This window comes from Talpa occidentalis, unplaced genomic scaffold (assembly GCF_014898055.3).
Source record: "Talpa occidentalis isolate TD23 unplaced genomic scaffold, MPIMG_talOcc4v2.1 talOcc4.10, whole genome shotgun sequence".
Classification (NCBI taxonomy): Eukaryota; Metazoa; Chordata; class Mammalia; order Eulipotyphla; family Talpidae; genus Talpa; species Talpa occidentalis.
In genome coordinates this window covers 71,930,710-72,002,544 of record NW_023600993.1, presented here as the reverse complement: position 1 = coordinate 72,002,544, position 71,835 = coordinate 71,930,710, and the positions used below count along the sequence as shown (strand labels likewise).

Below are 71,835 nucleotides of genomic sequence, written 5' to 3'. Positions count from 1 at the left end.
AACATGCCATCATAAAAAGAAGCTATCAAGAGTGTACAGAAGAGTATGTGCTGAGTGCCACGAAGAATGTACACACTTGGAGTGCACAGAGGTTGGAGTGCCTAAGGGTGCCACCAAAGACCCCAGAGGTGCTAGCTCTGCTGGGTCTTGAAGGGTGTATCAAAGTTTGCTGAATGGACAAGAAATTTAAAATCACCCCAGGGGGTCTTTGAGGGAGGGAATGAACCCAAGGGCCAAGAGAGGAGGAGAGAAAAGGCAGGGTGAGTTCTACAAAGAACTGATGTCTTGTGGGAAAGAAGCAGATAAGTATCCAGGGTTTCTGCCCTTTACTTTGTAATCTGTCCTCAGTCAGACCATCTAGGCCTTAGCCCTGCAGGCTCAAGACCCAAGCAGGCCCAGTCCTCCCTCAAGGTGACGCCCCACACTTTTAGTGACCACTTCAGCCCACTCAGGAGGCTTGGAGGCCAACATCAAAAGGGAAAGTTTTAGGTTTCGCTCCTTTTCCTTCCACAATGTTTCTCAGCGCCTGTGCAAATTTGACCACCCCTAGCCCAGCAGCCTTTGAACTCTTCCTGTCAAGAAATTCTGAGAGGAACGGGGGTGAGCCATTTTTATATGTATTGACCCAAATCCAAAGCAAAAAAGCCCAAGTTCTTGAAAAAAATACTATTACTCGTAATAGCAAGCAGGTGGGCTTCCTCTCCATTGGGTGTTTTACATACGCCATTTACAAGTCGGCTTCCCTTTTCCCCATTTACTCTCACCCACTTAGATAACGCAGCTGAGTGAAGTGACAGCTCAAGCCCACCCAGCTAGTGATGATGAGTCTGAGATTCAACTCCTGGGCTGCCTTCCTTTACCACTGGGTCAAGTTATTTAAAAAGCTAAATAGGCCATGGTAGGGATTTGACTGAGAGTCCAGAGAAGGCACAACTCCTGGCCTCTTCACTTGGGGAAAGGATTAGCATGAAGCTGTCACACACCCAGGAGGGGCCACAGCAGCAGACCTGAGGACCAAGCACTGAGCATCTCCTTGCACCAGAAACTGCACTTCATGTCATGGCTGTAGCAGTTAGGATCCCAGCACAAAGTCAAAACCACACAAGGTCTTTTAACCAAGGGAATTTAATGAGAGATTGGTTTTGCAGCTCTGACTTGCTGAGCTGCTAAACAGGGTGTTGGAGTGACCCAGAATTTATTGTAGTAACAATAGAAAGTCATTGCTGCCAGCACTAGGGCCAGGACAGGAAGGAACAGGGAGAAGGTCGGGTTACCAAGCCCATGGCTCAGGGCTACCCGGCAGGCATTGAAGCCACAGCAGAGATGCTGCCACTGCCAAGGAAACCACCAGAAGCAGAGAGAAGAAGGGAGATGCCCGCCTTTTCCCAGCATCTCACCCTCCAGCCCTTGGCTCATTTTGTTAAGCTTATCTGGAAACCAGAGGGCAAAGGACCTTGGAAGTGTCCCTCTCCGCAGAACAGGACAGAACATGGACAGTGGAGAAAAGGCTCTGAGAGCAAACAGGAGGACAGGCAGGATTTCTAACCCCGCCACTCCCTTCAAGGCAGTGCTGTTTTACCTCGTTTTTAGAGATGAGGAAACTGAGGCTTAGAGAGTTTAAGTGATTGATCCAACCAAAGCGAAGCAATTTTTCGTTGGTGAAGGACTGGTCGAAATCTATGCTGGCCAAACTAGGACTTTGTGAAACATGAGGAATTCAACAAAAGGAGACAACTTAAGAGATTTAAGTTTCTGGAGACTCGACCCAAGTGGGTTCAGGGATCACGGGCACAGGGATGACAATGGCACTCGTGTTTCCTTCCCCTTCTGTCCTCAAGTCCCAGTTGTAGCCCGGAGAGAAAAGCTATATGAAGTCCTGCCAGAACTCTGGGTGGTGAGACTAAGAACAATTTTCATTTTCTTCTTTGTGCCCTTCTACATGTTCCAAATTTTCCTCAAGGAACATGCACAATTTTGTTCATGGGATGAACAGATAATCTGGCAACACTAAACTGGTGGCAGGCTCCAACAATGCCTTTAGCAAGAAAAAGGTTAGGGCAAAAGATGGTGGCAGGAGGGGGGACTGGCTGGTACAGAGGCTTGTCACTGCCTGCTGCCTCCCCAAAGCCAGAAGGGGGCAAAACTGGGAGGTAATAACAAGCCATAGTCTGGACTGCTCTTCACAAACACACACTCACACATACACACAAGAATCTTGCATGCCCATGTCTACATAGAATGTACATAGGTGTGTACTCACAAACACACCCGTGTGCTCTTATAAGCATGCTTACCCACAACACAAATGCACATGTACACCCATTTGCTCACACACATACATGAAACACACATGTCCTCATGCACACACTCACATGCATACTCACAGAGACACACATGCCCACATGTGTGCCGTGCACAGAGTGTACAGGAAGCCGAGGAGGCCAGACATGCCTGGACCCACAGAAAGCCCTTGGAGTCAGAATACTCTAGTCAAGGTCTGCTCTTCTGAAGAACTCAGCTTCCTCATCTGCAGTGAAGGAGTCTCTCAGCTCAAATACAGCTCTAGCACAGGGCTTGCAGCTGGCGCTGCCCTCTGAGCCTCCTGACCCTACAGGCAGCTGGAGAGGATGAAAATATTATTTATTCCCAGTGCCTGTGGCGTTACCACTACCTATAAATATATATGTAGCTCACTCTCTGGCCCAGAGAAACCAGATGGCCTGGAGGGAGCTTAGAGGGAGGGGAAGCCCCCTCCAAAGCAGTACATTCACCACCACCCCACACCCCACACAGGTTAACCACAGTCCAGTGTTTGCCAAAAAACATCTGCCACATTTCCCAGATGACATATTGAATAGCAGAGGGCCCAGCATGGGAGAAGACAGCTGGGACGGAGGGCCTCCACGGTGGTCTAGAACAGGAAGCGGGCGGGAGGCTCTGTACTGCAGGTGTGAGGACAGTATCCCCCTGGCAAGTCATCAACCTGTGGCTTTTGAGCACCTAGGTAGGGGGACTGCTCTGGGCAGGCTAAGATTCCCCACCGTAGCAAGGGAACCTCCCAAAGGGGATGCCCTATCAGAGACTGAATTTGTGTTTTGTCTTAGAGGTTTTGTCCATTATATTGAAGGATGACGAAGACCAAAATCTACCCGAAATGATCTTAACTTGGCATCCCTAGGAAGAGAGAAATGAGCCCCTGATGGTCCAAGGAGTAAGGAGTGGACCCCCCAGGAGGGGGGTAACTCCCAGGATACCCAGCAGTAGTGCTGCCCTTTGACCCTGGTGAGAAAAGTCACTACCTGGACATTAGGCCCTTCAGAGCCCCACTCTGGCTCTTCTAGGTCATGTTCCTCAGAGGGTATGAAATTGGCAAGGCTAAGAGAGCTTGCCAGGTAAGTAACTGCACATTCTCCCTTCTTCTAGGGTGGCATTACCAGGTGATCGAGGGGCTGTCTGTAAGATGTCTACTGTGGTAGCTGCAGAATCCCACTGAAAAAACAGCACAGGTCAAGTGGCTCCATAGCAAGAAAGGAGTTACAAAGGTAACATAAGAGCTGAAGACCTAAACTGGGGAGGGTGAAGCAAATCAGTGACTAAGAATAGCAAGAAACTGCTACTTCCTGAAGATTGAAGGAACAAAGGAACTCTGAGGGTATCATCAAGAATTAGAACCATGGGCCTCCCTGGTGGCACAGCGGGTTGAGCGCAGCGCTGTGAAGCTGTCTGCAGCCTCCTTGGCGCCAGTTCGATTCCCGGCCAGCCAGGGAGAGTCTCACATGGTACAGCAGACCTCTCCTGTCTCACCCATTGCTCCCCTCAGCAGTGTATTTCAGTCCTTCTGCCTGTTCTGCTCCCTGCTCTGTCTCTGGTGGATTCTCTCACCCTCCCGCACCTCTGGCCTGTACCCCAGTGCTTGTATAAATAAATAAATAAATAAATCTTAAAAAAAAAAGAATTAGAACCATGAACCCCAGAAACTGGCACTTTGGGAAACCATGCCCATGGCTAGAGACACCAATAGAAGCAGAGAAGGCTAGAGGGAGCTTCACCCTAGTTTCTCCCTTCCGAACCAAGACCAATCTCCCACCAGTGCCTCCTACTGCTGAACCTACAGGAAGTCAGAGTGCCAGGGAGCCTGGAAATGTAGTCCACAGGGGTCAGGGCCCTGCAATGCAGGACTCAGCGAGAAAGGGTAAGGGATGGATATGATGGCAGATCAGAAAAGGAATTAAGTTTCCACTGCTTTAATTATAGGATGAGGATGAAGATATGTCCTACACTTACCTGAAGGCTGGAGGTTCCCTCTGCTAACATCTTTGAGTGCTTTCTGATCTATACACTAATGGAGGGGGTGAGCATTGGTAGAGAAACCTGTCACGCTGTCCCCATCAGAAGAGAGAGTGGAAAAATGACTTTAGGTGGGCACCACAAGGAGCCAGCATGGCTGCATTCCCCATACTTGACCAAGGGCCCCACTCAGTGGTTCTCAAGTAGTCACGGCTGTCAGCAGGAGTGAATGGCCAGCCTGTGGGGAAATAACAACAATAGCAGCAGCTACTGTTGCTAAAGCATCTATTGTTCTAGGCACTGAATTTCATGCCTTAGGTGGATTATTTCATTTAATCCTTTCAAGAGCTTGCTAAAATAAGCACTTGGGGTGCACCCATAAAACCCAGGGAAAAAATCATAACAGAAAAAAAAAAGCATGTCCCAATTGTCCACAATAACTGAATATTGTCAAAGTCCTGAAACTGAAAAAATGAGAACATCCCAGAAGGTCTGAATAGGTTGTGTAATTGCTTCAGGCCAGTTAAACCTATAGATCAATATAATTTTCCATTAGTAGATTGGAAAAAAATTAACTTCTATATATGTTCTATGTGATAAAGGATGTATCATCACTACATGTTTTCATTATTTATTGATTCAATATTATAAAACTTTCACATGGCATCATATTTTTTTAAAGGTTCACCCATTTATGCATACAAGAACTAGGGTGCAGGCCAGAGGTGCGGGGGTGGTAAGAGGATTCACCAAAGAGAGTGGGTAGCAGAACAGGCAGATCTACTGAATACACTGCTGAGGGAGCAGCGGGAGAGACAGGAGAGGTCTACTGTGCCATGTAGGTTGTTTCCTGGCCAGCCGGGGATCGAACTTGTGCTGCAGAGGCTATGGCAGCTTCATAGTGCAGTGCTTAACCCCTTGCGCCACCGCGGAGGCCTGGCATCATATTTTCAAGGAAGAAATGGGAGATGAGAGAGGGCCAGTAATCTGGCCTGGGCGATGCAGCTTGTCAGTGACAGACACCCAGAGGTGGGGTTACTGCTAATTAGCCGCATACACACCACTGACATTTCTCCACCTATCCAGTCAGGTTCAAGGCTGAGGCGGTGGGGTTGGGAGATGAGGTTGGATTTGTTTGTTCTGACAGCATCCCAAGGTCAAATACAAACGGATAGAGGCACCGCTGCATCCATGTCAACACCATTGGAACACTGAGTGCAATGTGTTCATGCACAGTGGAATGGCCAGTCAGCTGTCAGAAGACTCTGCAGCTCTCCCTGGCTTATCCCTTCAAACCAATAAAAAGGCCAAATGTGGAGGGACTGTGGAGTTTCCAGTCAGTCTTGCCACATGTAGGCCCCAACGGTTGAGCGACTTGACCAAGGTCACACAGCTGGTTAGAGGACAACCACATACCACCACATGCAGCTGCAAATCTGTTTCATGGCCTGCTTCCTCTCTCGTTCCCTGAGTGACTCTTTGCTACTACAGAGTTTCGATAGTTCAAACCTAGAGAGCAGAGAGGGTTGGATTGTTTTTCACATGCTCTTTCACAGGTGACAATCAAGCTTGGGTCTATGGTAGACTCCAAAGCTTTTGCCCAGCTCTTCCAATCAAGGACTCAGTGTGTCCACATCTCTGGGTTCCTATAGGCTATTTAGGGAGGAGAAATATTCCAGCATCACCCATGTGCTGTGGGGTCAGCAGGGCTGATACTAGGAATTCTTGCAGCAGGGAATAGGTTACTTCTGCCTCACTCAGGTAGAGAGGGTCAATCTAGTTTAAATCTAAGGCACTTCCAAATACAAGGATGGTATACCCAGCTTTTGCTGGGTAACAAACCACCCCCAAACTTAGTGGTTGAAAAGAACAGCTATTTATTTAGCTCGTGATTCTGCAGGTTAGTGATTTGGTCAGGGCTCACCTGGGTGGTTCTTCAGATCCCGGATGGGCACACTCACACATCTTTGACCAGCTGCTGGGTCTGCTAGACCTGGCTGACCTGGGCGATAGCTCAGCTATCGCCTATAGGAACCCAGAGATGCTGTGTGAGTGTGTGTGAGTGTGTGTGTGTGTGTGTGTGTGTGTGTGTGTGTGTGTATGTGTTTGAGAGAGAGAGAGAGAGAGAGAGAGAAACAGAGAAATGGACAGGCTGGTTCTTTCCTTCTCTTCAGACTCTGGCCAACTTGCCTTCTCACTCCCTCTGCTCTGAGGAACCAGAGGTGTGGGGGTGGCCTCTCTCCTTCCCACGCTTGGGTGGGTGCTATGGTTGTGATATGGAGAAGGCCCTGGTGGCCTGATCCTTTTGGAGTTTGGCAATACTTGGCTGAAACTTGACCACTTCAGACCAGCTACCCTGAGGTAGTAGCCACTTCAATAAAGGGTCTGTGGGACTGTGGGGACGGGGGGGGGGGGGGCGGGCGACATACTGTAGCCTGAAGCTTCTGGCCTATCCAAGTGACCCACAGCTCCAGGAAGGGACTGTACCAGTCACACCTGCATGGAAATTCCTCTTTGGGAAAGAGCGCCCATCCCTCTGGGATCAAGGATAGGGCTGTCTAGATGTATGACAGGGCCCAGGTACAAGCAAGGATGGGGTAAGGTCTGGAAGTCTGCTAGGTCAGTGATCCCAGCAAATATTTGGTAGATCAATGCCCAAGGCTGACCTTGACAGTTCATTACCCAGGTCACCAGGAAGTGGCTTCCAGCTGCTCTCCCCCAAACCTCCCTCACTGCGGCCTTCAACAATGCTTTTCTGCTTGGAGTCAGGGGCCTGCCCTTCCTCCCAGCCTGGCCTACCGTCCCCTGCCTGGCCCACCTAACCCAGGTAGTCCCAAGGTAGACCATCCCCCTGCTCCCCAGAGTGAGTGCCAGAGTCAGCAAGCACCAGCATTTTGCCAGGTCTCTCTGAGGGAAAGGTTTGCTCTGCCCCCAAACACATCCCAAGCCCAGCCTCCAGCTGCTGCAAATGCCCCCTCCCAGTGCGGAAGAGCCTCGAAGGGAGGTCAGGGAGCTGGACCCACATCCCCTTGTGGCTGGGGAGGCAGCCCTGCACTTTCTCAGAAAGCTGCTGAGCATTGCCTGGAGTCAAGAGCCAAGAGCACAGCACTGCCTCTCAGAGAGCTTTGTTCCACTTACTGGAGGGCTAAAAATACCCTGGCTCCGCCAAAGGCAGTCCTCCAGAACCCAGGGGAGCTGGAGTGGGAAACAGTTATTCTAGCACCTGGCACAATTAAAAGGAAAAACGCAGTCCCTGATTCAACACAGAATTAGCCAGGCTCTTGGGCACCCCCACTCCCTGGTCCCCACCACTCTTCTGTGGGTTCCTCTTGCCATGCACGCTTCCCCTTTGCCGCTCTCCTGCCCCAGCCCTGCTTCCCTTCTCTCCCTCAGCCTGGACCATCCTCACCCCAGGGTGGAGCCTGGGGTTGCCTACATGACTGTGCTTTTACACATGTCAAAACAGCAGCTCTCCTGCAAATGCCCAGCAAGCTTCCAATTCCTCTAGCAAAGCCACAATTAGCAGCAAGGCTTAAAGTGAAAATCCCCTTAACGGGCTATAACCCAGTGGCTTATATTCAAGAAACGTGCGTTGACACCCTGCTCGATCAGTCTGAATCTTTTCAGGACTTCAGGCCTCTTTGAGAAGCTAGTGAAAGCTGTGGACCCAGATCAATGGCTCATAAATAGCATCCCTCCATCAATTATAGGGTATTTATGGACAGTGTGAACCCCATTTAGGGCCTGCCCCACAAGTGAGAAATCCTTGATGTGCTGAAATCAGGCACTGATCTAGACCCTGGGATGGAAAGATGAATAAGAGAGGAGACTGGCATGCAAACATTCAATACCATGAGTGTTGCGAGAGCTGAGAAGCGAGGACTCTGGGATTGGGGAGTGGGATTCAGCTCGGGTATGCAGAAGAAGAGGATCCATTTGAACAGGATTTTAAAGAATGAAAAAGATTTTTACCAGAGAGAAAATGCAGGGTCTTTGTGTACATAGCATGTGTGTTCATGGCAGGACATGAGAAAGAAAGCTTACCTGGAAGCAAGGAAGGCCTGAGGACTTGTAAGGACCCCAAGGGTGAGTGTACTTGGTTTTCTATTACAAAACAAACTACCACAAATTCAGAGGCTTAAACAGTGCACACTAATTATCTGACAGTTTCCGTGGGTCTGGAAGTGAGCATGACCCCGAGGGCTTCTCTGCTCGGGGACTCACGAGCTCCAAAAGTGTGGGCTGGGGCCATGATGCCATCTGAGGCTTTAGGAGGGAGAAGCTGCTTTCTAATTCATTCAGATTTCATTTCCTCAGTAAGAATCAAGAACCTCAGATTCTTTTTTTTTTTCCCTAAAGATTTATTTATTTATACAAGAACCGGGGTACAGGCCACATGTGCTGGAGGGTGAGAGGATTCACCAGAGACAGAGCGGGGAACAGAACAGACAGACCAATGAAATACACTGCTGAGGGGAGCAGCGGGCAAGACAGGAGAGGTCTGCCCCACCATGTGGGATCCTCGCCAGCCAGCCGGGATCGAACCCATGCCACAGAAGCTGCAGACAGCTTCACAGTGCGGCGCTCAACTGCCTGCGCCACTCCAGATTCTTACTGAGAGTTGGCTGGGAGCTGCCTGGGCTCCTAGGAGCCACCCACAGTTCCTAGGGACAGCTGCCGTGATCCTCTCCATGGGAAGCTCACAGCACAGCTATTAGCTGTTTCAGGGCTAACAGGAGACTCTCTCATCTGCATAAGATCTGACACATCTCATGTAACCTAAGGTAATGAACTTATCCAAAGGAGTTTACCGCACCACCTTTGCCATATTCTCGCTGCTGACAGCAAGTCACAGGTTCTACCCACACTTTACGTGAGAGGATCATTCAGCATAGCCACAAAGGGTGGAGATCATCGGGTCATCTCAGAATTCTGCATGCCACAGTAAGTCTTAGCTGGGAAGACCCCCGTAGGCCATAGTTAGGAGTCTGAACTTCATTCTGTGGGAGACAGGAAACCATTGAATGGGCATGGAAAGGCAGAAGGGAAAGCAAAGGGAAAGCGGCCATGGCCTTTGGAAGCTGATTGTCATGGTTCAGGGGAGAGGATGGGGCCAGTGGCCATGGATGGAGAAGAGACACAAAATCCACCTGGCTGGCCCTCATTTCCTTTTGGTGTCTCCTGAAATGTCACCTGATCGGCAAGGCTCTCCCTGTCTACCTAACAGAAAATAACTACCCTGCCTCCTCTCCCAGTCCCTCACCCAGCCTCATGGACTCCCAGAAGCACTTTCACCATCTGTCATGCTATGTTCTTGCCTATTTATCTGCTTGTTAATTTCTCCTTCCTCGTAGAATGTAAGAACCTCTTTTGGGGCCTCCCTGGTGGCCTAAGGGTTAAGTCTAGGTGATATCATGACTACAGCCTGAGTTCATTCCTGGCCAGGGAGCTACCCACATGGCGCAGCAGACCTCTCCTGTCTCGCCCACTGCTCCCCTCAGCGTGTGTTTCAGCAGATCCGCCTGTTTTGTTTCCCACTCTCTCTGGTGAATCCTCTCACCTCCCCACTCCCATCCCCCACACTTCTGGCGTACACCCAAATTCTTCTACAAATAGATAAATAAATCTTTTTTAAAAAGAAGAAGAAGAACCTCATTTGATTTACTCCTTTATTTCTAGTCACTAGACCAGTGCCTGGGGTGTAATAGGTGCTCAGTAAATACTTGCTAACTAAAAGAATGAATGAAAGAGCTTAAGAGAAGTTATGACAATAGACTTGCTAAGCTTCATATGATTAAAATGTGGCAGCAGGAAAAGGATGGATTAGTGATGTTCTGAGGCTTCTGTCTTGGATTGCAGGGTGGTGCTCAGAGACAAGGGGAGGAATAAATCAAAATAGGAAGTAGACACAGAGTGAAAGTTTGGTCTAGTGGATCTGAGATGGCTGGGTTCAGTTCGCTCAGGATATCTAGTGGGAAGATGCAAATGTGAGATTCAGGGATTATGAGATAAATGAGAAATAAGGGACTAGATTATGAAGTCAAGGCTAACCAGACATAGGTGAAGTCATGGTGTTAAATGAGAGAAGAGAACCAAGGACTCCCCCTTGGGAAAGAGGAGCCAGTCTGATAGGGGAAGACATGGAGGTGCTAAGGAGAGAGTTCTAAGAAGGAATGTAAGTCACAATCAGTGCTAGAGAGAGTTCACGAAAACAAGGAGAACTGAAAGGGTTTGGTGATTCATGGTCTCTGGGGACCATGTGAGAGCAAGTTCATGCGATATTGAAGGAGGGTGTCAGTCACTCCATCAAGGGGGAAAGTGAGAACAGATTTGATAGCAAGGAAGGGAGAAGGGGAAAGGGAGCAGATCAAAGACCAGGCAAAGGAGATTCGGGGATGGACAGGAGTTGATGCCATAAACATGCAGAATTAGCAAACTCACCTGAACATTCCCTCCCCTCCACTGCCCCAGCTCTCCCATCGGTGGGACACAGAGCAGGCACTAAAGGAGCTAAGGAGAGGAGCAACTGGGGTGGAGAATACATCTGTGTCCCTTGAACTTGCCCCTGGCCTTGGGCTTATGTGGGCTGTTGGGAACAACTTAAAAGGGCATAGTCAGTGGGAACCCAGGCGTACCCAGGACTTCTAGACTGCCTGTCACCTCTGCTCTTCAGGTTTGTGACCAATCACAGCCCTATGGCAGGCGGCATTTTCTAAAAATGGCCGTAACTATCTCCCGTCCTATAATGTGACTGACACTTTCCCATCCAACGATAAGTTCTGTGTCCTTTGCCTTGAACTAAGTGGACCTTTGTGACCATCTCAACTCATTAAATTGGGAATATCTTGGGTGACCTCATTCTTGTGATTGGGTCTCATGGATGGACAGGGCCATGTGGCTTCCACAGGTTTCTCCCCCTTGGGACATGTGTCTTTGAAGTCCTAAGCCACTATCTAATAAGTCTGATTATCCTAAAACCGCCAAAGAGAGAACTTCCTTCCAGGCTCAGCTGAGCTCCCAGCCAAGACATCCAGGCCACACCTGCCACCATAACTCTTAAACATAATCTATATTGCTGCCCACCCCTCCTTCCCCCACTGTGCCTTCCCTAAAAAAGCCAGCTCCATTACCTCATATACACCCCTCTAGAGTCCCGGGGTAAGTGATAAGCAAGCTGGCCCTGGACAGAGTGTCCACCCTGAACCTGTCCTGCTGGTGGCAGGCACAGGTCACCTGCCCAGTTCCCAGATTCCCACCTACTCCACTCCAGGAACCATGGAAAATCCAGAGACCATCCCAGCTGCACTCCAGGAAGAAACTAGGCAGACTGCCCAGAATTATACAAAATGAACTTTGGGCTGATTGCCCAAGCTGGACTAATGCCCCCACCTTCTTCAAAAGGACACTCTTTCCGGAACAAAGGCCACAACTTGTCACAACAGCCAGATGTTAGCAAAGCAGGCCAGATGAGGTGGGAGGATCTCCTTGGGGTAGATAAGGCACATCCCCGATGCCTGTCCCAAACCATCAGTCAGGGAGGGAAGGCAACATCCCAGGCAGGGAGTGCTGTCATCTTCCTTATTTCAGGCAGCCCAGTTGCTCTGGAGAATGGGACTCATCCCCTTCATCCCTCAGTCTTCAGAGTGAGATAAATCAAGTCTGGGGAGTGTAATACGATGGTACTCCGTAAAGCAAAACTACTAAGTCAGAACCAGGAAAAATTTATTTCATATCCTGTATTTGGGTTAGGATATATGTAGCGTGCACCCTTGCATCATTTAAGAGAGAAATTGCTTTTATTATTATTATTATTATTATTATTATTATTATTATTATTATTTAAACTGCTTAGTTGTCAGTTTTTTATTCATTTAATAAATATTCCTTGAGAATCTATGATATGCCAAGCATCACAAGGAAAAGGCATATTTTGGGCCTCCCTGGTGGTTCAGGGGTTAATATCTCAGCACTATCAAGTTATTACCAGTCACTGCAGCATGAGTTCAATCCCTGATCAGGAAGCTGACCCACATGGCACAGCAGACCTCTCCTGTCTCACCCGTTGCTCCCCTCAGCAGTATCTCAGTAGATCTGCCTGCTCTGCTCCCCACTCTGACTCTGGTGAATCTTCTCAACCCCTGTACCTCTGGCCTACATCCCAGTTCTTGTATGTATAAATAAATTAAAATAAATATTTCAAAAAAGAACAAGACATATTTCACAAATACATATCTGTGAAGACATGCAAAGAATAACTCTAAAACAGTGGTTTCCCACCAGGGTTCCCCAGGGGACATTTGTCAATGTCCAGAGACTTTTTGGACATCAAGTGGGTAGAGGTCAGGTATGCTGTAAAATATCCTACAGGACAGACTGTAAAATGCACAGGACAGACCCCACGGCAATGAAAACATTTGGACCAAACATTAGTGCCGAGACTGAGAACCCCTGGTCTAGAAGGTTACACAAGAAACAGGTGGACAGTGGCTGCCTGTGCAGCAGCAAACTGGGAGGCCAGGATAATGGCTATATAAGATGACTGCTTCTCATTGTGTGCCATTGTGAACCATTTTGTTGAGAGTTTCTTCCTGAACGCACGTATTATATGTTTTTAAAAAAATAACTGTGACTGAATTCAGCCATAATTCCTTGCTAGTTTTCTACTGATTGTTGGAGGAATCAAATTTAAAGAGGAGGGAAAATGAGGGAATGCCACAGTACTGGTCTGGCAGCCAGTAAATCCCTAGGGTCTCCCCTAGTCCAGGGTTTCTCAACCTCATTTCCACTGACAATATGGCCCAGGTCTTCCTTTGTCACGGGGGCTGTCCTGTACATTATGAGTTGCTGGTGACTTTTGCCCACCTGATGCCAGTAGCACCCCTCCACCCATGTGATAGATAAAACTTCTAAATATTTCCAAATGTCCTAGGAAGGAGGGGGGTGGTGGAAGCCCTATGTTGGAAACCATTTCACTTGAACTATTCAGTGAAAAACCAAAGACTGACCACATGAACTTCAAGTCCAGCTCGATTCTCCTACAGGTTTTCTTTAACTGGGTAAATTTCAATCTCTAGTAAGTCATATAAACACAAATGGGTAGTCTTGGCAGTTGCTTTTTCATTAAGGCTGGAAAACCACAGGGGTTTCCCTCTGCTGATGGCTGTGGCCTCTGGCTCTGACTTCATAAAGAGCCACTATGATGTCACCGGCAGAGCCTATATAAGCCCTGCCCCGACTACAGCTGTGTCCTTAGGAGCCAGGAAGCTTTGGGATAGTGACCTGTGGACTCGGACAGAGAGAGAGAGAGCGAGAGAGAGTGTGTTTTTGGTTTATTTGGTTTTCTTTTATTTATTTATTTGTTCATTTACTTATTCAGTTATTTATTTTAGTTATTTATTTTAGTTATTTTATTTTTATTTCTTTGGTTTTTTTCTTATTTTCCTTTATTGTTTTATTATTTGCTTATTTTTTTCTATTTTTAATTTTTTTCTTTATTATTTTAATTTTTGGTTTTTTATTTCAGTTTTTATTTTTTATTTTTTCTGTTTTTTTCAGTTCCCCCATTTTCCCTTCTGTTGTTATTTTGTTGTTCGTTGGTTTTTTTCCCTTTGTTGTTTGTCTATTTTTTTTTTTAGTTATTAGTTTCTAATTGTTGTTTGTTCTCTTGTGGTTTGTCCTTTTTGTCTTTGTTGTTGTATATTTTATTCTTAAATTTAGTAGTTGGTTTATAATTGGTTTGTTTTATCATATTTTTAAATTTTAATTTTTTTGGTTACATTTTCATTTATTTTTTAGTTAGTATTAGTTTAGTTAGTATTAGTATTATTAGTAAGTTTAGCATAGTTAGTATTATTGGTAGAGTAGTTAAGTTAGCACCGTTAATATTTAGTTAGCTTAGTTCTTTTTTGAGTACTATTAACATTAGCTTAATAGTACATTTGTTAATTAATAGCAGAGCTAGTGCAGAGTTAGCTCAGCACTATCAGCATAGTAAGATCTGCTAAGTGTAGTGAGCGGGATCCACAACTCACTATGCTTAGGCGCCGCCCTCCCAAGGACGTGAAGATCAAAAATTACGCGGTGCTCGGGGCGCTGGGGGAGGGCTTCCACGCCAAGGTGAAGCTTGCGCTGCACACACCCACGGGCACGGAGGTGGCCATCAAGATCATCCGGAAGGACAAGGTGGCCCACCGCAAGTGGCTAGCCAGCGAGGTGGGGTGCATGAAGGCGCTTTGCCACCCAAACATCATTCAGCTATTCCAAGTGGTGGACACCAGAGACGAGCTGCTGCTGGTGATGGAGTACGCGGAGGGGGGCAACCTGGAGGACTACCTGCACCAGCACGGGCGCCTGAAGGAGAGCGAGGCCCGCCAGATATTTTGGCAGCTTCTCTCGGCCCTCTCCTATTGCCATGCCAAAGGCATCGCGCACAGAGACCTGAAGCCTGAGAACCTGCTCTTAGACCAGCACAAAAATATCAAGGTGGCGGACTTTGGACTCGGTGTCCAGTGCGCCAACCAGGCGCTGAGTACATACTGCGGAAGCCCAGAATTCACGGCCCCGGAGATCTACCTTCACCAGATGTACAAGGGCCCCACGGCGGACGTCTGGAGCCTAGGAGTGATCCTCTACAACATGGTCACCGGGGAGATGCCCTTCGTGGGGACCAACGCCCGGGAGCTCCGGGATAGTGTCCTGAGTGGGCACTACTATGAGCCTGACTACCTCTCGGAGCAGTGCCGGGACCTGCTACGGGAGTTGATGGTGCGGGACCCCCAGAGCAGAAGCGCCTTAGAAAGCATCATCCAGCACCCCTGGGTGAGAATGAAAAACGGACTCCTGCCCTGGCGCGAGCCAGCCCACGGCCACCACGACAATGCCATAATAGAAGCCATGGTCAGCATGGGTTATGAGAGACACGAAATTGTCAGGGCGCTTGAGGAGGGGAAATATAACGATGTCATGGGGACATACCTGATACTCCACTACAGGAAGCGGGAGGAGGAAGGTTGGGGCCACGCCTTCTTCCGCGAGCCTTCCCCTCCTCCTGTGGCCCCCTGGGACCTGGCTTCGGAGGCGTGCCCCCCGCAGCCTGAGGTTAGCGGGGAGGATAAACTACGGATCGTGTCATGTTACCTGCAGACACAGGAGTTCACCCCGGGGAGCAAGCACATCTCTGAGAGTTCATTCCAGCTGGAGGATGCCACCACCATGCCAGGCCTCCAGCTGGAAGACGCCTGGGGTCCCAGCACCACCTACGTGCCAACCGCACTGCTGATGGATGCCTGGGAGCCAAGCACCGCCACCTTGCCAGGGCCCCCGCTGGAAACGGTCAGGGAGCAGAGCAGCACATCCTTGCCAACCCCCCAGCTGGAGGGCCCTGGGGAGCACAGGACCACCTCGGTTCCAGGCCCCCCCCTGGAGGGGGATCAGGTACGCAGGAGCAAAACCTCCAGCCCAGCCCCCCAGCCCTCCATCACCACCCAAAGACCTCCCCCAAGAAGCCGCTGGAGCTTCCTGTTTCACAGCAATGCAGTGGCCCCTGCAGAAGGAGTGGGCCATGAAAATGATGGTTACAAGTCCAAGTCCACTGTTAATTCCAACCAAGGTAGAAGGGCCAAAGCTCGAAGAATAATCAATACTCTATTAAAATGTTGCTGCTTTTGCGCACCATGCCACTGAAAATACCTCCACAGCAGAGTTTCACACAGCCAGAGACTAAGAGTATTACCACCACACTCTGTAGAATTCCCCACCTCCAAAGGGCAGCCACCCAGTGACCATGGTGAACAGGAGCACACCAGGGGAGAGCGAGGCTCTGGAGAGGGATCAGGGGCTGAGCCCAGTCAGAGGGCCAGAAGCAGCATGAGACGTGTCTTGGAGCACAGATGTCCGGGCAGCACAGAAGTCCAAGGAGCAGAGCAGGTGAAGGGCCAGGTGAGAATGGAACTGGTGAAGAACCTAGAGGGGAGCAGAGCGGGTGAAGGGAGGGAGAGGAGGAGGGGTTGGGGGCAGCTGAGCAGGTGACCAGCCTGGGATGGGAGTGGACCTGTACATGGGTGGAGCCTCCAGAGGCCTCAGGGCCGGAGGTGGGGGAACCCAGAGCCTTGCCTCTGTCCCATGACAGGCTCTGTCCCATGAGGACCACCCTGCCCCTTGCTGGGAGAGCCCTGCTGTCAACCCACTGGACATACAGATGGCACAGAGAACGCAGGAGCTCTTCAGTCTGAGTGGCATTGTCATTGACTGACATCAATAGTACCAAGTCCCCCTGGATTTGGCCCATTTTAAAAACTGAAATTCCATATTGGAGAATCGCTCACCCACCAGTTAGTGGCAGCTGGGTAGGGCCTCCTGGTTTTCATCTGAACTTTGTCAAATCTACCTCTAAGCAACACTCCCCGGGGGATGTCACTAACAAAAGAGCATCCTAAACAGTTAACTCTGTGCTTGGGCTTTATTGTCTCTTCTCTTCCAATGCATGTCGGGATGGCACGAGGAGGCAGCCACGATGGACACACTGGCTTCCCACTACAGGAGGACCTCCAGGTGACCTGCTCTGCCTGTGGAGCACTGGGGCGTGGAGGCATCTGAACGTTCTTTTTCTGCCTGAAGGAGACGGTCTGAAATGGATTGTTTAGTTAAAATGTCCATCCTATGACACATTAAATCCATGTTTGAAACCAGCTGCATTTGCTTCACATTTATGAATGCACCCATACTTCAAACACATGGGTCATCAGATACCTAAATTTCCTTTAAAATTCCTATAATCAACAGTGAAAATTTTAGAAAATTTAGAAAATTTTAAAGCATTTAGAAAATTTTAGAAAAATCAGATTGGTCAGATGGTAATAATACAGTGAAATAGGATAGTGAAACAGACTTACCAATGAGTATGTAATTAGGTATTTGCACTATTTTCTTTAGGTATATGTGCATGTCTTGCACAGTGTCTGTGCAAGTGTGTGCATGTGAGTCTGTGCATGTGTGTGTGCATGTGTGCTTTCATAGGTATGAAGTGTTCATGTACCTTCTACTATCAGAAAGACACTCAGAGCTGTAGAGAATTGGTATAATGTCTTCAAAAGTGGGCCTCCCCGGTGGCATGAGGGCTTAAGCACAGCAGTGTGAAGCTATGGGCAGCCTCTGCAGCAGGAGTTCCATCCCCAGCCAACCAGGAAGGTGACCCACATGGGGCAGCAGACCTTTCCTCACTCACCCACTGCTCCCCTCAGCAGTGGATTTCAGTTGGTCTGCCTTTTCTGCTCCCCACTCTCTCTGGTGAATTCTTTCAACTCCCCCCCAACCTCCGCACCTCTGGCCTGTACCTCAGTTCTTGTGCACATAAATAAATCTTTAAAAAATTTTTTTTAAAGTTTGGTAGAATTCACCCATCAAACCCTAGTTTATTCTAGCTTAGAATTGTATTATTAAGGGCCTGCCTGGTGGTGCAGGAGTTAAGTCTCAGTGCTATGAAGCTATCACTACCACTGTGGTAAATGTTTGAGAGTTTGATCCACAGCCCAGGAGCTGAACCACAGGGCGCAGCAGACCTCTCCTATCTTACCACTGCTCCCCTCAGCAGTGGATTTCAGTGGATCCACCTGTTCTGTTCCCCACTCTGTCTCTCTTGAGTCCTCTCACCCCCTGCACCTCTGGCCTGCACTCCAGGTCTTGTATGCATAAATCTTTCTAAAAATGGGTATTATTCAATTTGGCGGCAATTTTAATGCTCAATATTCAAAACACGATATCCTTACTTTGAAATGGAACATCTGTTTTTGTTTACTGTATTTGAAGATTTCATAGAAGCAACATGACATTGGACTTTTTTATTAGTTCCAACAAATGCTTATGTTGATGTGCATTTTTCAGGTAATTAGAAAAAAATTAGAGTAAAAAACATATTTTGATACTAAATCATAAAGTGCTTATTTGAAAATCTTAACTATAAGACTGAAATTGTTACATATTTTTCCTATTTTTCCTAATTCATTTAAGATTTATCTGTTGGTAAGTTAGCATATTTTAGAATGTACTAGTTAAATACAGTATGAATTATATACTGTATTTTTTGAAGACTTCTTAGGTGATTTACAACTTAGAAAATATCACTAGATTTTATATATGTGTTACTAATAAATAATATCACTAATTTTAACAGTTTGTAATATTGTTTATCTCCCACATTTTTCCATATAATATCATATAACATGGTATATATCATATAATGTGTTCTTATACCATATACATAGCCCAACAAACAGATACAAGGATGTGAAGAGAGAAGATAGTGTGTGGGGGAAAGGGTGGCCGTCCAAGTCTCCTGCTGGAAGTGTTGATCACAGACCCCTGAGCATGGATGGGGGGCCCCAGCATTTCTCTGAGCTTATCACAGAGGAGGAAATAGGGGTGGTGGTGATGTGGCCAAAGTTACACAGTGTACAATGTTGGGTGAAGCTAGCATGATTCTATCCCATGTAGCATCTCCAGATGTTCCTGGAGATCATCCAGGTTCTATATCCACTGTCGAGCACTGTGGGCACCCTGGAGTCTCAAGGCAGCCTCTGGAAAAGGGATCGCCTAAGATGGTGCATGGTAAGCAGCGGATGTTTCCCGCAACCACCCTCTATTTCTATACAAGCAATCACTCAAGTGATCCCTGGTCCAGCAGGAGATTCCAGTGGAAACCACTTGTTTGCAGACACACAGAGGTGCCCCCGAGGGGCTGGATGATCTCACCAGCAGCTGAGCGTGGCAGACCTACGAAACGTCCACAATCACTGCGGCTATGGCCCCGAATATCACTATCTTGTTTCAGCTCCTTGTGGAAATTCAGATCAGGTGAGCAGTGAAGTCAGCCAAGGCAGCAGATGCTTTTTTTCTTTCTTGTACAATAAGTCAGGTTGCTCTTCTCACCATGAAAAACCCAAACTTTGAAACCAGACGTTCAGGGTCTACAATCCCATTCTGCTACTTCTGGGAAGTAGTTGTGAACTCAGACAACTTACTTAGCCTCTCTGAGCCTAGGTAGCTGCATCAATTAAAGGGCAATGATAACAGTAATCTCTTCATTGTGTCCTTGGAGTCATCTGAGGTAAAATATGTGACTTTCTTAGCCCAGTGACCCACACGCTATAACTACAAGTCACACGATTCCTGCTGCTATTATCGTCTTATTAATCACAAGTAAAATAATAAATACCTCACCATGGCTCATAAGTGGGTAAGTGGAGCCCAATACAGGTTTTCACAAATGAATTACAGTTTGGGGACCAAAGGACTGGAAAACTAATGAGAAATTTCTGGCCATTTACCTCACATTTCCCCTTCCCCCCATCCCGTGTTGGAAAATAAAAGGATCTTTTAAAAACACATTGTAATGGTGGTTTAGCTCATCTGAACAGCTAAGTCAGGATTGCCCTGTTCTTGGTTTCGGCTGTCTTCCAGCTGCGGTGTTTTTCTCATTGATCAGAGAGAAATCCCCAAGGTCTGGCAAAGGAAGCTTTTAATTGCTCTGGATGGACCGATTTTTGGCTTAACTGCTCAAGCATATAATTGAGTGAGAGAGAAGAGAGAGAGAATGAATCACTTTGAGATTGCTTTGAGATAAACACATAGTCAGACAACCCCCGTCCTGACCAGCCCTAAAAGATGCCCTGGCCAGTTCCTACAAGCTCGGGGCAGTGGGGGAGGGGAGTGGTTGGAGGTGGCACGGGTATCACACATTTTCCTGATCTTTATCAAATAATAATGAGTGACAGTAACAATCCCTACCTTTTTCACATGTGCTTGCTATAGGTTACATTTCCCCAGAAGCTGACGGGTGAGACAAGCATTCTGCTCAATCTACTTTATTTGGAGATAACCTTGGAAGCACCAGGAAGGGAGTGAGAAAATGAGACAGAATGAGGGGCAGTCAGTAAAGGAAGTGCTATTAAAGGGGTTATCAAGGGGGTACCCGGAGCTTAGTCCCCGGAGAACTGTGCAGGGGCCTCCATAGAACACACACTTCAGCATCTCTCATTCAAGGCACAAGGGAGCTGGCGAATTTATACCCCAAGTTCATCAGTCACTGGGTAAGGGTTGCTACTTGGAGGGACAGGGAGTTTCATTCCGGTTACCCCCAATACATACAACTATGGGACACCCTGGGACACAAGAAACAGCAGTGGGAAACCCAACCTTCTGGGACAGGATGAGGGGGCACCAACATCACCCAAATAAAAGATAACCTAAAAATAATCCCCCATTTCCTCACTTGAAAGGCCCCAAAAATGTGTGACCTGGTTGCAAATGTATTTTAAAGGTAGAGAAAATAGTTAAACATCTATAACAATTAATGTATTACTTATCATGCATGCCTACTATCTCATATCCTATGTAACGACATAGTAACTCCGAGAGTTGCTATCTTCACCCTCATTCCGTGACTCAATTTCGTGCCAGCTCTTCCATCTCCTCTGTGCTCCGGGCCTTTGCCATCATCAAAGCCACCTTTTGAGTCATCTGAGCTTTCTGAGCACATCTTCCCTCTCACTTCTTGGCGATACAGCATTTTTGGAATCTGGAGGATGCTTTCGATGGAATTTTTATCCCAAGCCTGGAGCACCTATTTGCATAACATTAGGGCAGCTGGTTGTTCATTCATCTCAGAGGTGTGGCGCGTGCGCTCCATAATGTAACCACGGATGGTGTGGCTTTCTTAAGTGTCCTTAAAAAACCTGTCCACATCTAATTGCAAAGCTATGGTGCCGTACCCTGGGGACCTGGTTCCAAATTTAGTAAAACTTCTTAGCCTCAGATGACTTTAGTGAATGACCAAAACGACCACCAATGGAGCTTATGCCAGGTAATGAATCTCATCCAAACAGCATTTGATTGTTCACAATAAAATAATTAAGAATATCCGATGACATGAGAGATGGTGTGAGGTCTTGAAAATAAAGTCTCTTGTCCCAGGCTGCTGGGCAGTGTGGAGGGACATCACAATGTATCCAAATACAGAGGTCCGGGCAATTACATTACATGAACTCATGTTCTCCTCAGAATCACCCATCCATTTTACAGATGAGCAACTGAGGCTCTGAGCAGTGGAAGACCCCAGGGTGTGCACCCGCCCCTGGTTACTACACTGTCACCCTTGACAGGTGTGGGCTATACCCCGGGGCATAGCTGGTAAACTCCCTCACCAATCAGGAAACCCTAGGGGAGAGAAGCCCCAGCAGACCTAACTACATGGCAGGGTCCTCTCTCTGCTCCCCAAGCTTGGGAAGCAAGGGATAAACTCTACCACCCCAAATGAAAACTTCCATAAAGAAACACAGTGAAAGATTTTTTTGCACGTAGTGACCTAAGACCACTCCAGATGGACAAACAAATGCCTGCAAGCAATTTAAAAATGAGACATAGGGGCCTTCCTGGTGGCACAAGGGGTTAAGCACTGCACTATGAAGCAATCCACAGCATCTGCTGCATGAGTTCAATCCCCGGCCAGCCAGGGAGCTACCCACATGGTGCAGCAGACCTCTCCTGGCTCGCCCGCTGCTCCCCTCAGCAGTGTATTTCAGTTAGTCTGCCTGTTCTGTTCCCCACTCTGTCTCTGGTGAATCCTCTCACCACCACCCCTGCATCTCTGGCCTGTACCCCAGCTCTTATATGCATAAATAAATAAATCTTTTTGAAAAATGAGACATAAAGAAAAACTTTGACTCAGTACTTTTTTCTTCTCCCCTGAGATCAGTCCATCACACTGGGGGTGTTTACTGATTGCCACAGCAGAACTGGAGAAGATCATGAGGGAAATGCGGGATTTGGCGCAGTATCATAGGGAAATGAGGGCTCTGGAGCCTGCTGGACTGGGGTCACCACTTTCCACTGCTCTCGGCCTCACTTTCACCACCTGTAAGATGGGTACTGACCCCTACCTCTCAAAGGCCGATGATCACATAGGACGCAGCAGACACTACTCAGAGTTCAACAGCGTGTGAATTCCCTTCACCACTGTCTCAACCAACAGCTATTTAAACACCTGCTAGCTGCCACACACCATGGGAAATTAAGGGGGGAGGGAAAGAAATTAACTGCCTGATCCAATGGGAGAGAAAGAAAATACACAAGACAATAGTATAGCCCCCGCGCACTTCACATACATACAGCTTGTGTGGGGTGGGCCTTATTGTCATCTCTACTTTACAGTAGAGGACGCTGAGTCTCCAGAAATGAAGAAATTGCCCAAGGTCACATAGTAGAGGCAGAGTGATTTGAACCCAGGACTTACTGGAAACAAAGAGAGAAGGGATGGTGAGGGCTGCCGAGGCACTGCAGGGGCCCAGGATGGGTCCTTGGTGTTGGGAAGAGGAGAGAAGAGAAGCAGACGCCTGGCATCCTGCCCATACCCAACAGGAGCACCTCTGCCAAGCCCCAAAGGTCTCCCTTTGAGAGTGGGAGGTGGGGGGACTGCCAATGTTCCTGTCTGTCAGAACCCCTCCTCACCCCGACTCCAGATCAACCCTCCCTGGCCTGGTGCTGACCGGCATGTGTGGGAGCTCCTAATGTCCCCAGACTGGGGGGAAGGGATGGAGGAAGCCCAGTGCTGCACATCTACTCCTGGGCCCCAGGCGGAGTCTCCCTGTCTTCTGGAAATCAAGATGTGAGACAAGAGAAGAGAAAAAAGAGGAACGGGGGGAGGAAGCCCCAGGAAAGAGCAGACTCTGGCCTATTGCCCCTGAGGGACACGTTGGAGGTTGGAATCACAGGCTGCTGGAGCCAGGAGCCAACCCGGTGCCCGCTGGGTCTCTGGATGGCTGCCCTTGGCCTTGTGCTCACCTTTCGTCACAGCTGCGATGTGCAGAGTTCTCAAGGGCACTGTTTCAATTTTGCAAACGGATTCTCAGAAAATTGTGCTTCATGGCTTCCCAAAGCCAGCCACGTCAGCGAAACATACCTCAGAAGAGAAGTCTGCTGCCAAGGAAGCTGGGAAATGTGCCGGATCCCAACTCAGCTAGAAATGCTGCTTGTTATTAGTCTGCGGCCGTTCCCTCCCACTAGTCACAATAACCAGTTTTGGGGATAAGCAGGTACACCCCTCTCATAAACATCTGACATAACCCACGAGACTGGAACCATCTCACGTATCACACAGAACCTCTGCTAAATGAGCTCAGTGTCCTGAGAGGAAAATTAGAGATTTGTGTGAAGTGGCCTCGGTGACCCATCCTACTCCAATATTCTCTAATTCCATGTTTTCCCTCCATCTCCTTTATGTCTGCACAAGCTCTGGCAGAGGGGCTGCTGAGTGATCGCCTCACTCCTCACTATCTAAAAGAAGAATATGTGTACTTCGTGGTGCCACACTTGCAGAAGTCACAATTTCATTTCAAGAAAGGCCTGGTAGACAATCGTCACTTTTTGGGGTGCAAGAGCACTGTTCCTATTGTGTGGATCTTGGTGGGTGGTAGGTCCTTGCCTCCTAATCCAGAGGTAAAGATCAGGTTAAGTCCTAGGCATTTGCCAGACAATTGCATAACCCAGCCCAGGGCTTCAAGCAAGAGTTGAAAGCACTCAGGAATAATTTAGCATTTGTTTCCTAGTGGCTGAGATGGTGGCCAGTGCCCAGAGATGGCCTCCATGTCAGCCAGTCCATCCTTTGCCTGTTAGTCCTGCCACCCAACCACCCATGGCTCCAGTCCATTTTTCAAGCCCACAACTTCAGTCTCTCGGTAGATTCTGTGAGCCAGATAAACTTCCAGTTGGTTGGGGTGGTGGGGGTGGCGGCATAAAGTTAATTACAGTTCACTTTTGTTGTTTGCGCCACCAAACACTAGTATAACCACTCTTTCTTAATTCAAGAGTTAAATAAAGTCAAAGAATAATTGGGCCACCCCAGTGGCACAGCGGTTGAGCGCTGAGTTGCAGAGCTGCCCGCAGCCTCTGCAGCGCCAGTTCAATCCCTGGCTGCTCCCACATGGCGCACAGACCTCTCCTGCCACCCGCTGCTCCCCTCAGCAGTGTACTTGGGTCCTCCTGCCTGCTCTGCTCACCGCTCTGGCTCTGGTGAATTCTCTCACCTTCCCGCGCTTCTGACTATACCCAGTGCTTGTATAAATAAATAAAAATAAATCCTTAAAAAAAAAAGTCAAAGAATAATTTTTTTGGGGAAAGGGTAAAATTATGACTTTCATAAATATACATTTTATTGAACTCACTCATTAAGAAGGGAGCCAGTTGAAGCCTCCTAGCCAGTCCAAAAGAGAATTCCAAGAACCGCACACACACAGGTCATCAGGATGCTGAAATGATTTTACAAATAGATTAGAATCTGTCCACAGGGCAGTAAATCAATTAAATCCCACTGGACACAATTAATTTGCATTTTTATGAATACAAATTGTTTGCATTATTAGTTTTCTGTGACTTACAGAATTGTAAAATACCTCGAAGACCATGGAAGACAGCAATAAGGTCGAAGGTTGTCCTAGACAGTCATCATTTTATTTTTCTTGTGCATTTGAAAGTATTTCACAAATTTTTCCTAACAATAATAGAGGAGATGGCCAAATGGATGGAAGAGATATAAGGCTATAGCCTGAGAACCCTGATCACTTTAGGCTGGAGTCAAGTGGAAAATACTTGAGGGAGGCAGAAATTGAACTGAATTTTCAGGACTAAGAGCTGGAGGGGAGGGGGTTCTGGGGCTAGTAAGGAGCTTGACATGTTCTGTTGGCAGGATGAACCCATCTGCTGGTTTGTGTGGGAAACTGGCAGGTGACAAAATTGGGACATCCTTCTAGTTTATTTTTGTGACTCTTAGAGCTTATTAGTAGTCTTGGGGAGAGAGAGATAAGAGGATAAAATTAAAATAGTGTAGAAATATTCATCTGAAAGTGATGCTTGGGGGGACCCTGTCCTGTAGTCTGCTCATGTGGGCCTTCCTCATGACTCAAGTGCCCCCCATCCTTGCTGAGGATGAAGGAGCAGACAACCAGGTTTGGAACAGATGACCTCACCCCTCGGGGAGTGAGGAAAGGGGTAGAATTTGAACTCAGAAAGATCCAAACACCATCAGGGATGCCGAACCAGGAGTGGTAGGAACGTGTAAAATTGACATTCTCATTATTACCATGGCACCCCAGAGTCTGTTGCACGATGAGTTTGAGGAAGCAGGAGCACAATGCTTTGAGGACAGTCTGCAGGGAGGTGACCGCAGCCCCAGGTTACCCGGCAACCCCTGCTCCATGCGGCTACAGTCCAGGCTCCTCCAGGGAATACTTTCTACCTTTTCACTAGAATGGTTCTCTGCTCCTTGTGCCCAAATGGACTTCAAGGAGTATGGTGAACCAGGACCCATTTTTACCCTGGTGCTCACTGTGTTTTAGGTAAAGTATTCAGGAGAATGCTTAGAGGATTTGAACGAATGATTGGTGACCTATTTAACATTCCATCATTTCACTTCTTTCAGGAAGACTCAGGGTGTCCCACTTCACCTTCCACGTGTTTATTAATTAAATGTCAAAGATTATACCTTTTATTGAGCACATGCTATGTGCCCGACACTGTGCTGAGATCCAAGCCTTTTGAGATAGCAAATGGTGACTGGTTCAGAGCTGACGCTGAGTCAGCTGCCTGAATTTGAAACCTGGCTCTGCCTCTTACCAGCTGTGTGATCTTAGATAGTTACTCAGCCTCTCCAGGTGGCGCTTTCTTCTCATTGAATGGAGGCAATAACGTACCTGCCTCAGGAGGCTATTGTGGAGATTCCATAAGTGAAAACAGGTAAAATGCTTAAAACAATGCCAGATACAAAGTAAATGCTCAATAAATATCAGATAGTCTTCAAATTCCCCCTTTCATAAAGTGCATGCTCTTATCAATCCCCATTTCAGAGATGGAAAAACTGAAGCTTGAAGATATTAGGTCCTCTTCTGAGCTAGTAACGACTAGTGGGGCTGAGGGTCAAACCCATGGTTGTTTCCAGAACCTGTTTGATATAGAGAGAACCATTATGTTAAATATTTATAGGGTGTCTACTAAGGTACACCATGCAAAGTGCTGGGGATACAGTTGTCACCAAGATACCCCAGGTCTCAACGCTTGGGAAGTTACCACCTCAGCTCGAGGAGCCCTGGAGGGACGCTGAAACCAGCTAGCCCCCAGAAGGCCCCCACTCCTGGAGAGATGTCATAGCATGTGAATCAGGCACCCTCCCCCTTGGAAACCCCATGCCTGTGGGCTGGATAGTCCTCACGTCAGCAAAGGAAGGGAGAAACCCACCCATCGCAGGAGGGACACCCTCTTGTGGGTGATCCAGATGTCCACCACACCATTCACCAAAGCGGGCAATGTTTAAATTCATCTTTCAATAAAACAAAATCTGAGCTGGTATAAAACCAGAGGGAGACCTTCCATCCAGCTGTGAGTCCCTCCCCTGCTCTCGGCTGCTGCCAGTAACCTGGCTCGTGGAGGAGCTCGCTGAACGATGCCACGTAGCAAAGCCAGCCTTCCGGTCTCTATTCCATCTCACTCCTCAATCTGTTTCTCATTAGCTTCAAAAGTGAAGGCTGGCTCCATGCCTGGACTGAAAGGAAGGCTTGGCACCGCCGTGCTCGCTGAGCCCCACCTCCTCGGTCTACAAGCCCCCACCCTGTCCGCCCGCACAGCTGACCACTGTGCAGCTGCTCTACCGGCCTTCTCTACTTCCCAGGTCCTGCCTCTCCTGCTGTTTGTCCCTCTACAGCAACCTCGTCCCTGCACATACACACTCACACACACACGCATCTCACTCCACTCAGCACTCAGTCCTGCCAAGTTTTCTTTCTTATCCCTTTACAACCCTCATAACATTTAGGTAGTGTAGCCCAGAGCATCAGGGTCACATGCTCCAGCATCAGAGAGCCCTGAGTTCAAATCCCTTCTGCACAGCTCCCTAGCTGTGTGACTTTGGGCAAATTACTTAATCTCTCTGTGCCCCAGTTTGTCCATCTGTAAAACGTGGATGATAACAGTACACACCTCGTAGGGTTATTGTGAGTATTAAATAAAATAACACAAATAAAAGGCCTGGAATAAAATCAGTGCTGGTCACCCATAAGCAAAAAAAAGACTAATCTGAAGAATTAGGACACTCCTTCCTTAAGAAGGAACTACAGTTTTGTTTTAGAATAGGCATGAGGGAGTTAGAGGCTGTATCTATATTCTGTATGCCTGAAAGACAGTCAGTGCATGCACTGAGCATTTATTGAGCACCATCTGTGTGCCAGGCATAGTGCAGGAAATCATAGCCACCTGCAAATCAAAGAGCCCTCAGAATTCAGTGGCAGCAAGAAATGTGAAAATAAATGATCCCCAAGCAACATATTGCTGAAGGCACATTGGGAAGAGTAAGGAAAGAGCTGTAGAAAAAGGGGACAAAGCAGCACCATGTCCCGGGAAGGCAGTAGGGAACCTTCTTGGAGTGACAGGAACTGGGTCTCATAGGAAGATGATGCACATGGACAAAGGCCTCCTCTCTCAGTTCCCAGATGTGTGGCAGGTCCCATTTGCTCTGCAAGGGAAAAGCAGAATTTAGCCCCACTTCACTGTTGAAAAAGTGAGGCACAGGGCCCCTCTGGTGATGCAGGGGTTAAAGACAGCACTCTTTTCAGCCACTGAAGCACAAGTTCGATCCCCACCAGCCAGGGAGCAGCCCACATAGCACAGCAGACCTCTCCTGTCTCGCCCGCTGCTCCCCTCAGCAATGTATTTCAGTAAATCTGCCTGTTCTGCTCCCTACTCTGTCTCTGGCGAATCCTCTCACCCCTCCACCCCTGCACCTCTGCCCTATACCCCAGTTCCTGTATGCATAAATAAATAAACCTTTTTTAAAAAATGGAGGTACAGAGGAAGAGACATCTTCCCCAAGAGCAGATTTTTAGTACAGAGATGGTCTCCCAGATCCCAAATGGCCAACTGTTTATGCTTCCACTCTTGGCAGAAGTTCATTTACCAGGAAGACAAGAAGATAAGGAAGGAGGGGGTGGCGAGGCTAGAGAGATAAGCAAGGGTTGGTTGACCAAAGGCCTGACATGGGCTCTGAACTTTGTCCTGTGTGGGCGAGGGGAGAACACACACAAGTGTCCACACCCCACATTGATCCACCAGCAGCAAGACCACATTTTGTCCTTGTCCTTGTAATTCCCAGAACTGCCTTGAAACAGGACTCATTGCCCCTACACATGATTTAAAGTGCAGCTTAGAAGAGAAGGCTGCTCAGGGAGAGGAGGGCCGTCCTGCAGCGGACCATTTCCTCACCAACTTGGCTCCTCGAGTGTCAGCAGAGGGAGCAGGCACCGAGAGGGCAGAGGGGCACTAGCTTTTATTGGCCACTGAGTGAGCCAGGTCCTCTGCAGGTCCTCTGCTGGGGCCCTCACAACATTAGAATTCTGGAGCAAATAAGACTTATGACTGACCCCAAGCAAATGGAAACATCTGTGCATGAACAGCCTGGAATGAAAGCAAAGAGAAGTCCACTCGGGCTCGGGACACTTTTGGCCTCCCCCTCGATCACAGCATGAGAGGGAGGTGGGGAAGGCAGCCTGGGGAGGCAAGGGCCTCTCCTGGTTTACCCTGGTCTACAAGGGCCACGTAGCAGAGAGAGGGACGTTGCTGGCAGGAATGAAGTCAGATGGAGTGGGAAGCACTGACCAGCTGCAAAACCTCAAAGGAGAGGCAGCCAGACTCACCAAATAAAAAGCCAAGATTCCTAATTACAATTGAATTGCAGATAAACCATAAAGAGGTGGTGTATAGTACAGGCAGGTATCACTTAAAGACAGGAATACGCTCTGAGAAATGTGAGACAAAGTGAGTTTGTCACTGTGTGACTTACACAAAACTAGATGGTACCGCCTGCAGCACCCCTAGCTTAGATCCAGGGACTGTCATGGACATGGTCTGCTGTTGACTGAAGTGGCATTACATTATTTGGCACATGGCTGCATGCAGGTGTCCCGCAGACTGGGGCCATGATGATGGGGATGAAGAGAAGTAGACAGGGTCTCCCCTGGTGGCGCAGCGGTTGAGTGCTGGGCTGCGAGGCTGCCCGCCGCCTCTGCAGCGCCAGTTCGATCCCTGGCGGCCAGAGAGGGTCCCACAAAAAAATAAATAAATAAATATAAATAAATAAATAAATAAATAAATAAATAAATGTAGCTGTTTCTTTTTTTTAAAAAAAAAAAAAAGAGAGAGAGAGAAATAAGTAGACAGAAGGTTTCATTTAAAGACAAACACCATAGGGCCTCCCCGGTGGCGCAGCGGTTGAGCGCTGGGTTGCATGGCTGCCCGCGGCCTCTGCGGCGCCGGTTCGATCCCCGGCTGCTCCCCGGCCACCGGAGGAGGGTCCCACATGGCGCGCAGACCTCTCCTGCCGCCCGCTGCTCCCCTCAGCAGTGTACTTCGGTTCTTCTGCCTGCTCTGCTCCCTGCTCTGGCTCTGGTGAATTCTCTCACCCTCCCGCGCTTCTGACTGTACACAGTGCATGTATAAACAAAACAAACAAACAAACAAACAAATAAATAAAACATGCCTCTATAAAAAAAAAAATTTTTTTTAAAAATAATAAAATAAAGACAAACACCATACAGATTGTAGATGATTGGCTGTAGGTGAGGATGCGGGACACATCAAGGATGACCCCCCCCACCCAGACTGGAGTGACTGTGTGTTTAATTGGGACACTTAATGTGACAGGGAGATGGAGCAGGATCACATTAGCCAGAGGAACCTCAGGTTCTGTTTTTGGTGATGTTAAATTTGGGGTGCCCTACATGGAGGTTGTGCAAATCTGAGACTTAAGGGCAGACATGGCCGGGAAGCTACCCACATGATGGTGGTGTTTAAAGCCATGAGTCTAGATGTAACCACTTGGGGAGTGAGAGTTACGACAGCAGAGACAAGGGTCCAGAACTAAACTTTGAAGACCCTCAATATGTTCAGGTCACTCAGAAGAGGGCAGCCAAGGAAACTGAGTGAGAGCAGCCAAGAAGGCAGGAAGAAAATCCACAGGTGGTTGGCAAGAGGGTAGCAGAGGATAGGCTTTCAGCGAGGCAGGATACTGCAGGGACATCTGATAAGGTAGAAAGAGAAACAAAAGCCATCCAGCTGTGGCCCCAAGAGAGGATGAGGTGGGGGATGCAGAAGCTGCGAACGTCCCCACATCCATCAATAAATCCTGCGGGGGGGGGGGGGCGGCTCTCAGGCATGGAGCAGAGGCAGCCAGAGAGTGGTGGGGTGTGTGGTTTCCATTATAACCTTTGGGGCACTTTCCTGACTGGAGGTCTGGAGACAAATCTTGACCTCCTCCTCTAAGGCAGTGGTGCCTTAGACAAATCAAATGGAAATGGTAAGCGAAGGTCTTTCAAAGACTGAATAAAGAGGAGTGTGTCAGCAATGAACACACACACACACACACACACACACTGGAACTAATGTATACAACAGTGTGGATGGATGTCAAAAGTAGTGTAGGGACTGTAGGAAATCAGACTCAAAAGAGTTCAGACTCTTTTGAGAAGATAAGAAGATCTAGAACAGGGGCCTCCCTGGTGGCACAAGGGTTAAAGTCTCAGCACTATGAAGCGATCACCAGCCACTGCAGCATGAGTTCGATCCCCGGCTAGGGAGTTAACCCACATGGCAGAGCAAACCTCTCCTATCTCACCCTCTGCTCCCTTCAGCAGTGTATTTCAATAGATCTCCCTATTCTGCTCCCCACTCTGTCTCTGGTGAATCCCCTTACCCCCACCCCCATACTTCTAGCCTACACCCCAGTTCTTATATGCAGAAATAAATAAAAATAAATCTTTTTTTAAAAAAAGAAGTTCAAGATCAGGCAGAACTAATCTATAATGGTTTATAAATACAGTAGAATTCTATGCAGCTATTAAAAATGAGCAAGGTACATCTTGGGCTTTGAATAAAATTTAGTATATTTTTATATAAATATACACGTACATATGTTACAGATAATATAGAGATATAAATTATGTTCCTGTGCATATAAAATTACATGTGGGTAAATGTGTATGGAGATATACATATAGATATGTATAAATTGATGTGAATAAAAGTTATATGTATATATTTTGGACTACAGGTTTGCAACCCTCCAAAAACTCATGTATTAAAACTCTAACTGCTCAATGTGATATTTTTAGAAGTTGGGGGCTTTGGGAGGTGATAAACTTTAAAGATGATCATAAGAGTGGCTCCACCATGACAGTGTTCATGTCCTCATAAGAAGAGAAAGAGACTAGAATTTGTTTTTTCACCAAGTGAGGCCACAGCAAGGAGGCAGTCATCTATAAGCCAGAAAGTGGGCTCTAACCAGACTCCAAATCTGCTGGCCCGTGATCCAGGACCTCCAGCCTCCAGAACTGTAAGAAATGTTTGCTTTTTAAGCCACCTAGTCTATGGTATTTTTGTTTTAGCAGCCTGAGCTGACTAAGGCTGTATATAAATACACACACACACACACACACACACACACAGAGCACAAAAAAAAAAAAAATTCCCCCAAGTGCTAATAATGATTATTTCTCTGAGATGAAATTTAAGCTATTTTTCTTTACTTTTTTCTTGGTATTTTTTAATATTATTTAAAATTTTCACAATAAGCATATATCATTATAATGAAGCCATTATTTTTTTTTAAAGATTTATTTATTTATTTGTTTGTTTTTACAAGCACTGGGTACAGTCAGAAGCGCGGGAGGGTGAAAGAATTCACCAGAGCCAGAGCGGGGAGCAGAGCAGGCAGAAGGACCGAAGTGCACTGCTGAGGGGAGCAGCGGGTGGCAGGAGAGGTCTGCGCGCCATGTGGGACCCTCCTCCGGTGGCCGGGGAGCAGCCGGGGATCGAACCGGCGCTGCAGAGGCTGTGGGCAGCTTTGCAACCCAGCGCTCAACCGCTGCGCCACCGGGGAGGCCCGAAGCCATTATTTTTAAAAATACTTTTGTAGGAGGTCTTTAGAGTAAACTGATGTTTTGTACTTAAGAGACTGTCACTAAACCCCAAATGTCTACCAAGGCCTCCTCAAGTCCTGCTCTCATTTGGAGACAGGGGAGGGGCTTCAGAGATGGCAGGTGAGCTGAGGACCCTTCTGGGTTGTGACTTGGGGCTCTCCTATCCCCTCCCTGAGCCCTGAGACACAAAAAGCTACAGAATTTGTGGGATCCAGTGCAAAATGAAAATGTAGAACACCTTGTTAAAAAATCATTAAGAATTTCAAGACACAAGTCCGATCCCCAGCCAGGGAGCTACCCACATGGCACAGCAGACCTCTCCTGTCTCACCTGCTGCTCCCCTCAGCAGTGTATTTCAGTAGATCTCCCTGTTCTGCTCCCCACTCTGTCTCTGGTGAATCCTCTCATCCCCCAGCACCTCTGGCCTACACCCCAGAACTTATATGCAAAAATAAATAAATCTTTAGAAAAAAGAAAAAAGAATTTCAAGATGGTGACAGCAGAGCATTCAGTCAAACAAAAGGCCTCCATGCTTAGGACCCTGGGACAGCAAAGCTGCACACCTGTGAGGATAGTCCCACTTGGTGACACCATCTGAGCAAATTATAGAATATTTGCTACTGTAGCCAGAGACAATAGCCAGAAAAGAAACCAGGTAAATGTGGAGCCAATATAGGCCTCGGGAAGCTAGGGCATCAGTGAATAAGAGACTCACACAGACATAACAACTCACCAGGAATTTCATCAGATAAAACATGATACACATTCACCATTATGTATTTGAAAATGGCCATCTGAGATGTGTAAGGCCCATCAGCAGACTCCATGGGCCCTGGGTGCTGAGCAAGTTTAATTAGCAAAGGGGCAAGTCAGGAGGGCCTTCTGCTGGGATGAGGCTAGTGGACCAGTTGGGCATGGCAGCTGCCCACTGTGTGGTGTCCACTGGCTGGCCTGAGGGCATATTCACCTGGGATTCCCTCACGCTATAAGCCAACAGGGCACCTGGACCCAGCCTGCCATCTTTCCATCCTGTATCTGTGGGGCCCACACCCCAACATACCACAATGGAGCTGCTCCACAGAAAACCTGTTCCTGGAACTCTCACCCGAGTTCCAGGCCCCACAAAGAGAGCCTGTGTTGGGCAGGCAGCGCTGAGTGAGCAGACAGCCCACACCTCCCCTGCACCACACAGCACAAAGACTGGTCTGTGTGCCCTGCCTGGAGGACCCACCACCTCCCTTCCTCCACCAGGCACTGGGATCCAGTCATTGGAGTCTCCCATGAGGCTGCCAGCTCTGTCTGTGCCCGGCCGGACAGCCCAGGAAAGACACACTCAGCTGAAGCACCTCAGACAACCCAGGCAGGACTTCCATGCCTTCAGTAAGCTGCGGTGGCTGGTTCCAGGCTCGCAAGCAGAGCATGGGCAGTCTCCAGCCTCTCCAAAGCTCCTCACCGTCTCTAGGTTGGGGGCACCAGTCAGGTTCCAGCAAACTCTCCCCTAGTTGGAGTCACTTCCATCAACCTTCCCACACAACCCAACCCACCCTGAGCAGACACCAGGGATGGGTACAAAGACCTGCAGGGTTCCCGTCGTCTGCAGAAAAAGCCAACATGTCCACCAGGTAACCAAAGCCTCCTCAGCAGACCCTCGCTGACGTGCGCCCATCCTGGGTCCTGGGCCCTGGGCCTTCAGTCCCATTTGCCTTCAATCTCCTGAGAGACTTCAGCTGAACCAGAAACACCCTTTTTGGGTCCTCTCCAACTGCACGTTTGTTATTCAACCGATGATGTCCTTCTCAACCACCCAAATCCTAGCTCCTCCACAGTGTCTGGATTTCATCCGCTGCAAGTCTGGCCCTTCAGCAAACCTCTACTGAGTGCTGCTGTGAGCCAGGCCCTGTCTCCTTTTGTGGTCCCACATCACTTAGCACCTCCAGAACCAGGGAGTGGAGGGCTCTGTGGGGGCCTTGTCCCTTGTGCCCCTGTGCACACAACAGGTACTCGGTAGGTGGGCCTCAGTTGGAGTTGGAGACACTACTTCACCTTTATGGACCTGGCAACAGGTGCCAATACCCCGCCACCCCTTGACTCTCCTGGGAACCCACCTTTGCTTAGGTGGGCAGCATTCCAGAGGGACCCCAGCCACCACCTCAAGTACTCGAGTGATGGTCTCCAGTTTCTCCAGCTGAAGGCTTCTCTGCAGCTCACCCTGCACTCAGAATGCCAGCGATGGTAGGGATCTGATGCTCCAGCCATCGTCCACCTGCAGGGGTCAGGAGGTGGTGGATAAATTCCTCAGCTTCCCCTTCCTAGTGGGACAATTCTGAGATGCATCCTGTCAATTCCTCCGAATATCCCAGGAGAGTGGAGTCCCAGGTGCCCACTAATCACCCACCATCTGCCTGGCTCTGTCTCCTCCCTCTCCCCCCCTCTCCTACTCCCTGTGCTTCCAGGAACCAGCTGGCAAGCTGCCTGTACCTAGTCCTCGCTTGAGTGCGCTTGCTTTGGTAGAGAACACTGCTCCAGGCCTTCAGTCTCTTCTCCAACCCGGGACACATGCAACAAGCCTTTATCCATGCCTGCGCTGCATCAGGTGGCAGTGACTGGGGAGGAGAAACATTCTGGAAACTCCTTGTCCTCCCTTGCCCCCATTGTTCCCACTGTGTGGGGAAGGAGAAGGAGACAGAAAGTACAAGCACAACCTTAGGAGCGGAAGAAGTAGGGAGAGGGGAAGGGAGGGGAGATGAGCCATGGAGAAGGCAACCTGGAGCGTGACTCCCTTGGGTCGGCCCTGGGGTCCAGGCAGCCTTGCTGGCTTCTCTAGAGAACTTTTCTGCCCAGGCCTGCACTCTCCGTCAACTCCACGCTACCCGCCCCACCTTTTTTCTGCAAGCAGAGGCAACTTTGCTGCACTCCAGCCCAAAACAGCCCTGCCCTGCCCTGCACCCTGCCGGGCTGAGCCCTTGGGTTTGCATGGCCAGGGCTTTGGGTTCAGCCCATGGAGACACCAGCAAGAGGCTGGGGGACAGTGGGAAAGAGCAAAGAGTATTTATTCGGCCCCCTTCACTCCTCCCTGCCTCCCTCACAGTAGTTCTGGTTGGGGAGCTCCCTGTGGGTGGCCCTCAAATACATTGCCCCTCTCACCAATGACTGGAAACATTCTTTCTCTCCCTAGACCTCAGGCTGCTAGTGAGGGCCTCAAGGCCCCTTGTTGGTCCCCTCTGCTCCACCCTCCCAGCCACAAACAGCCCCTTCATTAAAAAATCTTAGTAATTCCAATTGGGCTGCTGCTGGCCTCCTGTTGTTGCCCTGAGCAGAGTTGGGGCCTGGATGGTGTCTGGCTCCAGCAAAGTAGCAAGAGTTGGTGTTTAACTCAGATGACTTCAGCTAGAATCTCAGCGCCACTAGTAAGTTCCAAGTTGCTGGGCCTCTCACAGCCTTTGTTTCCACGTGAAACACAGGTAAGACAAGAGCACTGCCAACATCACCATTCTCACCAGGGCAACAGCAGACCCCTCTGCAGACCCATGCGGGAGGAAGACGAGGCCCGTGTAAGGGCACCAGGGCTCCCGACAACAGTGAGGAACCGGACTCGGTTCTCAGTCACTGATTTCTCTGTTTCTCTCTTCTTCTTCCTCCCTCTCTGCTACATCTTGCATGTGGTCAAACATGGCTCCACACCGTCTCATACGTTTATATACTCTAAGAAAGTCAAGACTACACTCTACACAAATGGGCTCACACTTCCATACTGTGCAACCTGCTTTGACTCATTGATCATCAGGCATGTCTCCATGTTCAGGATACTCTTCCACACTGCAGAATCACCGCACCACACTCCGCAACCTCCTCCTTCTCCCCATCTTTATTTTCCTGGCTTAGCCTATGCTATTTTTGTAGTAACTTTACTTTTTAAGACACATTGGGCCTCCCTGGTGGTGCGGGGGTTAGAGATACAACACTATCAAACTATGGCCAGCCACTGCCACATGAGTTCAATTCCAGGCTAGGGAGCTACCCACATGGCACAGCAGACCTCCCCTGACTCACCTGCTGCTCCCCTCAGCCGTGTATTTCTGTCAGTCTGCCTGTTCTGCTCCCCGCTCTGTCTCTGGGGTATCCTCCCAACCCACCCCCCACACACACACCTGTGGCCTACACCCCCATTCTTGCATGCATAAAATAAATAAATCTTTAAAAAATAATAAAACACATGTTCCTCCCCCAGAGCCATCTCCCAGGATTCCTTTGAAAACAGAGGGCTGATTTACTCAATTCTCATTTCTTTCTTCCACCCCAATCTTGACTTTCATTTGAAGTTCAAGACAGTAAGTGTGGAGGCAGGCAGGGCACCCTGTCGCTCCATCCCTTCTGTGCGGGGGCCCCTCCATGCTGTCCTTCCCTCTCTCATCCTTACTCTGCTGCTTCGACTTACTCGGAGCTCTCCGAAGCTAGCTCTCTTAGGGATGTAACCATCTTCAGTTTGGCCTGTGTTCCCCACAGCTGTCACTTTCAAAACACAGTTGACCCCTGCACTGCAGAAGGACTCTCCTCCAAAGACCAGCTCTGCTTTTTGAAGCTCAAACAATAGCAATTCGAAGGAACTAATGCACCTCCCATCTCTTTCCCGGGGCCTTCAGAGGAAGAAGAGGACAGCACAGAGCTTTTCAAAATATTGAGCAAAATAAAGTTTTCATTATGGTGATAACCAGGGCCCTTAGGACACAGATCGAACACTCAACTGGACAATTTGAGGGGAGTTTGATAAAGAGTATTTACAAAGATGCAGGTAGGATTTAAGAAATTAGTGCAGGATGATGCAGAATCCTGGGGCCAGCAACATCGGGGGGCTATTCCCAGAGGTAAGGAAGTGATGCCCGAACCCAGAGAGAAGGGCAGCATGGAGAAGGCCCTGCACAGAAGCTGGGGCTTTGGGAACCCGTGCACCTGACTGGTTAGAACCCAGAAAACAAAGAGCTGGGGAAAAAAACACCCAGACCTCACTTTCCTCCTGTTCTCCAGGTGTACTCCTACTGGATGGACCCAACAGGAAACTAGATGTCATGGCTGTCCACGGACACAAGTTTAAGTGTCCTGCATTCCAGGACAGTGTTCAAAGTAGATGGAAATCAAGGAAGGTTGGGAGGGAAGCAAGGAGGAGGAGCAAGGGAAGAGGTGGTTTTCTCAAGTGCTTTGAAAGTATGCAAGCCAGTTAGAATTATGAATTTAGTGCACAGAAATTGGGGAGAAATTATTTGCACATCTAAATGGTTTTTTAGTTGTATAAGCATTTCCAGCTATCAATAGTTACCTTTAAATAATAAACTTCCCACTGCAATTAAAATATGCCTTCATTCATAGAAAATTTAGCTTACTCAGAGGTCTTTTCAAGGTCACAGTGTTCAGTTAAATAAAGTACGGAGCAAACTTGGGCTGACTTTGAGTTATGTACATTAGCAGCAAATGTCCCCTCCAGAGACTTCCTTGATTACATCCAAGTGGGAGGAGGGCAGATAGTTTCCCTGAAAGAAATCAGAAGGTTGCAAAAAGCAGGCACAGACATTGGCAGGCCACAGTATGCCAGCCAGCCATCCCACAAAGGTGCAAATTAACTTGCAAAGGTCACACCATTTATTAGTGACTGAACCGCAGTCAAAATGCCAGCCTGTCTTCCCCAACAGCTCTGGCAAATATTCCAGGCAGTTTTCCCCACTGAACTATGTCCTTAAGTGCCCGATCAGGGGGGTCATTCCCCAAGATTTCTTCCTTGGTGTTCCCATCAGGAATACCCTGGTCTGGCACATACGCCACTCCCCACACCTACACACAAGCTCACACACACACAGTGTCCACCTTGGGTGACCTAGCAGTCAACAAGTATTTTCCAAGGAAAGCAGAGCAAATATAGGGATTTGTCTGTCTCAGTGTCCCAGGTCGAAGGCATCATTGCAAAGTTGTTTTTCACTGATAAAATATGACACCAATAAGGATAGACACTAAGTCCACCTGGGAGTTCTGCTCAACTCCAAGGCCCAAGCTCACCCACAGACCCCGGCCCAGCAGATACGTAGCTGAGTCCACCACCTCCACCCAGCAGCTGGCTCTGTCGATGTTCTACCAGACACACAATGGCACAGACAGACGTCATGGAAACAAGCGAACCTCGACCTTCTTGTGCAGCTGCTTTAAACAAGTCATGGTCAAACCCTCCTCTACCTCCTAATCTCAGTTCATCTGATGCTAAAGGGTAAGAGTGGCTTTAGAAAATTGGAAAATGGATCTGAAAAGTGTCATCCTGAACCGAGCAAGGACAAATTGCACGAAAGGTCAGAAGACACTGCATTAAAAGCTATAGTGAACAACTGACCTTTTCAGACAAAAACCAGCGAAATGTCTCCCTTGGCACAGTCTCTGAGACCATAGAGAGGGGGTGTGCATGCATGGTGGCATGTTGCAGACCCACTCGGCAACACCTCCTGTGCTTTCTTGAAAGCCTATTGTTTCCTGACATGATGGCCATGGACTGGCTGGTTCATTATGTCATATTTTATCAATGGAGGCCATTGTCTGTGGCCAGTGGCTCCACTGCTCTTCACAATGCCTCACCCTCACCCCAGAGCCTAGCTCTGTGGACAGTGTAACTCAATCCTGGCAGGGCTCAAAGGAGGCCTTTACTCCCTCCCAGCATGTGCAGAAGTCCCCCTGGCAGGGCCGAGGAGCACTGATCTCTGTTCCAGAATGGGAACGGGAACTTGGTCAACCTGAATTGGGGCAGATTTCATCAAGTGCTCACACTCCACTCCAGCCCCTCCTGATTACTTCATGCTGCACCACACACCCTCCCACTCTTCCTGTGGTAGCCAAGTTTCAAGAGGGACCCACTTTTGAAAATGGGAGAATGTGACTAGGTCATAACAGACATTGAGGCCCCTGGATTGCTCTCAGAGTTCACTCCTTCTGGGAGAGCAAGCTCATGTCATGAGGACACTCAAGCAGCCCTGTGGAAAGTCCACGGGCAAAGAATTGGGGCCAATGGCCAGCATCAACCTGCCTTCCACGTGAGTGAGCCATCTTGGAAACCAATCCTTCAGGCCCAGTCAAGCAATTGGATGAGTGCAGACCTTGCTGCATCTTTTCAGCAACCTTGTGAGAGACCAGGAGCCAGGACCACCCTGCTAAATCACTCCTGGATTCTAGACCCCCAGAAAGGAAGACATAAACTGTTGTTGCTTTAGGTTGCTATGTTTCGTGACACTGGGTGATTTGTTCCATAGCTTATATTCTAAGTGATAAAATCCGAGAGGTCAGCCATCACGGGCACAGAATAAAGTGAAGGGCTTCTTTTCATACAAACTCCTGCCCAATGAGACCCCCTCAATAGGTCCTGTGGTTGGATGACAGATTTATCTTTAAAATCAACCACTTTCTCTCTTACCAGTTTCATCCTAGCTTTATTCTAAAGTTCCATGGTATCAAAACCACTTTCATCTCAATTCAGCTACCACTTTGCTCTTCCCTCCAGCACTCTGTCACCTGAAAATTTGACCCCATAGTTTCTCATCATCTGCATCCAGAAAGGTGACTGGGCAGAACTAGCTCAGAGCGCTGTGGCAAACCCCTGTGGATTCTACCACTGCCCAGGGAACAGACACCCTTGATGACAAACACTGTGCACAGAACGTGCCACCTGCCATCAACCTGCGGAAATGTTCTCATCAGTGAGCTTGCCAAGGCTTTATTAAAAATCCTGTCTAGACTCAAGTTATTCACTCCATTCACCAGCGCTGTCGACAGAGAAAGTGATCTTAGCATGTGTTTTAGTTTCCTGCAGCTGCTAGATCAAATTATCACAAAACTAATGGTTTAAAATAACAGAAATTTATTCTCTCCCAGTTCTGGAAGCCAGAAGTCTGAAATCAGTATCACCTGAAATCAGGGTGTTGGCAAGGCTGTGCTCTGTGTGAAAGCTCGAAAGGAGAATTCACTCCTTACTTCTTCCAGCCTCTGGTGGCTGCTGGCATTCCTTGGCTCTTGGCCACATCACCCCAATTTTCAAATCCAGCATCTTCCAATCTCTCTATGCTCTGTTTTCACATCACTTTCTCCTATGTGTGTCAGGTCTCCTTTTGCCTATCTCTTGTAAAGATACTGTGATGGCATTTAAGGAACACCCATAATATCCAGGATGATCTAACTCAAGGTCTTAATCACATCTGCAAAGACCCTTTTCCTTATAACATTTACAGGTTCCAGGAAGTAGGACCTGATATCTTTGCAGTGGGGGGTGTGGGGATATGGCTTTTTCAACCTATCATAGCATGCCACAGCTCACCCTTATCAAATCCTCCCACTTCGTGATCACTGCATTCTTTCCTAACATATACAAATAAATCATGTCATTCTCTGCTCTATGATTTTCCAAGTCAACATCAAAGTCACCATCTCTACTTTTTGGAATCCACTAAAGACCTATACTTCCCATATCAATCTGGAGATTAAAAGTAGAGGTGGAGGGCCTCCCCAGTGGCGCAGTGGTTGAGCACTGAGTTGCGAAGGTGCCTGCAGCCTCTGCAGCACCGGTTCAATCCCTGGCCGCCAGGCGAGGGTCCCACATGGCGCACAGACCTCTCCTGCCGCCCGCTGCTCCCCTCAGCAGTGTACTTCGTCAGTCTGCCTGCTCTGCTCCCCGCTCTGGCTCTGGTGAATTCTCTTACTCTCCCGCGCTTCTGACTGTACCCATTGCTTCCATAAATAAATAAATAAATCTTTAAAAAAAAAAAAAAAGTAGAGGTGGAGCCTTCCCATCCAGCGGCAGCCACCAGATAAGCTGAAATGAGTGCATACAAGTACATCCAGGAGCTATGGAAGAAGAAGCATTCGGTGTGATGTTCTTTCTTCTCAGGGTATGCTGCTGGCAGTACCCCTAGTCATTCAGTCTCCACAGGGCCCCCCCCCCACCGCCACCAAACCTGGCCAAATAAAACACGCAAGCAGGGATACAAGGCCAAGCAAGGTTACGTCATATATCAGATTTATGTGCGCCATGGAGGCCACAAACATCCAGTTCCAAAGGATGCAACCTATGGCAAGCCTATCCATTAAGGTGTTAATCAGTTCAAGTTTAAGAGAAGCCTTCAATCTGTTCCTGAGGCATGAGCGGGATGCCACTGTGGGGTCTGAGGGCCCTGAATTCTTACTGGGCTCATGACAACTCCACATACAAAGTGTTTGTGGTTATCCTCATGGAGCCACAGAAGAAATTCTGACACCAAGTGGATCACTAAACCAGCCACAAGCACAGGGAGATGAGGGGGCTGACACCTGCAGGCCGCAAGAGCCGTGGCCTTGGCGAGAACTACAAGTTCCACACACTATTGGTGGTTCTCATGGTGCAGCTTGGAGAAGACACGATACTCTCCAGCTCCGTTACTACTAATAGGTAATGTTTGGAAATGTTAGGAAAGAATGCAGAAAGCAATTTGTAAAATCCTCACCTACCTAATAAACAATTGAGGACAGTCATGTCTGCTTAAAAGTGTTCTTTAATTTGTCTGCTTAAACTAGAGCCTGCAGATTGTTTCACAAATGTGTTGTCAAATTATAAAAGTGAAAGTGCAATGATGTTTGAAGACTATGATAGTGTACCTTGTTTCTACTAAGATAATGCTTTGTCTTTGCTCATCTTATTAGGGAGTTATATGTCAGCCTTGAAGATGCTGTTTGCTATAATAGGTGTAAAATAATTTTGTAAATAAGGGGAAAAATGAAAATGGAGTTGGGAAAGACAAAAACAACATTTCTCAAGTTTGCCATTATTATAGACTCTCCAGCCCCCTAGAAATGTCAGCAATCCTTAGAATGTATCTCTTCAGTGGAGGTAGCCGAGAGGTTGATATGATTTCTCAATTCAGACCGCTGGGCCTTAAACCTGACCCTGTCCTGAGGACAGCTGTCTTTTCCAAAAAGGACCAGAAAGTTATCTCCCATCCCACACACTCTTGTGCATTGTGGACTTGTCATCCACCTCCTTCAAGAGGTCAAGTCCCTTTCTTCACCTCTTGGTGAAGCTGTAGATGCTTTCTCCAGTGGAATGCGGTAGAAATGTCACTGTGCCATGGCCAGGCAAGGCCCTTTGCTGAGCTAGTAGTTTTTTACTTTTGCCTCTTGGAGTGTTCACCCTCAGGATGCTCTTCTCTCAAGCCAGTCCCCTTGCTGCCAGGAGGTCGCATGCACATGGCAAGCCCCCTCCTGGTGCTGTCAGCTGCCAGTTCCTGAGGGAACACTGTGGATGTCCAGCCTCATCCAGTCTTTTGATGCCTCTAGCCCCAGCCAACATCTCAATTTAACAATGGTAAACACAAATGAAAACCAACCAGCAGAGCCAAGTCCATCCATGAGTGATAATAAACTACTTCTTAAGACATAGAGTTTTGGGGTGGTTTATTATACTGCAATAGGGCCTCTTTGGTGGCGCAAGGGGTTAAGCACCATACTATGAAGCTATCCGCAGCCTCTGCAGCATGAGTTCGATCCCCTGCTGGCCAGGGAAAAACCCACAAGGCGCAGCAGACCTCTCCTGACTCGCCCGCTGCTCCCCTCAGCAGTGTATTTCAGTCAGTCTGCCTGTTCTGTTCCCCACTCTGTCTCTGGTGAATCCTCTCACCCCATGCATCTCTGGCTTATACCACAGCTCTTGTATACATAAATAAATAAATCTTTATTATACTGCAATAGATCTTCAGACAAACCACATATTAACTGTGCAACCTGAAGCCTCAGTGCTTCGTTTATGTGGGCGGTGATTCCAGGAGATAAGGTAGGAAAGTGGGGAAATGAGAAATGGAAGAGAAAACAGCCAGTAGAAGAAAGGCTTTATGAGCAGGTTACCTCTAGGGTCAGTCCCCTGGGGGCTCTCTGAGAAAGTGTGCAAAACTTCTCACAATTGACTCATCAATAAAATTGTGCACCATCAAGAAGTATGAAGATTCCCCAGACGTTTGAAAATAAATGACCATATGATCTAACAATTCCACTTCTATGCGTATCCAAAAGAAGTAAAAACAAGATTTCAACAAGACACTCATTTTCATTGCAACATTATTCATAATAGCCAAGAGGTAGAGCAGCCTCAGTACCCACCCTTGGATGAGTGGATAAACAGAGGTGGCAGACACCTACAAAGGAATATTTTCAGCCTAAAAAAAGAAGGCAGTCTTGTCACATGCTGCACCTTGAGGACATTATGCTAAGTGAAATAAGCCAGCTACAGAAGGACAAATGCTATATGAGGTATGCAAAGTAGTCAGATTCATAGAAACAGAAAGTAGGATGGTGGTTACAAGGGGCTCTGGGGATGGGAGGAAAGAGTTACTCAATGAGTATGGGGTTTCAGTTTTGCAAGATGAAAAAATTCTAGGTATCTGTTGTACAAGGTACATATAGTTAATGCTATTTACTGTATACTTAAAAATGGTTAAGGGCCAGACCTCCCCGGTGGCGCAGCGGTTGAGCACTGGGTTGCGAAGCTGACCACAGATTCTGCAACGCCAGTTCAATCCCCGGCCACCGGGTGAGGGTCCCACTTGGCATGCAGACCTCTCCTGCCGCCCGCTGCTCCCCTCAGCAGTGTACTTCGTCAGTCTGCCTGCTCTGCTCTCCACTCTGTCACTGGTGAATTCTCTCACCCTCCCGCGCTTCTGACTGTGCCCAGTGCTTGTATAAATAAATAAAATAAAATCTTTAAAAAAAAAAATGGTTAAGGGCCTCCCTGGTGGTGCAAGGGGTTGAGACGCAGCCTATGAAGCTTGTCCGCAGCCATTGCAGCACAAGTTCGATCCCTGGCCAGGGAGCAACCACATGGCACAGCTGAACCCTCCTGTCTCACCCGCTGCTCCCCTCAGCAGTGTATTTCATTCAATCTGCCTATTCTGTTCCCCACTCTGTCTCTGGTGGACCCTGTCACCTCCCACACCTCTGGCCTGTACCCTGGCTCTTCTATACATAAATAAATAAATCTTTTAAAAAACAGTGAAGATATAAATCTTTTGTATTTTCTAGCAAAGTAAAAAAAGAAATTGCTTCATTAAGGAACAAACAAGTTGGGGTATTCGCTATCAACTTTCACCCTCACTGGTGGGGAGTCAGTCTTGGGTGTTTACTCTCCATACTCCAAAGGCCAGAAAACATCACTGCAGAGAAATGCGGGAAGCCACAGGACATATGCGGATTCTCTGGGTGACCTCCGGGTGACTGGGGATGTCAGGCGGGGCACTAATGGGATCTGTTACATCACTTGCCTTTGAGTGTCAGTTTCCTTATCTGGAAAACAGAGACAAGAAGTACTCACCTGCACAGACCGCTGTGAAGACTATTTTGGGCAACACATGCAGTTCTCTTAGCACAGTTCCTGGCACACAGTTAAGTGTGCTGTAAATATTACAGAGTGAGCCTGTCCTACAGCAGGAAAAATACCCTCGGCTACCAGGTAAGGACTGCCATCCCTCCCTTCACTGCCAGCTCCCTTCATTGATGGCTACTCTCAGCCTCACTGCCCACCACTACCTTTAGTGCCACAAGACTCACAGTAAACTTGACCCCTCACACCAGACAGACCTGCACTGTCTGGGGGAACAGAACAAGCAGACTGATTGAAGTACACTGCTGAGGGGAGCAGTGGGCAAGACAGGAGAGATCTGCTGAGCCATGTGGGTCACTTCCCTGGCTGAGGATCAAACTCTTGCAGATAGCTTGATAGACCTGAGACTTAACCCCTTGCGCCACCGGTGAGGCCCTCTTTTAGTTCTCTTTTTTTTTTTTTTTTTTGAAGATTTATTTATTTATTCAAGCACTGGGTACAATCAGATGTGCAGGAGGGCGAGAGAACTCAACAGAGCCAGAGCGGGGAACAGAACAGGCAGACTGATAAAATACACTGCTGAGGGGAGCAGCGGGCTCAGCAGGAGAGGTCCGCGCACCATGTGGGACCCTCGCCCGGTGGCTAGGGATCGAACCAGTGCTGCAGAGGCTGCAGGCAGCCTCGCAACCCAGCACTCAACCGCTGTGCCACCGGGGAGGACCTCCTTTAGCTCTCTTTGGGGTAGATTCTGTCTGGAAATTTTCTTGTCCTCCCCACCTGCAGACCTTTCCAGTTTGAATCAGGAGTGTACAAGGCTTGATCTCAGGACAGTCCTCTTCACCACACTCAGTGCCCCTTTTATGTGTGCAAATCAATAAAATATATGTCTAGCTCCAAACCTTGGGGATCCAGCCCCAAAGATTTACAAAGATTGGGACAATGGCTCTGGCCTCTTAACTGTACCCCATCTCTGCTCCCTATTGTGTGACATGGACTTTTCATCTGCCTCCACCATCTCCCCCAGCAGCGGAGAAGACTTAGTTCTTTCTTATTTTGTTTCACACTCCAGGAACAGCTTTGAAAACCCTTCCTGGAGGTTAGGAAATCCGCCCAAATATTAGCAGTGGTTACAGCTGGTTGTGGGACTTGGGGAGCAGTTATTTTCTTCTATATGTGTTTTATATCTTCCACCATAGGCGCATTCTATTTTTTATTGACAGAAAAACAAATCAGCGTTTTTAAAGTAGCAATTTAAAAGCCTGTTTGGTTGCCTTCAGCATTTTTCATAGCTGACATCATTTGGGGGGCCAGCTTTTCAGCCATTATTCTTTCTGCTTTCTTCCTCCCTATCTTGAGTCCACTGCCTTGAAACCTTTGCTGCTGCCCTTTGAAAAGTTGAACTAATAGTTGTTCATGCAAACCACATCAATCTCACTATATGCTGCTTGATTTTCCTTCTCAGGGGAGAATATTTATAATCCGAATTTGTTTTAAAATCTCCCAAACCAGGGCCTCCCCTTCTGGGGCAGCGGTTGAGCCCTGGGCTGCAAAGCTGCCCACAGCCTCTGCAGCGCTGGTTCGATCCCCAGCTGCGGGCGAGGGTCCCACATGGAACGCAGACCTCTCCTGCCATGCCTGCTGCTCCCCTCAGCAGTGTATTTCGTCAGTCTGCCTGTTCTGTTCCCTGCTCTGGCTCTGGTGAATTCTCTCACCCTCCCGCGCTTCTGACCATACCTAGTGCTTGTATAAATAAATAAATAAATAAACAGATAGATAGATAAATAAATAAATAAATCTTTTTTAAAATAAATAAATAAAAAATAAAATAAAATCTCCCAAACCAATAAACTGACCTCTTGTTCTTCTAATATGATGCACTGAGAAGAACACAACATCCCTTTCCTAGATTCTTGCCAAAAATGCACAGCCAGAGGAAACATCAGACAGATTCAAATTGTGGGACGCTCTACAAAACAACTGGCCCGTACTCTTCAAATATGCCAGTATCACAAAAGACAAAGGAAGCCTGAGGAATGATTCCAGGCTGGAGGAGAGTAGGGACAGGACAGTTAAATGCAACATGTGATCCAGGACATTGTTTTGCTATATAAAGGACATTATTGGGACAGTTGGTGAAATCTGAATCTGAATAAGGCCTGGGGATTAGATAATTGTATTGAATTGATATAAGCTTCCGGAGTTGGGTAATTGCACTGTGATTATATAACAGAATGTCTTTTATAGTTCTAGGAATTATACAATTGAAGCTCTGGGAGGTAAAGGGCATCATACCTGCAATTTATTCTGATATGATTCAGAATAGAGAGAGAGAGAAAATCAGAGGAAGAGTTAAAATTTCCCTGTACTATTGTAATTTTTCTATAAACTTTAATTTATGTTAAGATAAAAATTTAGGGAGTTCAGCATGATGGGAGAAGAGTAAAGACACTGAGCTTGTTCCGTCCATATACTCACAACTAGATTGCAACAGAACAAATCCAAAACCCCTTAAAGGAAAAACAGAAGACCACAGCACCTACTAAGAGCAACAGTCTGACAGAAAGAGGTAAAAAAAACTTTAAGTGAACTATGTTTACATGAAACCAGGGCAGCAGGAGTGATGAAAGGGAAGGATAGTTCCTTTGCAAAACCCCCTATGGTTGCCAACTCAGGGGCACACATCAACATCAAGGACTCTTGAGACCTGACATTACATTGGATAAGGGACTTGCAGAGTTGGAACCCAGGGCAGGAAGTGCACTGTGGGAGAACTACAGGAGCAGAGGTGCAGAGTGAGGATTACTGAGGCTCTGAGTACAGAATAGCTGGAGCCTAAACTGGTGGGGGAGAAACAGGTCAGGTCAGCTGTGTCTTCTCACAAAACAGATTGCTACTTAAAGCCAAAACTGAGATATTCAAAACAACTGCCCTTCACGTGTGCACCCCCCACCCCGCCCCCGACCTCACTGCCCAGGCTAAACCAGGAAAAGAACAAATGCACACATGCATAAACCAGAGCTTAGAGACACGTTAATAACAGGACTAAACACCTCAGGATAAGGCTCTAGGCTAGAAAGAGAAAAGAATAATTCCTGGCCTGTGACCCTATACCAACTACAATTCATGCTCAACACTGTATCTAATGCTCAAAAATAGCTTAGAGGTGGAAACTGACATAAGACTATAAGAGACACTGAGATTAAAGACCTGATCTATTGGGGGTTGAGGGAGGAGGATGGGGGAAGAAATCACTGTGGATCCCCACCAAGCAACTCTGGTACTCATACAATGCAGCAGGAAACTTGAATCTCTGATGCTAACTGAAGGTGACCTTTTGGCAACCCTGCTGCCCTGGCCCACTTTTACCTACTACCCATCTCTGGCGCTCTCCAAATAGTTCAATGTAAAGGGGACAATCTGGGCCTCCCTGGTGGTACAAGGGACTGGGTCTCAGCACTGTGAAGCTGCCTGCAGCCACTGCAGCACAAGTTCGATCCCTGGCCTGGGAGGTGACCCACATGGTGCAGCAGACCTCTCTTATCTCGCCCACTGCTCCCCTCAGCAGTGTGTTTCAGTAGATCTGCCTGTTCTGCTCCCTGCTCTGTCACTGGAGAGCCCTCTTGACCCTGCGAGTCTGGCTTACACCCTAGTTTTTGTATGCATAAAATAAAATAAATCTTAAAAACAAAAAAAAAAAAAGAAAGAAAGAAAGGAGAATATTCTGAAAGTCTATTCCTACTATTGCCAGTAAAATTTAAAATGAAGAGACAGAAAAATATAGCAGAGATGCTGGAGCAAACACATACCACACACCAAAAAAAAAACCCTAAAGCGGAGTCTCAATTCAGCAAAAGATGACTGAAGAGAGTTCAAAGTAACAGTTATAACAATTCTTACAGAACTCAAAAAAACAATGGACGATTAAAACAACAGAAAAAGATAAATAAAATATGAGGCAGTTACAATTAGACATAAAGGAGCTAGTGAAATACTCTAACTAAATTAAAAAATACAATTGAGGGACTCAGCAGTAGACAAACAGAAGCAATGGAGAAAATTAATGAATTTGAAAGTACAATGCTGGAGAATATACAAATAGAACATTATGGAGAAAAAGAATTAAGAGAAACTAAAACAGTGTAAGAGGCCTTTGGGATAACCTGAAAAGAAGTACTATGTGTGTCATGGTGATCCCAGAAAGAGAAAGGCATAGAAAATTTATTTTGAAAACTGATTGGTAAACGCCATCTCTGGGAAACAAACCAGATGTTGTGATCCTAGAGACCCAAAGAGTGCCAAACAAAATAATATCAGAGAGATACACACCAAGACACATATAATAAAGCTGTTAAAAGTCAATGAAAAAGTGGGCCTCCCTGCTGGCACAGCGGTTGAGCACTGGGCTGCGAAGCTACCAGCAGCCTCTGCAGCGCCAGTTAGATTCCCAGCCACCGGGTGAGGGTCCCACATGGCGCGCAGACCTCTCCTGCTGCCCGCTGCTCCCCTCAGCAGTGTACTTCATCAGTCTGCCTGCTCTGCTCTCCCCTCTGGTTCTGGTGAATTCTCTCACCCTCCAGAGCTTCTGACTGCACCCAGTGCTTGTATAAATAAATAAATAAATCTTTAAAAAAAAAAGATTTAAAAAAAAAAGTCAATGAAAAGGGCAGAATACTAAAAACATCAGGGGAAAAGGGTAACCTAGAAGGAAACTCCCATGAGATCATCAGTGGACTTCTCAGTAGAAACACTATGAGCATGAAGGTGTTGACAGAAGATATTTAAAAAAAAATATTTCCGGGGTCCTCCCTGGTGGTGCAAGGGGTTAAGATGCAGCACTGTGAAACTATCTGCAGCCTCTGCAGCACAAGCTCAATCCCCAGCTGGGAGATATCCACATGGCGCAGCAGACTTCTTCTGTCTAGCCCACTGCTCCCCTCAGCAGTGTATTTCAGTAGATCTGCTTGTTCTGCTCCCCACTTTCTTTGGTGAATCCTCTCACAGCGTTCCCCCCACCCTGCCCCCGCACCTCTGGCTCACACCCCAGTTCTTGTATGCATAAATAAATAAATCTTTTTTAAAAAATCAAATAAATAAAAACCTTGAAAGCTTCAGGCACCACAGGCCCTTCTGCCCTGGGACTGTTCTTTCCTCACATGTGTGTTTAAGTTCATGGAAGAACCCCTTGGAAATGGCTTTCTCGCCCACTATTCTAATTCTTCATTGGTCCTCCAGAATTTCCATTTAGTACTATCTAAGAATCCATTTCTCTAAAGACTTTCCAAGTCCAGCTGTACCGGAATTCCCCCCTCCATGCCAAACCTGATCAGTTAAAACACAAGTTTTCAATCTAGGGAGCCTTTTAAAATGCCAAAGCTTTTAAAACATCCTAGATCAGAATCTCCAGGGTGGGACCCCAGTACTAAGATTTTTCAAAGCTCTATACATGATTCAATTGAGTAGCTAAGACTTAAACAAACTGATCCTACAACCTACACAAGGTCTACTCAAAATTTTCCATGCTCAGATTACATTTCAGGATCAATCAAAGCAGAGCTTTTAGGGTTAGGACCCAAGTAACTTTTTTTTGTACTTCCCAGGAATTATACCTCCATAATGACGATTTCTTAAAACGCATTTAAGGGGGCCTCCCTGGTGGCGCAAGGAGTTAATTCACAGCACTATGAAGCTATCCGCAGCTACTCCAGCACAGCTCACTCAACCCTCATGGCAGAGCAGGACTCTCTTGTCTCACCTGCTGCTCCCCTTAGCACTGTGTTTCAGTTAACCTGCCTGTTGTGTTCCCCACTCTGTCTCTCATGAATTCTCTCATCCCCTGCACCTCTCTCCTGTACCCCAGTACTTTAAATAAGTCTTTAAAAACACACACACACACATTTAAAAATAAAGAAAAGCAGGGCCTCCCTGGTGGCACAAGGGGTTAAGTCTCAGCACTGTGAAGCTATGAGCAGCCACTGCAGCATGAGTTAGATCCCAGGCCAAGGAGCTAACCCACATGGCACAGCAGACACCCACTGCTCCCCTCAGCAGTGTATTTCAGTCAATCTTCCTGTTCTGCACCCCACTCTGTTTCTGGTGAATCCTTTCACCCCCCTCCCCCACACCTCTGGCCTACACCCCAGCTCTTGTATACATAAATAAATAAAATAAATCTTAAAAAGAAAGAAAGAAAGAAAAGCAATCACGAGAAACAGATGACTCAAAAGAGCAGCCAGTTTGAGGACCAGTCATTTAGAACAGCAATTCTCAAACATTAGCTTGTACAGAGTTGCCTGATAAGAAACAGATTACTAGGTCCCAACCTCAGAGTTTCTGGGTAGGTCTGGGATGGAGCCCAAGAATTTGCTTTTCTAACAAGTCCCTTGTTAGGGGATATTATACTGCTGACCCAGGGAACACATTTTCAGAATCACTGATTAGAAGAGTCTTTATAGTTAAAGTGTGCAACTGGGATCAGCAACTTGGCACCCCTGGTAGAGTCTTAGAAATGCAGATTTCTTAGCCCCCACCCCACCCAAAGTGAGAATGTGCATGTTAATAAGATTTCTGGGTAATCTGTGCCCATAGGTAAGTTTAGGAAAGTTTGAGAAGAATTCATTTCATTTTGTCACTGGGCAAGGAAAAGACCCATTTACCACAGTAAGCAGGCTCCTCTGAACTATTCTTGCTCCTAGGGACCAAGGTACAATGTTTGTAATCTCAGGACCTGAACGAACTAATCATCCCCAAGATGGTGAAGGGGTGGGTGGCCTGTGCAAACAAGAGCTGTGTACAAAAGTGCCTAGTAGAAAAAAAAAAATTCATCTTTGCATGAACCCTGCCCTAGGCCTGTGATGGGCAACTCTTCCCTCATAAAGGGTCCTACATCCCTTGCCTGGTGAGAAGGTGTTTTTTGAGCAAGAGCTCGCCCTTCCCCATTCCTTTCTCAATGAATAAAATCTCTGCTTTGCTCGCGGAACTCAATTGCATTGTATTGGCACAAATGATTCTCAGTAGAAAAAGAACCAGCCAGGGGCTTAGCCCTAAAGTTTGATAACAAATTCACACATACACATGTATTTGGGCCCCGAGCACTCAGGACTCCAGATGAGATGGGCGTAGTATGACCAAGAACCCTCTAGCAAAAAGATAGTTAACATAATGTGAAAAGGTGGGACCAGCCAGTCCACTGGACCCAGAATGAAAGTTCCAACGGATGCTCTTATTCCCAGGCCCCAGTATGGTCATGTAACGGGGTGGTCCCCAGGAAAAGGGGAGGTTCCAGGTTCCCTGCCCCACCCAAAGGAGGGTAGAGCTGAGCAAGGAAGAGAAGAAGCTGGAGAGGAGACTAAGGAAGGGAGGAAGCAGGATGGAGAGCCAGAAGGAGACCTGGAGGAGGCTCATGGAGCAGAAAGACATGTGAAGAAGCTGCACTTGCTTTTTGGTCCTGGGCTGGTTGAAATAGATGTGGGTGAGAGAGCCGTGGGGAGGATAACATGGCAGCTTTTATCTTGGCTTAGATTTTGCTTTTCCTCCCAGATTTGCCTGGCTTTTCTATGGGTCTCTACCAGAAGGTTCTTTCGACTTGTAGCAGGCTTTCAGGCCTTCCTTTGGGCCAACTCTGTTTGGGTGGACTTTCACCCATGAGGGAATGGGTAACTTTGGGTGCTTGATTTGGAAACTATATTCTTTGTCTTTTCTGTATTACACACTAATTGTATTAATTTGCGGTGGATGGCAGAACCTATTTAGAGCAGGCAGGGTTGGGGGTTCTGGGTGCTCCTCTCCCTGCCCTGTAACAGTCAGAGAAGGAAGGAAAAGACAGTGGCTATGTAAGGGTTAACATTCCAGTGGCAGAAGGAGGAGTTGAAGACCCCGCCCTCTGGGAGGACAGTTCAGCCCCCTGGCAGGCCCTTTGATTTTGACCTCAGGGTGAATGAAGTTGACACAGCAGTCTGATTCCTTGTCAACTCCTGACTAATAATCCATTTACTTTATGTTCTTGACCTTGGACTGTGCCCTCACAATGGCTTCAGCCCCTGCAGAGACACCCAGCAAGAGGGTCTGTGACAGCCTCGGCAACATTAGTAGAGTCAGCAGGGTCCCTTGTTGAGCATTTACTGTGTGCCCTGAGGGCTGCATTTCTCTCACTCCTCACCACAGTCTTGAGGTTGATGTCACTGTGCCCAATTTACAGACAAAGAAACTGAGCTCAGTCAAGAGAGATGACTCACTTGCCCAACATCACAGCAACTATTAAGTGGATAGGGCAGAATTTTCTCCTAAGTCCGTCTGGTTCCACAGTCTTAACTATAAACCAACCTGAACTGGAATCACCTTCAGAGACATCGTGGAGGAAGGGACTGCTGTTCTGGTCTTTACATTTCCTCTCTTGCTTTCCCTTTGCTGCAATGATAGAGACAAAAATGATTCTAAAACTGTGCAGTCTGATGTGACACTGGGTAATGTGGCTATTTTAATTTAAATTAATTAACATTAAATAAAATTTAAAAGTCAGTTTCTCAGTCACAGTAACCACATTTCAAGTGCTCACAGCTCACACACGTGGCCAGTGGCTGCTGATATTGCACAGCACAGACTACAGAAAAAATTGCCAAAAATTCTCTTGAACAGAAATATCTCAAAAACGTTTATGTACCCTTAACTACTCAAGGCCAGTCTACATTCAAATTTAACTTTAAAAATAAAAAACTTCAAACCCACAAAATTTACTTTTATATTGTTCACATTTGTCGTACAGAAACCAAAATTTGCAGCCTCGGGAGCATCAGGTGTTAGAAGGGAGGCACCTACCGGCAGTATGTTGCATTGCAACCTAGCACAATCAGACTCTGGAAACTAGCTAGAGGACAGGTTCTAACAATCATCATTAGGGTGTCAGAGTCTTCACAGTGCTAGAGAAATCCCATGCCAGAAATGAGGAAAAACCAGGAGGAGAAACCAAGTCAAAAAATCCATCAGCACCAGATTGCAATCTCCAATATCATATCCTTCATACCTAGTACATTGCCTGGCACCAAGGTGATATATAACAAATGTTGTCTACCTGAATAAGTAAATCATTAATAGATTAATTAATTCTGAAAATTCCAGAACTGTACCATTGAACAGTTTATCCTCTTCTTTAACTTTTTTTTTCCAGTTGAACACATCTCTTACATTGTGAAGTCAATGTAGAAATGGACTATATCCTTTCAGACAACTTAGCAGACACAAAGTGTTCAATAATCAAGAGAGGTTAGGATTTTATGAAATCATCAAGAAAAAGAGGACATCAAAATGTTTGAGCCTCTGGTAAAACATGAAAAGATATTCCTATTTTTTTTCCTTTGGCCCAAGGTGGTAAGAATGAAAAACGGCTTGCCTGATTAGGAAATTGGTCAGACTCTTTATCCTTCATTTATCCATTCAGCTCATAGTACTGATTGGGCCGCTTAGAAGCCAGGTGGCAAAGAAGATGAGCTGGAAGCTGCTTATCGAGTCTTGCACACAAAAGAACATTGTGCACCCAAAGTCAATCCCCAATCTGGAAATCATCCTGGGAAGAGAAAATGCTCAACAAAAAACTGGGCTTTGGAGGGCAGACTGTGGTTTGGGGACATTTTCTGGGGATCTAGGGATCCAGGTGCTGAGAGATTTGCACTATTAGATGCAAATCTTGACTTGGAAGACATTGAAGTATAGACAGTGATGCGATCCCTGAGGATGTGAAGGGTCCTAATTATTAGGGAGTTTTTCATGGGATCCAAGTGGCCTGATCAACAGGTCTGAGTCATGGCTGTATTATCAATGTGGTGACCCCAGGTTACTTACAGGTCGCTGCCCTGAAGGGAAGGGAGGGAAGGGACTCAGGGTGTGGCCTAATATCAGAGAGAGGAGGAGGATAGAGTAAACAATAAAATTTATTGCAAGAGCCACAACAGCTTTCCCTCACTTCAAAAAAAAAATTCAAAGGAAAGCCCCCATATTTGATGAACTTTCACCATATTCCCATCTTTGCCTACATTCTAGGAAGACAGAGTTGGTTAAGCTGGGCATAGACTCACCAAGAAGGAGGGTTTTGTGCAAGATTGAAGGGAAGAGCTGGACAAATTCATCTGGAGAGCAGAAAAGCAATGGATTGAAAATGGAAGAGTGAGAGGAGCCAGGGAGGCCTGCATGGCACGGGTGGAATCAGATAGTCTTCAGGATTCCAGCTCCCTGCTGTGGAAAGGTAAACCCCACAGCCAGGGAGAAAATATTCACACCACATATGTAGGGGAGGGGAAGACTTGCATTCAAAATATATAAAGAACATTTACAACTCACTAATAGGAAGGCAAACAACTCAATGAAAAAAATAGGCACCAGACACAGATATTTCACAAAGGATTACAAGTGTCTGACAAATACCTGAAGAGATGCCCAGAATCATCAGTCATCAGGGAAATGCCAAATAAGATCACAGCAGGAGACCACGTAATAGCTGCCAGAATGGTGAAGACTAAAAAGACTAGAACAACTAGAGTTGTCCTATCTTTCCGGCAAGAATTAAAAATAGAATAACACTTGGGAGAATTCCTGGGGCTTATTTTAAAGGTAAATATGTTGTGGGGAGAAGGATGTCCTGAAGGAACTCCACATATAGGTTTTACGGCCCCTCCATCCCCCCCAGACAAGCGATCCAAGACACCAAGGACTACAAATCCCATAATGCCATCACCACCGAAGGGAGGATTGCTGGGAACTGAGGGTGGAGGTAAGCAGCCAGGCTTGGTATATAACCAGACATGTGGGCCGTGGGGGAGCTGTCGGTTTTTTGCCAGGCTTCAGCATGCTATTTGTGTTCCAGCTCAGTGGAACTGGCAGGACTCATTCACCAATTTCTCTCTCTCTTTCTCCCTGAGTTATTCCTTTCTTCATTTCCCCTTTTTGTAAATAAGCCCTTTATTGATCCTTTGTGTGAGCCTGCAGTTGAGTCTCATTTTAAGCACACAGGAGAGAACCCACACTCAGGCCAACCCATTTCACATTGGGGTTGCCCGATAACACTACCATATGACCCAGTAATTCCAGTTTTAAATCTTTACCAAATATTGATAAAAACAAATGTCCACAAAAAAAAGGTGCACAAATATAAATAACCACATGTAGCTAGTGGTCGCCATGTTGGACATGTCACTAGATATGATCTGATGCTCAAATGCTTGTGAAAATCTACATTAAAATATGTATGTTGTCTTAAGAGGGGAAAAGACTATATACAAACATGCATAGCAGTTTTGTTCATAATTGTTAACTACTAGAAACAGTACAAATGTCCATCAGCTAGGGAATGGGTAAGCAACTTGGCATAGCTGTAGGAAGGGACTGGGATCATTTTTAAAAAGGATGAAATTACCAAAAGATACAACAAGAATAAATGTCAAAATCACTGTGAGAAATAAAAGAAGCTAGATGCAAAAAAAAAGCATCTTCTACATGATTCCATTTATATAAAATTCTTAAACATGCAAAATTAATCTAGAGTGACAGAAAGCATGTGGGTGGTTTTTTGGAACTGAGGGAAATGCAAAGACCTTTCTGGGGTGGTGAACAGATCCTATATCTTGTTTAAGTATATGCTTGGTCAAAAGTGATCAAACTAATGTTTAAAATTGATAAATGAATCATATTGTATATAAATTATATCTCAGTAAAGTTTATTTTTAAAATAGCAGAAAATGGGGCCTCCCTGGTGGCGGCAGCAGTTGAGCGATGGGTTGCGAGGCTGCCCGCAGCCTCTGCAGCGCTGGTTCGATCCCCGGCTGCTGGGCGAGGGTCCCATATGGCACACAGACCTCTCCTGCCACCTGCTGCTCCCCTCAGCAGTGTATTTCTTCGTCAGTCTGCCTGCTCTGCTCCCCGCTCTTGCTCTGGTGAATTCTCTCACCCTCCCACGCTTCTGACTGTACCCAGTGCTTGTACAAATAAATAAATAAATCTTTAAAAAATAAAATAAAATAGCAAAAAATGGAAAATTATGAAAAAATATGAATTTTTTAAAGAATCAGAAAAAAGGAAAAAATTAAAAGTCTTAATTATAAAATAAATAGTAAAATAGGGAGAGCATAGGAAATTGGGAGCAAAAGGACCAAGTGGGAACATGAAGACTGAAGCCTAAAGCACGACCCCTTCCATTCCCCACTCACTACCACACCCCCTCCACCACCACCACCCCACAATCCCCACCCCTGCTCCAGTGGTGGTCAGAATGAGCTCTCTTGAAGTGGCAGAGGAGGGAAGAAAGGGAGGAAGGTCAAAGAATTAGATGCTGGAGGGAGAACAAAGATATCAGGGTCTAAAGAGATCATAGGGACTGGAAGATTTGAGGCTGGAGCTACTGAGAAATTCTTTTTTTTTTTTTTTTTTCAGTTTTATTGAGATATATAAGTTAAGGTATACAGCATAACTTGACAAACCTATACTAAGAAAGGATCGCCTCAGTAAGTTCAGTTAGTGTCCATGACCTCATACAATTACACAAAATTTTTTTCCCTTGTGATGAGAAATTTTAGGATCTACTAGCAACTTTCAAATATACGATAAAGCAGGGGTTTTTTTGTTTTTGTTTTTTTTTTTTAAGAACAACAAAGACCTTTGTTACAGGAGCTAAGAGAGGAGGGAGGAGGACTTATTTGCCTTTCCTGGCTTTGATTTTCCTCAGATAGAACTCTAGCTCCTTGCCCTGCAGCACATAGCCATCTGCTCAGCCACACTGGCCTGGTCTTGAAGCGATGCATGCAAGAAGCTTGCCCTGCTGGAACTGCTCCTCCAAAAGACTGCTGATTTTGTGTTCAACATCACTTGTAATCAGGGAAATGTAAATCAAAACTACCATGAGATACCATCTTACACCAGTGAGAATGGCACATATTAAAAAAACTAGCAACAACAAATGTTGGCGAGGGTGTGGAGAAAAAGGAACTCTCCTGCACTGTTGGTGGGAGTGCAAACTGGTCCAACCACTATGGAGAGCTGTGTGGAGATTTCTGGAACTACTAAACATAGAGCTTCCATATGATCCAGCAATTCCACTCCTAGGTATTTACCCAAAGGACATAGAAACATCAATTCCAAAGAACACCTGCACCCCTATGTTTATAGCAGCACTGTTTACAATAGCTAAGCTTTGGAAACAGCCCAAATGCCCAAAAATAGATGACTGGATCAAGAAGGTGTGGTACATATACACCATGGAATATTACTCAGCATTCAAAAAAGATAAACACATGCATTTTGCAGCAACATGGATGGCGCTGGAAGGGATCATGCTCAGCGAAATAAGCCAGAAAGAAAAAGAAAAATACCGGATGGTCTCACTCATAGCAGGAATCTAGAAAACTTAAATAAGGGACCAGGAAAATGAATAACTATAAGAAAGTGAAAATCAAAATCAACAAAATCTATGAACCAGAGACAGTTTTTGGGGAGTGGGGGGCGGGAGGGGAGGGATTGGGGTCAGAATGGGGCGGTTGCAAATGTATGGGAAATATAAAAATAAAATTTATTATTTAAAAAATAAATAAAAATCATTATAAAAAAAAAGACTGCTAGTTTTGGCATTCTTTTTCCTTTCATCGTATTTTTTCTGAATTTTCTTGGATCGCTTTTTGTTCAGGAGCTCTTCCGCTTCAGGGCCAGCTTGGCTCCCTTCTTGCAGCCCAGGAGCAGTGCATAGTGGGACTCACACCGCTGCCGGTATGGTGGGCTGTCAATAAGCACCATGCAGTTCTTCACCAGGGTCTTGGTGCCGACCAGCTCGTTGTTGGACGCATTGTAGACAATATCAATAATCCTTGTTTTGCGAGTACAACACTCAGAGCCCCAAGAGAAGTTCCCCACATCCAGCCCCAAGGCTTGGTACTTCTTGTTGCCTCCCCGAACTCGAACTGCGTGTATGCGCCGAACGCCAATCTTAGTGTTGGCAGCTGGGTGTCCCAACTCATACTTTCGCTTCTTGAGGTAGGGCTTTCTCTTGCCCCCGGTCTTGCGGCGTTTGTGCCAGTTGTCCCGAGAGATGCCCATCGCTCGGCGCTGGCCGGAAAGAGACGATAAAGCAGTTTTGACATAATCATATTATATATTTCATCCCACCTTCTAACTGGAAGTTTGTACCTTTTGACCACCTCACCCACTGTCCCCTTCCCCCTACCAGCTCTTGGGAATATATCCATGGAAGACAATTTGGCTAAATCCATCAAAATACACATACCCTACACTTCCACCCCCATGTACTTATTTTACAGATAAACTTGCATAGATGTGATCCCACATATGTACCTGATTATTCATTGTCTTGCTGTTCTTAACATAGATTTGATCAGAAACAACACAGATGTCCCTCAACAGGGTCATTTAATAAATGGTAATATTTGTGAAGTTATTTATATTGAATAGTTCTTGTACTTTATTATTTAACTTTTTTTTTAAGTATGGCACATGCAACAGTGAATACTATTTAGCTACTAAAACTAATGAGCTGCTTTCTGTGTACAGATATTGAAAGCCTTCCAAGATATATTTTCAGGTGGAAAAAGCAAGATGCTCAGCAGATGTACAGTATGAAGCCATTTGAGTTAGTGTCCATTACCTCGTGTGATTACACACAAAAATATTTTTCCTTGTGATTAGAAATTTTCAGATTTACTCCTAAAAGTAATTAGGACTGCAAAGGGGTGTGTTTACGTAGGGTACAAAAGAATATAGTGGTTCATATGTACCCCCCAAAAGTCTTTGCAAATGTTCTCTACCCTCTTAGAATTATGAATGGGGGCCTACAAATGAAACTGACAAAAGACAGATTAACAAGAGGAAAGACAGTTTATAAGCACACACCACAGAGAGCCACGGAGAAGCCTGCAGGAGTGCTCAGTGAGTAGTTTAGGGTCATTAGAATTTGGACCTGATATCCATCCATACCTAATTCAGTAGGGGAAAGGAGAAAAAAAGACTTTTACAGAAAGAATAAATAGTTTTCTTTAGAAAAAGCAAATGGAAAAAGCAAATGGAGAACAATCGGAGATAAGAAAGATGGTCATAATGTTTATGTATGCGGGGACTAGTGCGCACTCCACCTTCTTTAAGGCCCCAAAACTCCCCCAGAGAGGGGATTTATGGTAGCGTTTCTCTTGGTTACTCTCAAAAGTAGAAGCTGCCTCAAAAAGGAAATTTATGGCGTCCTTATAACGTCTCAGAAGATTATGCTTTTAGTCATGTTACAGAATGCAGCTCTGTTGGTGTCACTCTCCCAACCCTTACTTACATGCAACCACCTTGACTACAACCCCCAGCATGCCATGCTGAATGGGGGCAGCTGGGAAGGAGTGGAGTGGGTATATAATTTGAGGTGGAATACAGGTGGAAGTGGAAGATAGTTGGAAGAAAGACATGTGGGTGAGAGACAAGAGAGGCTGCTCCTAGGTATTTAGTATTTTGGCAGTGACAGTGGCAGCCATTGTCTTGCCCTTGTGGTGGGTTATGTCATACATTTTGAATTTTGATCTCCTATTTTTGATCTCTAGGACCTGCCTAACCCTTTCTCGTGGCTCCCTGGCAGAATACGCCTTAAACGTATAGCAAACATTCAGGTCTCTATCACCTGCTTTGGGCCTGGCCTCTGACTAAGCATTTGCCCATGAGGGGGTCAGTAGTTTTCAGAATTTGATTTAGAGTCTGTTATTTGAAATCCTTCCTTCTCTTCTCTCTTTATGCACACCAATTAAATATCTTTCACACAAAGAGTACACTTTATTTGTCCTTGTGTACCTGGATGGCTGGGCCCATTTAGAATGTGCCCCTTAACAATTGTGGTCCCTCTGTGCCCCTGGGCCGTGTGGTTACAATTGGATAAGAGAAACTCCAAGGTGACTGCTTTCCATAACTCTTGAAGCTCAAACAGCTTCAGCTTAGAATAATCCCTTTACCAACTCTGAGGTTCTGAGTGGGAGCTCCACACAGATACACAAGAAACTGATAATCGTTGTTATGCATTTTTATTGCAGGGGATGAACCTCAATGAGAATGTGAGGTTGGGGAAGAATTTTTTGGATCCACCTTTTTTTTTTGGTTAATACTTTTAATTACATGATAAACATACAATTTTCACTCGTCAGTATTTTATTTAAAACCAGTTACAATACATAGATTTTCAAATGTAACAGTATGTATCAAACTACATTGATATGCCAAGTTTACAGGCCATTATTGAAGCTTTATCTTAAAAATACCTTCAGGAAAATAAACATTCATTCAACCAGTTCTCTCGGATTTATAAAATATGATTAGAAATATACATTTTAATTAAAAAAATCAAGACAACAATAGATCAAATACTGGTTAATCAGTTACATTTTAAAACATAATAATCTGTACATGAGTGCAGGTTAAATCTGCAAATTACTAATATAAAACTGCAGTACTATAATCAGATGAACAAGTCTGCTGACAGTTAATTCTACTGGGTAATGGATCCACTTTTTTATCTTTATTTTTTTAATTTTAGAAAGATCTAAGTATTTAAGGAATAATCCCCTTCCTCTTCTTAAGAAAAGATGAATTATTGGCCTCCCTGGTGGCGCAAGGGGTTAAGCACCGCACTATGAAGCAATCCACAGCCTCTGCAGCATGAGTTCCATCCCCAGCAAGGGAGCTTACCCACATGGCACAGCAGACCTCTCCTGACTCACCTGCTGCTCCCCTCAGCAGTGTATTTCAGTCAGTCTGCTGTTCTGTTGCCCACTCTGGTGAATCTTCTCACCTTCCCGCACATCTGGCCTGTACCCCAGTTCTTGTATAAATAAATAAATCTTTAAAAAAATATACAGTGTCCACCTGAGCAGTTTCTAACACTGTTGTGTTACATGATTCACTTCATCCACCTGTTTTCATTGATTCTCTTCAAAAGCCCTTACCACCATCAAATTCTTTATTTGCTTGTCATCGTCTCACCCAACTAGAATGTCCTCTAATGATAAAGCCATAACTAGTTTCTTCTCCCATGTCTCTGTGTTTAGAATAGTTGCCTGGTACATAGTGAGCACTCACTATTTGGTCACTTAATGAACAAATAAGTAAAAGTTAAACTTGCATTTCTGAAAAATATCCAAGGAGAGATGACAAATAAAAGATTGTCAAATAGTCAAAAGTGGCAAAGATGCAGGCTGGAGGTATATGCTTGGGGATTGTAAAAGCAAATTCAGTTTTTTTGTTATTGTTGTTAAAGATTTATTTATTTATGCATATAAGAACTGGGGTGCAGGCCAGAGGTGGGGGGTGAGAGGATTCACTAGAGACAGAGTAGGGAACAGAAGAGGCAGATTGACGAAATACACTGCTGAGGGGAGCAGCAGGCAAGCCAGGAGAGGTCTGCTGTGCCATGTGGGTCAGCTCCCTGGCTGGGGATCAAACTTGTGCTGCAGTGGCTATGGATATCTTCATAGGTTGCATCTTAACCCCTTGTGCCACCAGGGAGGCCCCCCAAATTCAGTTTTTAAATCCACGGAATTGGTGAATTCACCTAAGGAGGTATTTAAAGAAGAAAGAGTGATCCTTCCAGGAATCTAAAATTTAGATGTTGAGTAGAGAAAAGGAATAAGCAAAGAAGAGCAAGAAGAAAAAACCAGCAGGGTAGAAGGAAAACCAGGAGAAGGTGTCCTGGAGGCTAAGAGACGAGTGTTTAAGAACAAGGGAACAACCACCTGTGTGGTTGCCAACGTGGAACTGCGGAGAACTGGCAAAAACAGATGCAGTGCAGTGGCGGGCAGGAGCCTGCCAGGAATGAGTGCTAGGATGAAGGGAAAGGGAGTGAGTACAAGCACTGTCAATGGCTCTACCCAAAAGTTTGGTTGAGACCAGCAGATAGCCTGGTATAGGCAGATATGCAGCAGGGGAAGCTTCTTCTTTTTCTACTTAACTTTTACTTTGTAAAAACTCAAACCTGCAAGAAAGTTGAAAGAAGATTACAATGCACACATCTTCACCCTTTGCATTAATTGATCATTTATTAATATTTTGCCACATGTGCTTCACACACACATACGCACACATATATATTCATTTTGGGATAAATCATTGGAAATAAAGTTACAAATACTACTAACTACTTCAGCATATGACCTAAAAACAAGGCCATTCGCCTACATGACCTCAATGCCATATCCCACCCGAAGAAATTTAACACTAAATCAATAACATCATCTAATAAACAGACCATATTCATACTCTCCCAACAGCCCAGAAATGTCCTTTAAAGTCATTTTCTTTTTTCCTCATCCAGGATCCTGTTGAGGTTTACGCATTCCATTTGGTTGACACGTCTTTGCAGTCTCTTTTAATCTGAAACAGTCCCTAGTCTTCCTTCTCTTTGTTTTTTTTCTTTCATGGCACTGCCATGCTCGAAGTTTGGGTTAATTGTCACGAAGCATGTCCCACATCCTGGATTTTTCTGATTGTTTCCTCATGATTGGATTCAGGTTAAACATTTTTGGCAAGAATATCACAAAAATGATGTGAACTTCTCAAGGGTGAGGTTTTTTTTTTTAAAGATGTAAAATATTCAGTCCACTTAAAGACAAATGTAAATGATGCAGTAGACTGGGGATGCATTATAGCAAAGGAAATTGGAAAAAATGAATGAAGAATGGAGTCTTTGAACTGGCAGGGGGAGGGAAAGTGGAATAGGATGAAAGAATTTACCCTAACAGGCAGGAGACTTGTCTCCTTGGTTGTAGCAAACATGAAGGGGAATGTATAGCTGGTGTAAATGAAGAAACACAGTCTGACACAAGAGGATGAATGTGTTTGGATCTGGTAGCTTCTACTTTGTCAGTGACACAGGCAAATTCACCAGATGAAACCAGAAGTAAGCGTAGGAGAAGGGAGGAAGGAATTTTGTGGGTAGCTTGGTGTGCTGCTTCTTTTCCTTGACAATATATCTTGAACAAGTTTCTGCTTCATTTAAAATGTCAAAGATTTCATTCTTAATGATTGTATAATACTCCACTGAATACCTATACCATAATTTCCTTAACTACACTCCCCATTATCAGACACATAAAAATTTATATTTTTTCATTATTTTAAAAAACTGCAAAAAAAAATCCCTGTATATAAACATTAATCCTTCAAGAGAGTCCTTATATAAGATACAGTCAAAATAGAAATATCTTTTTCTTTTAAATATATATTTTATCAAAGTACAATATGCACCCAGATTTTTAAAATCAAATGAAGAATAACAAAAGAACAATAAATATTCAAACAAAGTCTCTAGAATAAAAGACAGAAACTATGCCAGACTGACTGCAAACATAGCCACAGTTCCTCCTATCAAGAGGCAGACTTAATTTTACCACCACTAGAACTTGAGATGGTTTTGTTTCACGCCTTGACCAACAAAATGAAGCAGAAGTGACAATGTGTGATTCTCATCCTAAGTCGAAGGGCTAGTGTTTCTGCCATTTCTCAGAACCCTGCCCAGATATGCTGTGAAAGCCCAGGCTGTCTTGCTACAGGATGAGAGACCACATGGAGGAGAGCCAAGTCATACCAGCTGGGGTCATAAAAGATCAACCTGCCACAAGTATCCAGCACCTGCCTGTAAATATGTAAATGACCCCAATAAAAGTCAGCAGAACCCAATTCAAATCAGCAGAACCAACCAGTCCACTGGTGGACTTGTGACAAAAAATAAACATTCTCTTTATATGTCATAGAGATTTGAAGTTGTTTACAAGGCACCATCATTGTGCTAATAGATAGCTGATATATAAACCAAAACTTAAAAAAACAGGGAAAGAAACTTCTGGCTCCTGGTTTAGCACATAAGGAGCTTGGAAGTATCACTCCATCCTAACAACAATTAAAAAGCTGAAAAAAACCCAAGACATTCTGTAGGGGGTAAGGAGGGAGTTGGATCAAAACAGAGGTGGGGGTCCTCCCTAGTGGTGCAAAGGGTTAAGACGCAACCTGTGAAGCTATCCACAGCCACTGCAACACGAGTTCGATCCCAGGCCAGGGAGCTACCCACATAGCGCAGCAGACCTCTCCTGTCTCACCACTGCTCCCCTCAGCAGTGTATTTCAGTCCTTCTGCCTGTTCTGCTCCCCACTCTGTCTCTGGTGAATCCTCTCACCCCCACCCCCTAGGTCTTGTAGGCATAAATAAATAAATCTTTAAAAAAAAATGGGGGTGGGAAGAGCACAAGGGACTGTGGTGATGGTACACAGGTGATTTGGTGGTGGGAATTCCATGGGGACTATACCTGAGATGATAAAGCGTACATTATATGAAAATGAAGAATGATGTAAAAAATACAGAAAATAATAAATTAAAAAATTAAAAAGCTGAACAAACAGGAAGTCTACGACTCTTCTTGGGTACGTCAGAGAAGTGAGGTCATCAGGCAACCACTGCCTCCTTCCCCTCCTCACAACTGGAGAAACGAGCAGAAACCTCCGTGGGAACCAGCACTGGGAAGGAAAACTTGAACTTTAACTGAAAAATTTTTGGAGACTCGGTGTGGACAAGTCTGAACATTGAAAATAGGGATTAGGGGAGGGACAGTCTTGGGGGTAGTGACATATTCACCTTTTTCTGAGTTTTACTCCAGGAACTCTACCAGGTTTCAACAATAGAGATCAGAGAAAAATTATATCATACTGCCAGTAGAAAGACAAGAAAAATAACCATTTTGAAGTACACCAGAGTGCTCTGTTCTGCTTCACAAGGCCTGCCATCAATAGAAACTGTGTTAACCAGAGCCTAAACTATTGGAGTTTTATTATAGCCCAACAGACAGGGGAGGGGAAATATCCAGCTCCAGTCCCCTCTAACCATATTGTCTCACTTAAGTGCAGGAGAGATAGAAAAACGACCACTAACATCACACAGTGATGAAGACCTTAAAGCTTTCCTCTAAGATCAAGTACAACGCCGGGATGGCACCTCTTTACTCCTTCCCTACATCACAATGGAGGTTCTAGCAAATGCAATAAGAAAAGGAAATAGGGCCTCCTTGGTGGCCTAAGGGTTAAGTCTCAGTGCTATCACTGCTAGTTCACTTGATCTTAGCCAAAAGGCCGAGAAGCGATCACTGCCAGTTCAGATCCGCTGCCACGTGGTGCAGCAGACATCTCCGGTCTGGCCAGCTCCTCCCCTCAGCAGTCAATCTGCCTGTTCTGCTCTCCACTCGGTCTCTGGAGAACCCTCTCACCACCACCCCACTTCTGGCCTGTACCCCAATTATTTTATGCAAAAACAAATAAAAACTAAAAGGAAATAAAAGGTATGCATAATTGGAAGGAAGAAATTAACTGTCTTCATTGCAGATGATATGTCAATGTAAAAAACTAAAAAGTCAACAAAAAAGAATGCTGAAATGAATAGGTGTTTATGGAAGGTTACAGGACCCAAAGTTAATACATTAAAGTAAATCACTTTTTTATAAACTTACTTCCAAAACCCATGAACAAGTAGAATTTGAAATTATTGAACTGCTGGGGCAGACCCTCCTTCAACGTGAGCCCACTCTGCAGGTCTGTGTTTCCAAATTCCCCATCTCCAGCTGAACCACATGCAAATTACTTACCCAACAAAGGACTAATATTTAGAATATATAATGATTGAACAGTAAGAAAGCAGACAAATTAGAAAATGGGCAAAAGACATGAAGAGACTGTTCTGAAGAAAACTACAGATAGCAAATAAACACACGAAAGATACTCGACATTATTCATTATTAGGGGAATGCAAATTGAAACCACTTTGAGATATCACTACCCATCTTTCCAAATGGTTAAAATACAAAATTTTAACACCATCAAATACTGGCAAGGATGTGGAGACAGTGAATCGCTCATATATTGCTCGTGGAAATGTAAAATGGAACAGCCATCCTGGAAAGCAGTTTGACAGGATCTTAAAAAAATCTAAACATGCAACTCTCTGTGACATAGCAATTAAACTCCTAGGCATTTACCCTCAATGTTTGTATACCGGCTACAACGTATAACAGCTTTGCAAGAGGTTACCACTGCAGGGAGAGGTAACAGGCAAATGGGGTACCTCTGTATTATTTCTTACAACTACACATGCATCTACAATTATCTCAAAATAAACAGGCTAATTGAAAAATAGAAACATTAGGAAAAAAAGTCAATGACATTTTCTAAAAGTAGAACAGCAACAAAAAATGACAACATGGGAACTAGGAGAGAAAACATAAGAAAAATACAAGGATTAATCTAGGTGGTCTGACATCCAGCTAGGAAGATTTCTAGAAAAAGAACAGGAAAAAACAGAAGGTAATCAAGAAAATTACTCAATTAAACTACCAGAATGAAAGTGATTTTCCATATTAAAAGATTCGTATAAAGTTAAATCATCATGAAATGTCAGAAATCTAAAGTCAAAGAACACAAAGAAATGAATAGAGCCTTTTGAGGCTTCGTGGTGTAAGTCATGAAAACTTTCTGTCTGGTAAGGCCATTAACAGCTCCTGCCTCAGCCTTCCAGACCCATTCTCTTCATCTTTGTAGGGTTTTCTCTTCCTTTGCTAACATTTGGGGCAGGATTCAGGAGGAAGCAGAGGCTAATAACTGTGCTAAATCCACCCTCAACTCGGGTATTAGAGTATAACTCAACGTTGGAAGCAAAGATCCAGTCTTTCTTCTGCTTCCGGCCACCTCACAAGAGACATGCAACCAGCCACGCAGCCAGCCCCTCACCCAGTCTCTCAGGCTGCAGCTGGGCCAGGAAAACTTCTTTTGCCCGTGAGTTGGTCCTTATGGTCACCATCCATTTAATGCATATTTTATATGCATATGCAGAGTGGGGTGTGTTCCATTGTTGAGACATAGGGAAGAATCCAGAAAATTCAATATCCATTGTAACTTGACAAGTAGGAGCAGCTTTTTCCTGCCTTAAATCAACCTTGCTTATAAGTTGAATTTTTTTTTAAGACTTATTTTATTTATTTATGCATACAAGAGCTGGAGTATAGGCCAGAGGTATGGGAGGGTGAGGGGATGCACCAAAGATAGAGTGGGGAGCAGAACAGGCAGACTGACTGAAATACACTGCTGAGAGGAGCAGTGGGCCATGTGGGTCAGCTCCCTGGCTGGGGATCGAACTCATGCTGCAGTGGCTGCTGATGGTTTCATAATGCTAAGACTTAACCCTTTGCACCACCATGGAGGAACTAGGTTGGATTTTTTAAATTACACAATACTCATAATGCATTCTTTTCAAAAAGAATAAAACCATCGGGCCTCCCCGGTGGCGCAGCGGTTGAGCGCTGGGTTGCGAAGCTCCCCGCAGCCTCTGTAGCGCCGGTTCGATCCCCGGCTGCTCCCCGGCCACCAGAGGAGGGTCCCACATGGCGCGCAGACCTCTCCTGCCGCCCGCTGCTCCCCTCAGCAGTGTCCTTCGGTCCTTCTGCCTGCTCTGCTCCCCGCTCTGGCTCTGGTGAATTCTCTCACCCTCCCGCGCTTCTGACTGTACCCAGTGCATGTAATAAACAAACAATAAAAAAAACAAAAAAAAAAAAAATAAATAAATAAAAATACATGCCTCTTTAAAAAAAAAAAGGAATAAAACCATCACTAGTGATACACTTTTTTTAAAAAAAAAAGATTTATTTATTTATACAAGCACTAGGTTATAGTAAGAAGTGGGGAGGGTGAGAGAATTCACCAGAGCCAGAAATAGAACAGGCAGAGTGACAAAATACACTGCTAAGGGGAGCAGCGGGCGGCAGGAGAGGTCTGTGTGCCATGTGGGACCCTCTCTGGAGGCCAGGGATCGAACCAGCGCTGCAGAGGCTATGGGCAGCTTCTCAGCCCAGCGCTCAACCACTGCACCACCAGGGAGGTCCACTAGTGATACCCTTTTTACCCAACATTCCAAATATCAGCAGTCTCCATTTCCAGTCCCTTTTCTATAAGTTTTCATAGATACTAATGTATCCACAGTGTTTCATTGTCGGGAGAGGGGAAGGAGGGGGTTATATGCTTAACACAGGAGAGAACTGCATATCATTTTGCAACTTTTTTTTCCCATTTCAATAATGTGATTTAAAGATCTCTTCCTTTATTTTTTACCACTACACAGATTTTATAGTGAGGACCTAATATGTTCATGTAATCATTCTTCTATTAATAAATGTTTAGTTTCTTTCCAGTTTTGTTTCATGTTTTGCAAGAAATACAGCAGAGCAGTGCTGCTCAGAGTCAGGTACAAGGCCCGCTCTTGCCCGCAAGCCATTCACCAGCAGTCCTCGATGACAGTACAGCCTGGAGGTTGACTGAGAATGTTTTGTAGCAATTTGGCAGAATAATTTATGTTAGATCTCACAACAAAAATCAGGGGCAGCCTCCCTGGTGGTGCAAAGGGTTAAGCACAGCACTGTGAAGCTATCCACAGCCTCTGCAGTGGGTAGCCAGCCAGGGAGCTACCCACATGGCACAGCAGACCTCTCCTGTCTCACCTGCTGCTCCCCTCAGCAGTGTATTTCAGTCAATCTGCCTGTTCTGCTCCCCACTCTGTCTCTGGTGAATCCTCTCATCCCCCGCACCTCTGGCCTGCACCCCAATTCTTATATGCATAAATAAATAAATCTTTAAAAATCAGGGGCTTACAATTTGTTTTTTTGCGAATTGATTTTCACTGTTAAAGTAAAAAAAGTACAAGTTTCTGATGGATTAGAAATATGCACTGGCCTTGCCCACAGGTGGCTGAGAAGCCCTTCCCTTGTGAACAGCCTCGTGTCTACCTCTTGCTTTATGCTGTGGGAGAGGGTCTCTCTGCCAGGGATCTAGAGTCGGAATTCTCTAGGCTGAAGGACATGGACATTCTTAATTGTAATAGTGTCATTGTATTCCCCCACTCCCCCCAATTTTTACTTTGTTTAAATTCACATGTTCCTGTGCAGCTTTGTGTTCATATGTTTATTTTCTGTTTATATGTCTTCTGGAGCTCAGGAAGCCATTCAGGCCCTGAGTTGTGACAATCTTTTCTTAATCTCAACTGCTTTGAAATTTTGGGCCATCTGAAGAGTTGGACTGGGCAAAAGGATTTCTAAACACTTCAAATCTTCCTGTTGGAAACTGAGCCTGGGCTGTATCCAGGCCCTGCGTACACGTGTCTGTTGGCAAAGCCCAGGTCTCCACTTCCAGAATTCCTTCTCCAGATTCATGAGGATGACCCCAGAGGGAAAAGCTCACCAAAAGAACAGGCTGATAATATATGCGGAGCAAGGGTGGAAGGGTAGTCTAATAAGAGCCAAGAAGTAGATCTGGGAAGTCAGGATGGGCCAGGGGATCGTGAGAACCTGGGCCACACCGCAGTGCATTTCAGTCCAGGCAAGTTCTATTTTCTGGAGATGTCAGAGGAACCTGGGGCCTGAGAGATCAGTAGCACTTTGTCAACCCAATGGTCTAAGCAAACAAGAAGCCAGGAGGTCTTACATCTATTTGCTTAATCTTTTAACACTGCTTATTGGTGGGGTTGACAAAACTCAGACCTCCTGAAATAATACAAGGCTTTGTTCCCATCCAACTCAAACAACGAACTGCAACTACCAAGATATTAAGCCAAACCATCACTCATTTCTCCGGGGCATGCTTTTGTGCAAATACTTGCCCTGTCAGCCCTGGGAGGCCATTTCCAGACCAGTCCACCTAGTGGCAAGCAAGCAGGCTGTGTGGAGGAACTTGACATGAGACAGAAGCAAAGGGAAGCAAGCAGAAGCAAAGGGAGATTGCAGAGTTGAGGGCAGACCTCGAACAATCTAACACAATCCTTACCCAAATATGTAGCTTCAAGTACCAACTCACAGTACCATTCCTAGACCCCAGATAAGTGACTTAGCTTCTCTGCACCCCCAGCAAAAGAATGTAGTGGGAAATTGGTGAAGTTCTCACGGGGTCTTTAGCTTGATTAAGTGTGTTACAGCAGGGCTGATTTCCTGGTTTTGATCACTGAGCTACAGTTTTTTAATTTAGGGAGGCAGCTGGGGAAACTCTGCTATTTTACAACTTCTCTACCAAGTTTACTACTTATTTTTCCTACTACTTTTCTAAATGTAATTGTAGATCTAAATGTCATTTTTTATTTATTTATGCATACAAGAGGTGGGGTGCAAGCCAGAGATGAGGCGGGGTGAGAGGATTCATCAGAGACAGAGTGGGGAACAGAACAGGCAGACTGACTGAAATACACTGCTGAGGGGAGCAGAGGCAAGACAGGAGAGGTCTGCTGTGCCATGTGGGTCACCTCCCTGGTCTGGCATCAAACTCATGCCACAGTAGCTGGTGATAGCTTGATAGTACTGAGACTTTAACCCCTGTGCCCTGTGTCACCAGAGAGACCCTAAATTTCATATTTTTAAAGCAGTAAACTTACAGTTTTCCCACAGTCTCTTTATTAGAAAAGGGACAGTCACCACATTTGTGTTGATTTGAGCAAGCCTCAAGAACTGAGACAATGGATCTCAAAATCTTTATGTGGAAATGGGGAGGTGAGAGCTGAGACATTCTCTCTCTGAAACATGCTCCTGAGGTTGCAGGAAGGAAAAACAACAAGGTCCCATTTGAATAGATTTGGCAGAAAAATGCCAGTGGCCTTCCCAGGGCCGCATACATTGATCAGCAGCACTGGCAGCTCTATGTTCCCAGCTGAGGTGTCCCAAGTGTGCACCCAGTGCCTGATTTCATAGAAAATGATGGACACGCCTGTGTCAAACAAGACCACCTTTCACTACAACCTCACTGTTGCTGAACTGGAATCAGGAGCCAGTGCTGCAGCCAGAAGTATTTCTGGAACATTTGAAATGTTCTCAGTACCTCAGTTGCAGGCAGAGAACGGGGAGCCCCCACAGAAATACCAGGAAGCACAGAACAAGGCAAAGAGGCTGGGTTGCCACGTCTGCTCCTGCCCTTTAAGCAAATACCAGGCTGTTTGAGGCCAGGGGAGAAATAAATATTGACAAAGGTGAGGACCAGCAGCAATGCCAGGTGGCCAAGCCTGCAAAGGGAGCTGGGCACAGAAATGGTCCCCCAGAGAAAGCCCCAAAGAAACCCCAGCTCCCTGAGCTCCCCTCCCCAGGGCCCACGGAGAGGCCTCCTTACAGATGTCCTCCATGGTTCTGGACCCGGG

At 46.1% G+C, this 71,835-nt stretch overlaps 1 protein-coding gene, 1 long non-coding RNA gene and 2 pseudogenes across 3 annotated transcripts; 2 read left to right on the top strand and 2 right to left on the bottom strand.

Moving 5' to 3' along the window:
- The first annotated feature begins 13,802 nt into the window (after nucleotides 1-13,802).
- LOC119253526 (serine/threonine-protein kinase MARK2-like) lies at nucleotides 13,803-16,968 on the top strand. Of its 2 annotated transcripts, none has more exons than XM_037521044.2 (2): nucleotides 13,803-16,224; nucleotides 16,790-16,968. In XM_037521044.2, exon 1 carries the CDS (start codon nucleotides 14,320-14,322, stop codon nucleotides 15,967-15,969), a length of 1,650 nt encoding a protein of 549 aa, XP_037376941.1. In that variant the 5' UTR covers nucleotides 13,803-14,319; the 3' UTR covers nucleotides 15,970-16,224; nucleotides 16,790-16,968. The 2 variants fall into 2 exon arrangements, with proteins under 2 accessions (XP_037376941.1, XP_054552075.1); XM_054696100.1 differs by having other exon boundaries at nucleotides 16,787-16,968.
- Nucleotides 16,969-27,795: 10,827 nt separating this feature from the next.
- On the bottom strand, nucleotides 27,796-34,860 carry LOC129145938 (uncharacterized). Its single transcript, XR_008552153.1, has 3 exons — nucleotides 34,767-34,860; nucleotides 34,394-34,551; nucleotides 27,796-27,832 (listed from the first exon to the last, which is right to left on the bottom strand). It is a non-coding gene; the product is annotated as an uncharacterized LOC129145938 (long non-coding RNA).
- A 6,260-nt stretch (nucleotides 34,861-41,120) lies between these two features.
- Nucleotides 41,121-41,724, top strand: LOC119237648 (60S ribosomal protein L15-like; annotated as a pseudogene).
- Nucleotides 41,725-52,629: 10,905 nt separating this feature from the next.
- Nucleotides 52,630-58,748, bottom strand: LOC119237647 (40S ribosomal protein S8-like; annotated as a pseudogene).
- Nucleotides 58,749-71,835: the final 13,087 nt, after the last annotated feature.

What these genes read in the sequence shown, in the direction of transcription:
- LOC119253526 (XM_037521044.2), top strand. Translation starts at nt 14,320, where the DNA reads ATGCTTAGGCGCCGCCCTCCCAAGGACGTGAAGATCAAAAATTACGCG.